The sequence below is a fragment of the Mustela erminea genome, chromosome 20 (genome assembly GCF_009829155.1).
Source record: "Mustela erminea isolate mMusErm1 chromosome 20, mMusErm1.Pri, whole genome shotgun sequence".
NCBI classification, from domain to species: domain Eukaryota; kingdom Metazoa; phylum Chordata; class Mammalia; order Carnivora; family Mustelidae; genus Mustela; species Mustela erminea.
The window spans coordinates 23,131,595-23,200,199 of NC_045633.1; the positions used below are offsets into that span (position 1 = coordinate 23,131,595).

Genomic DNA, 68,605 nt, shown 5'->3' on the forward strand with positions numbered 1-68,605 from the left:
GCACACAGGGCACCTCGGGTCTGACTTGGTTGTGCTGTGGTCTGTGTCCCTGAGCCGGCCACTCATCACCAGATGAAGCGTGGACAAAACCCCACAGCTTCGGGGTGCGCAGGAGCAGGTGGGGTCTGCCCCTTGGTCCCTCCTCTGCACCACAGGTGTATGGCGCTCCCTCTACCCCCCGCCCTAGGCCAAAGCATGCAGGGCTCAGGTAGCCCCCTGACCCAGCAGGACCCAGCCATCATGAACCTGGGGCACTGTGAACCCCTGCCCAGCTGGTACCTGATGGGGGACCCTGTGAGCAGCTGTGGGGGGTAGAAGGCAAGGGCTTCTGCCAATTCTGTGGGCCTCTGGCTGAAGTCACTTTTCCAGCAATCACGGAGCTGAGCCCCTCAGCTGGACACCCTAGCCCCAGTTAAGCTGTGGCTGAGAGAGATTGGGGTGACCTGGGGGCTGAGATAAGAGAGAGTCCCTGTAGGCTCAGTGTCTGCTCTGCCCATTGGGGTCAGAGCACAGGACTTTGGCCTCAGCCAGGTGGGGCCTCCCGCCAACCAGACCACCCCCCCAAACCCGGAGGTGGCTGTGGTGGGCCACAGCCGGGTTCCTGCTTTGCTGTGTGGTGGGAAGGGCCTGGAGCCCACCGTGGAGCTAGTCTGCACCTGGCTCAGCCGTCAGCCAGCACGGTCACAGCCATCGCCAGCAGGGACCCCAAGTCCTACCCTGTCTGAGTCATCGGAACCCACTCTCGTGCCTTCCACGAGCTCCGGGTCCTGAGAGGCCAGTAGGGCACCAGGCCCATGAAGGAGAGGGCCAGAGCCTGGAAGGAGAGGCCAGCACCCTGCAGAGCCTCAGCAGCTCTCCCCAAGGGGCGCCCGCTCTGCCACCCCTCCATGCCTGGAGCTTGGCAAAAACTTGCCCCGAATTTTCCCCAACATGTGAATGGTAACACATGAACTTGGCTCCTACTGGGAGCCTGATTCCTCCCTCAGCCACCAGAGGGGACAGGCCGAGCCTCTTGGGGACCCCATGGCTGGTGGCACAGCCGGCCGCAGCCCCGCATCCCCCAGCCCTGCTCTCGGCAAGGAGACGGCTCGCCACACTCCCATGCAGTGGTGGGGGTCCCACCAGCGGTGATCCAGTGCGTTTCTTAAATAAGTTAATATTTATTCCATTTGGCTTTGCCTCCCACCCCCGCTTCCATCCCCTTAAGAAGCCAAATGTCCCGTATCATATTATTGCAACGTTTAACCTGAATTTATGAAAGAAAGAGCCACGAGACGCAGGGGGTCGGCGGACACCTCAGCCTGGGCCCAGGTGGGGCTGCCGGCCGTGCAGGGACCCCACTGCCCCACGACGCGGGCATTTCTGGAACACCCGAGGGCAGAACCGTGGGGTGTCAGAGACGGTGACAAGGAGTGGGGATAGACAGGTGAGAACTCAGACTGAGTGACAGTGAGCGTGGCTGTGGCGGCCCCGGGGACCAAGCTGCCACCCAGACGGTATAGGCGGCCCCAAGCACGTGTTCCCTGGAAAAGTAAGTGGGTGTGAGAACGGGGCGCTGCCTGGTACCCTCAGACCGCCTCCTCCCGGTCGTTTCCCAATCTCTGTGGCGAGGGCACAGCAGCTGTCGGGGCCCCTCACCAGGCGTCAGCACAGCCTCAGACCACGGTGGCGAAACTCGGAAAAACCCACCGGTTCGAGTCAGCAGGCTGAGGGGCAGTCCCCGCGCTCTGCTCCACCCAGACCTGGCGTCTGCCTCCCTCCCCGGGCGGATGGCCTCGCGGGCCTCTCTGCTGCAGCGGGGCCTGCACTGGGGACCACGCACAGCCCCGCCCGGGGCTGCCACCCCGCCGGGTGCACACCGGCCCTGCTGCTCAGACCTGTGTGGCACCATGCCCTGAGCTACACGGGCCTGTCTACACTGTCCCCGGGGGTGGGGGTGGCTGGGGGAGACCCGGCTTTCTTTGGGGGACTCTGGAGGACTTTGAGGTGCAACCCCCATTCCTTCTCTGGGGGGTCGCTGGAGGAAACAGGAGGCTCTGTTTTGTGGGGTTCAGGAGGCACCGTAGCCCCTGAGAAGGAAGCCCTGGATTCTGGGGCCACATTGTGGCCACCGTCCAAAAACGGGCCTCCGCCAGGGCCCCCCACGTCCAGCGGCTCGAAGGCGAAGTTGGGGACGGTCAGGTGTTCCGCGCGGCAGGCGGCCTGGGCCCGCCGCTCCCCCTTGGCACCAGGGTCCACCCCCGCCCCCTCCATGGGCTCCAGGGAGTCCCTGTGCAGCACGACCTCACAGGACGGGGTTCGCCGCCGCAGAGTGGTGCTGCTGCCCTCGGCTGGGGGGGGCCGTGCCGTGCCCTCGTCCTCCACAGGGGGGTCCACGGAGATGCATGGGGGGCTCATCTTCTTCTTTCTGCGTGCCCCCAAGGCTGGCTCGGCCTCCGGTGCCCGAGACTTCACCTCCCGAGCCTCTGGGGGCCCGTCCCCGCCCCCCTGCTCCTCAGAGGCCCGCCTCTGCTCATCCGCCTGGCTCGGCTGTTCCAGGAAGCCCTGGGCGTCCATGCCGTAGAGCCCACACAGGTCCGGGTCTCTGCCTCCCCCTCCGCGGGCAGTGGGCGAGGCTGAGGGGCTCCGGGCCGAGCTGGTGATGTGGCTGACCTCCTCGTCAGCAGGATCTGGGGTCTCGGCCTCCTCCCCTCCTGGGGCCAGCGGCCTACTGGAGACGCAGCGCTGTCCAAACGTGTGTTTGCGCGTGCGGATGCTGCTGGGCCGCGGGGACCGGGGTGGGGACCGTAGGGAGGGCCCCAGGGGTGCCTGCCTCACGGGGGTCTTCCCGCCAGGCTCCCCCCAGCCCGGGCCACTGTCCCTGGGGCTGTCAACGTGCCCTTCCTGCGAGTCCGTGTGCATGGCCTCCTGCAAGAAAGGAGGGATCGGATGCGGAAGGCTGGGCAGGACCCGGCCGGCAGCCAGGAACGCAGTCACTGTGCTCCCCAGAGAAGCCGCAGACTGGGCTTACGTGCCCTGGACGAGGGATCAGGGATCAGCCCTGATATGTGGCTGAGAGGCACTGCGGCACGGGGGGAAAGGGGAGGGACGACACTCTGGGCCCAACCCTGCCTGTGCCAAACACAGGGCTCGGAACCAGGCTGTGTGCAGATGCTCTCCACAGGCGCTGGTGATCTTGGCGGGACCATGAGGATGGGGGGCTGTGGGGCTGAGCCCCTGTGGGTGGAGCCTCACCCTGCCCAACACCACCCTGAGAACAGGGGTTGTGGGGAGGGAGAGGGTCTGAGGCTGTGGGGCTGGAGTGGTCTGTGGGTACAGGTGAGGCTTGGGGGTGCTGTCCAAGGAGATGGGGTCCCCAGGGCCCTGCACTCTGTCGCGGGTTCCAGGGATGCACTCCTGCTCTCTCCTCTGGGGTACCCGTCCCTCCTCCTTTGGATGGGGGGAGCCACAGCACAACCCCCAGGTCCGGGTTGCGGACCTGGGAGCGCTTCTCCTACCTGTCTGTAGAGCAGCCGGCTGAGGCTGGGGGAGCGGGCTGCACCCCGCTGGGACAGGGCGTGGAGCGTGTTGCTGTCCCGGGCCGGGGAGAGTGTGGCCGTCGTCGAGGGGACCTGGAGAGAGCTGCAGGGCTCCCCGGGCGGGGGGTGCGCGGAGGTCGCAGGGCCTGGGGCAGGAAAGCGAGCGCCCTGCAGTGGCCAGCACCCCGCCGAAGCCCAGCCCACCTGTCCCACCTGTGTCCCTGGGCCACCTGGAGGGGCCGTACCAGGGGCGTCCGCTTCCCGCGGCGGGCGGGGATGTGGGGCTGAGGCGGGCGCCACGGGCCGGAACATGTAGCTGTCGTTGGGCAGAGACAGCACCCTGGACACGGACACCTTGCGCACCACCAGGAGGCCGGGGGCGTCCGGGCTGTGCGGGGCCACAGGCGGGGGGCCGGCTGGGGGCCCTGGGGCCTCCTCTAGGTCCGGCTCCGCGTCCAGCTCCGCGTCTTCGCGGGCCTCCTTGTTGCTCTCCTCCAGGTGCTTCATGAGCACGGCCACCACCACGTTGACCAGCACGAACTGGGCCACCAGCACAAAGGTGACGAAGTAGATGGGGGAGATGGCGGGCAGGTAGCTGAGGCAGTGCTTGTCCTCGCGGGCGCACTCCCGCAGAGTATCCTGAGGGGCGGGCCGGCGGCTCAGGGACTGGGAGGGGTGCCCCGCCTCCCAGCTCACAGCCCCCAAGGGGCGCCTTCCCTGGGGAGGTGGGCACCGCCGGGCCCACGCTGGTACCTTCATGATGCCGTTCCAGTTGTCCCCGGTGGACACGCGGAACAGCGTGAGGAAAGCCATGCCGAAGTTGGAGAAGGTGGCGTGCCGGCTCAAGCCCTCACACGGGTTGTCCTCACTGCACTCTGCAGGGAGATCCTCGCCCTGTTAGCCCACGGGCACGGCAAGGGCAGGGCACACCCGGCCCCCAGGGACCCCACTGACCCACTGTGGGCCCCGCCCTCCCCTGGGGAGAAAGCCCCCTTCTCTGAGGGTACAGGGCCCAGGCGGGTGGGCACGGGGCTCTATGGGGGCAGCGTCCTTTCACAGCAGGGGCGGAGGTGGGGGGGAACAGGACTGCTCCCTTCGCAGCAGTGGAGGCTGCCTCTGGTCCTGGAGCTTCAGACCTGGGCCCTTCCCAACGGACATGGTCCCTGTGGGCCCACAGACCAAACCCTCTGGGGCAGCTGGGCATGGCTCAGCCCCAGCTCCCCAGCCTGCCTGCGGGGTCAGCACGGTCTCCGGCCTCAGCAGAGGACAGGGGAGAGGGAGGCACCGTGAATGACGGGCCAGGCCCCGAGTCTTCAGGGCTGGGATCTGGGGCACCAGCTGCTGAGCCCTGGGCAGACCTGAACTGGGACGGATTTGTCAGCCACCTTGTGGACAGGCCCGCTGGGGGTGGGGGGCTGTTAAGCTAGACCAAGTGCCCAGGAGATCTCCCAAGGGCTCTGTGGTCACAGGAAGCCCTGCCAAGTCCCCGCCCGGAACCTTGGGCCTGGGGGAAGAGGGAGGACAGGGGGCAGGGTCTGTAGCCCACAGAGCACACAAAGTTCAGGGGAACTCGAGCACGTGTTCGTGGCTGCACAGGGCGTGCGCGTGTCCACGTGTGCACGCATGGAGATGCTCCCTTGTGGGTCTGCCCGGCCGGCACCCAGGGTCCCGGGCTCGCGGGTGAGGCTGTGCACACTCACCAAGTCTCCCGAACAGCTCCACCCCCAGGGCAGCATAGATAAAAAACAGGAGCATGAAAAGTAGGCCGAGGTTCCCTACCTACACGGGAAAGAAGCAGAATGAGGTCAGGGGCCGCCCCAGCCCCTCCCCTCGCCGGGCACCTGGCGCCCCGCCTCGCTGGCCTCCCCCGCGTCCCAGCCAGGCTCCCCAACACGGCCTCCGGGCTTTCCTCTGGACCCATGTGTCCCGGCACCCGAGCTCTGCAATCCTCCTCTCGTCCCGCCTGATGCCCAAAGCCTCCCCCGCGGCAACCCCACCTCGGTGCCTGCTCTCCTCACACCTACCCTGCACTCTGGGCCCCGGACCCCACTGCCCACAGCTCCTCTGCTGTTCGGACCCCACCGGCCCCGCACAGGGCCTGCCTCCAGGCTCGGGGGCCCCACAGGGTCGGCCGTGCAGATGGAGAGGGCCCTGAACCCTGTCCCCGGCCTGCTTGCGGGTCTGGCCTGTCCTCCCCTGGCTCGGCAGGGCATCCCGTGACCCTGTCCCCCTCCTCCCCTCTTGTCGCTCTCACAGACACAGGCTGAGGGACTGCTGAGGGCGTGGCTGGGACCCACTGAATGGGGGAGGCGGTGAGGTGCCATGGGGGTGAGTGAGCGGCCGGACAAGGGGATAGCCGGCACGGCTGCATGGACAGATAGGAGGACACAGGATGGCTGAAAGGCCGGCAGAGGGACTGGGCACAGTATAAAAAGGACCCAAGTCTCCTTCAGCTGAAGAGGCCACAGAGCATCGGGGCTGGCGCCGTAAGTGCACCGAGGGAGGACCCAGGGTCGGAGCCGGAGAGGAGTGGGACCAGCGGCCGACACGTCGTCCCCTGAAGTCTGACGAGCGCATCGGGACCATGTCCCCTGCCTGCCGCATCCAGAGCTGGGCTGGGGGCACTAGTTTCCACTCTTTCCCGACAAGCTGAGGCTCAGAGAATGCCGGCTCCCGTGCCAGCACATCTGAGCTACGCCTGAGGACGTGAGCGCCACCGAGCGTGGCCCGCCTGCGGCTTGTGCTCCTGGGGGCGTCTAACGCGCGCCCTCGGGCAGAGATGGTGACCCAGCCCGCGCCGTGGACCTACCTGGGGCAGGGCTTGAACCACCGTGTCCAGGAGCGCCCGCATGCCGGTGGCCATCTTCAGCAGCTTCAGCACTATGGCCAGGAGCCAAGCATCAGGCGGGGCCGTGTGGCCTGGGCCGGGCGGACCCTCCCTTGCTGGGGGCAAGACCGGGGGCCCCCCACCCCTGTCCCTTAAACTCCCCGACGCCACACAGTCCCCAGGCAGAGGCTGCAGGATGAGCAGAGGAAGGACACTGGGCTGGGGCCGGGGAGCCCGGCAGCAGGGCCACCCCCCATGCCCGCCGGCCTTGGGGTACTGGGAAGGGCCGGCAGGCTGCCTACCGCGGGCGATGCGGAGCACACGCATGATGCGAATGATGGTGGGGTTAATGGGCAGGGCGGCGCTCATCTCGATCTCCTCCAGCGTGATCCCCATGATGGACAGCAGCACGATGGCCAGGTCCAGCTGGTTCCACCTGGGCCGGGAGCCGGGCAGGCTGAGCACCGCCTCCCTCCTGCACCCCCCGCCTGGCCCCCGTGCTGCTCAGGTGGGCTTGGGGGGAGAGGAGGGGCACGGCTCTCGCCTGACCTTGGCCGAAGGACCTTCCCATCCCCGGCACGGCCCCACACACCTGTCCTTGAAGAACCTCCGGAACCCGAAAGCCACCAGCTTCAGTGCGGCTTCAAAGACGAAGACGACGGTGAACACGTAGTTGCAATACTTGAGGGCCTCGTCCAGCGACTGCGAGCAGAGCATCAGGCTGCGGAGGCCCCTGGCTCGCAGCACCCCTGTCCGGCTCAGCCTGCCACCCTCTCCTCTGCACGCAGGGCTGGGTGAGGCCCCCGAGGCACGGCCCAGAGATTCCCTTGTGGTGTTCTGAGCCCGCCCAGAACCCCGGCCCCACCTGCACTCGGCCCCTACCCACTCGGCAAACCCAGCTGAGACCACTCCCTTCCCCCGCAGAGGTGGGGCAGGGAGAGCAGTCCCTTCTTTAGAGCAAGGCAGGGACACAGATACAACGTCAGCACAATAAAAAGCCCAGCGCCTTTCACTTGGCCAGCTCACTCCTGGGCAGCTGCGCTCACAGATGTGCCCCAGCCAGTGTTTCCAGACCGTGGGGAGGGCCCTTCGGGGTTGGTGTCCCTGAGAGCGTCACCCACACCACACCTCCACATACCCTGGGAAGCCCAGGCAGGGCTTGGACAAGGCCGCAGACCTGGGACCCCCGGTACTGATCCAGGCCACCCCCCTGAGCACCGGGCCCCACCCGCACCCCGGGGCACCTGTGTCCCCGCAGCGGCCTTGGAGGCAGGCTGAGCGGGCATCTCCAGGCACCGGGCCCCACCTTGGGCTGGTTGTAGTGCTCCATGGACATGGTGATGACGTTGACCCCAATAATGAACGTGATGAAGAGATCAAGGTAGTGGCTAGTGCACAGCGCGTGGATGGAGCGGCGGGTCGGTGAGTAATCCGCGTAGTAGGGGCGGCGCTGGGCCTCTGCGGGGAGAGCGTGTCTGTGAGCTGGGGTGGGGGCTGCCTGTGCCCTGGCGGCACTGGGATGTCCCTGCTTGTCTGCTGGGAGGGGTGCAGCATGGGGACTGCCAGGGGAGGGCCCCGGGCTCAGATACGAGGCATTTACTAGAGACAGGAGGAAAAGAGTTCTCCAGGAAGGGGGGCCCTTCTAGGTAGAAAACGGCTCCCTGTGAGCCCAGCTCCCACTCCTAGCTGGAACCACAGGCTAGGGGCTGGGGCAGGTCACTGTGTGATCTCCTGGGAGCCCTGGCCCTGGGACAGGTGCTAGGTGTGGGCCAGGCAGCGGAGATCCCACCTGGGCCCTGGTCGGTCCCCATCCCAGCCAGAGGCTCCCGCCACGTCGGGGTGAAGACACCTTGATGATGGACACTGAGCAGACAAGAGCCTTCCTGGGTGCAGGACCAGCCCCATCCCCAGCCCCAGCGGTTGCTGGGCACGGGGGACGTTGCCCCCTGCTCCACCTCAGCCTGGACACGAGCTGCCTCTGGTCACCAGGCCCACAATGTCTCCCCTCCTTGTACTCTAAGAGCTCAGTGGCTACTCCCTGCTGCCTGGGCTCTGCCGAACCTCTGGTCCATCTGGCGCTGATGCCACGACCTGGGGAGGTCCTGTGCTGGCCAACGGTTCTGCCTGCACTAAACCCTTTGGAGCTTGTCAAAATCCACTTAGCACTGGGTGAGGGCACAGCTGCCATCACTGCACATGGGAGCAATCCTGGGCCACAGAGCCCCGCGCAGGCAGCACCCAGGGTGACAAGTGCTACAGCTGCCCCGGCCGGATGGCTCAGGGCCTGGGAGGGCAGGGCTGATGGGCACTGACCCCTCCCTGGGACCCGCATGCCCCTCGGGCTGGCGTGCGACCACTAGAGATGGTTCAGCTCGTCAGGCCGGCAGCCAGGCAGGCGGAGCAGCCACAGGCGGGCAGGGGTCCCAGAGCGCAGAGCTGCAGGCAGGCATGCAGCCAGGCAAAGGGTGGGACCCAAGCTCAGAGGCAGCAGCACGACACCGGGCAGGTGAGCCAGCAAATCCTCTTCCCTCCCACTGAGGCTGGTGCCCAACCCCTGCCACCCCATACCTGTCCGGCAAGCAACCCCAGCAGGCCTGGCACCAGAGCCTGCAACATCCACCCCTCCCCACAACTGCCACGGAGAAACCGAGGCCAGGCCCGCCCACAGCCCCATGCGCAGAAGCGGGGGCTGACACATGCAGGGCAGGGGTGGGGGCAGATACCTGGGCTGGGGAAAGTGCCTGGAAAGACAAGGAGATGGTCTGAGCTGGCCTCGGCGGGGTTGGGCGAGAACTCCACATGGGGCAGGCAGGGCGAGGACACTCAGCAGGCCCCCTGCTGCCCCCAAGCTGACTGGGACTTCCCTAAGACCCTGACTAACTCTGGCAGCTTCGCTTGCTCGACCCGTGGCCCGCGAACTCTCACGGGCGCGAACCGGCCCCTACAGCCACGGCCGTGAAGACCACGGGTCTCGTTCATGTCCTGTGCTGCTCGGGAGGAGGCCCCCTCCTCCTGCCACACGGCTCTCCCTGCCCCGGCCCGGGCATCCAGGGGATGCTGGGGTGCTGGGGCTGGGAGCCCGCCTCTCAGCCGGCGCCCAGATCGCAGGGCACGGGGCACGGGGCGCAGGGACCGACCGCCGCCAGCAGCGCCTTACTCCTGCGCTTGCGCTGCAGCCGCCGCTGCCGCTTCTCCTCACGCCGCCGCGCCTCCTCGGCCTCCTGGTGCTGCCGGCACTTGTGGAAGTTCTCCACCACGACGCCCACGAACATGTTGAGCACGAAAAAGCTGACGATGAGCAGGAAGGAGATGAAGTACAGCAGCATCCAGGGGTTGTGGTTGGGCACGGGCTGCGGCACACAAGTGACACGTGGGTGCCTGCCCCCCACCCCTGCTCCGGGGCACCCCTTCCCAAGGACGGCGCATGCCCTCCGGGGTCAGAGACAGAGCCCTGAGATGGCTAGAAACTCTGAGGCCGTAAACCAGCCTCCTGGGAAAAGGTTCCTTGAGATGCCTGGAAGCTGGGGGACAGGGGGTCCCCACGGGAGGTGCGCGCTGACCCCTGCCCCGTACCTGCTGGTCTATGCCCACGGCATCCAGCCCGTCATACATGATGTTCACCCAGCCATCCTTGGACGACAGCACAAACAGGGACATCAGCGCCTGTGAGGGCAGAACAAGGCTGGTCACCACAGCTCTGCGTCTACCCAGGGGACCACACCACCCAGGCTGACCGTGGTGCTGGTCTGCGCCCCCACCTGCGGCCCTGCGCACCTGGCCCAGGTTGTCGAAGTTGTACTTGCGCCGCACCCAGCGGTAGTGAGCCGCCCAGCACTCAGCCTTGGTAGAGATGTTCCTGGTGTCCGCGCCTTCGCAGTAGTAAAACTTGCCTTTGAAGAGCTGACCATAGGGCAGAGGTCACCTCGCGGCCTGGTCCCGTGCCCCCGGCCCCCCAGACCACCCCCACATGAACCCCTCCGGGCTGCCGGCCGCTGCAGACCACAGCCAGATGCCCGGGGCAAGGGGGGTGCGCACCTGCACCCCCAGGATGCCAAAGATGATGAAGAAGGCGCAGCAGATGAGGACGATGTTCCCGATGGGCCTGAGTGAAGATATCAGGGTCTCCACCACCAGCTTGAGGCCTGGAGCTCGGCTGATGACCCTGGACGCACACAGCAAAGGCGGGTCCCTGATCCCAGCCCGAAGCCCATGCAGGCCCCGCCTGCCTCGGGCCGCAGCCCACCCCCCCCCCCCCCCCCCCCCCGCCTCGCCCACCTCAGGGGCCGCAGCGTCCGCAGGAGCCGGAGCACGCGCAGGATGCCCAGGATCTTGGCGCCCCCGGCCGAGGCCATGGCTACGATGATGTCCACCAGGGACACCAGGACCAGCAGCCCATCCAGCACGTTCCAGCTGCTCTGCAGGTAGGCGTGACCGCCAGAGACCAGGCCCAGGGCCACCACCTGGGAGGCACAGGGGGGAGGAATGCAGGTGGGTGGGGCGTTCGAGGAGCACAGAGGCTGGGGGCTGCCGGGTGGGCAGGCGGGGATCCCCCCAGGCCTGGTACCTTCACCATCATCTCGGCCACGAAGATCGCCGTGAAGATGTAGTTGGAAACGCTGAGGAAGACGCGCTCCTGCAAGCACAGGGCGGTGGGACGGGCTGGTCGCGCCCCCCTGGACCCCCCCAACTCCCCCGACTCCCTGGGCCCAGGAGGGCGCCTCACGGTGCTGCCCGGGTCGATGTCGGGCCTCTCTAGGGCGATGGTTATGCAGTTGAGGAAGATGAAGACCAGGACCACGTGATCGAACATCTTGTGGGCGATGATCTTCTGGCAGGTGACCCGGAACCTGGACGGAGGGGCGGGGCCAGTGAGCCGCGGGGGAGGGCCCGAAGCAAGGCCCACGTGGTGGGGACCGCAGGGGGCGGAGCCAGCTCCACGCAGGCCCGCCCCGCAGCCGGCGCGCCCCGCCCCTCACCTGTTCTGTGGAGAGAAGAGGTACAGGGCCCAGGGCTCCCGGCTGCGACACCAGGCGGGCTTGTAGGGTTCCAGCACCTTGTGCAGGCGCAGGCAGCAACTCTGGGGGTGGAGGGGTACAGGTCCTCAGGGCCCCTCCCTGCCAGCCAGCCCCTGGGCTCCCAACTGGCCCACCTGGGACACTGAGACCCACATGGGGAGTCCATGGAGACCCCCTCCCCAAGCTGACCTCCATCTTGCGGAGCTTCCCTGGGCAAGGGGAGTGCCTCCCTGAGGGAGCCCTGCCCTCCTGCCCATCTGGCTACTCCCCTTGGCCGGAGGCCAGGCCCTGGGGCTAACCTGCTCCAGAGGTCCCCGTGGAAGAGCTGTGGCCATGTAACCCCTGTTGAGCGTGGCTCAGCCAGTCCTGCTCCCCCCACCCCTGACCTGGGGCAGCCGAGACCCCACGCATCGCATGCCCCCAGTCCCAGTCTCTCCGTTCTGCTGTGGGGAACGGGTCCACGATGGGAGGGAGGTGTGAAGACGCGCCTTCACTCACATCCTCCACGTCGTCCTCGAACTCAGTGGGATCCTCCTTGTGGCTGTCGATGCGCAGGAAGAACTCGCCGGGCAGGGCCAGCACCTGCCCATTGCAGTCCTGGGACTTTGGGGGCAGCAGCGCAGCCGGCCGCGGGGGCCGCACGTCCAGGCTGCTGTGGTGGTCCAGGGACTCAGCACGCCGCAGCGGGACGGGGCGTGTCTCTGGGGAGGCCCCTGCCCCGGGCCTGCCATCCTCCGCCTCCTCGTCCGTGCTGCCCTTGCCCTCCCCAGACAGCAGGGACTCACGTTCCCCACACTGGCTCCGCCGCTTGAGGCTGGGTGCGCGGCCCAGGCTGTTCCAGCTAGAGCGCCGGCTGCTCCAGGCACTGTTGGGGCCCCAGTGGGCGCAGGGCGAGCTCCGGAGGCTGGACTGCGTTGGGGAATAAGGAGTGAGCAGGGCCAGTGCCCCGAGTCCCCCCACATATCCCTGGGGCCCTGGCCACAGCGGCCGTTCCTGCCCAGCAGCATTACTGTGAACACAGCGATGGCACCTGCAATGGATCGCCCCCTTGACTACACAGATGACTGTGTCAGGGGAGCACCCAGTGACCTGGCATTTCAGCATGTCCCTGTGGCACCAAGCCCATCCCCTGTGAGTTAGAGACACAGGCAGCCAATGTCTGGGGCCAAGATGGGCTGCAGCCGGCCACCTGCGGCCGCTGTGGGCTGGGGGCAGGCGCAGGTGCTTATCCACGAGCCTGCGCCCAGCTTCGGGCTGGGCATCCTCACACAAGGCGCCAGTGGCCAGGGCGGGGGCCCACATCAGCGCTGAGCGGGCAGCGTCTGGGATGTGTAAAGACAAACCAAGCGGCTGTGTCAGGGTCAGGGATCTGGCTCCGCTGCTTCATCCTCCCTCCTGTCACTCGCGTCCCCTTCCAGGGAACAGCTTGGGCTAGGCATCCCCACAGGTGCCTGTCCCCACCTCCCGGCTGGATGTGTCTGCTTGCTGGCTGCCCAGGGCCTCCGCAGCAGGCACAGGAGATCCTGTCTCCACGGGGCACCCCTCCACCTCCCCCTCCTCTGCCCACCCTCCCCGCCTTCAGAAGCAGCTTCTCAGGCATCCCTTGGGTCTGCAGGAAGCCCCGTGGCTTGGGCTCTGCAGGACACCTGCCCCGCTTCTGCCACGGCATCTTCCTTTCCCCTTGGACATGCGCTCTGTGCCTGCCAGCCTCTAGCCTTCACTCCGGTCAGGAGACAAACTCGTGGCCTGGCGTTCCGCTGGAGAGGACGGGGCCACGTGGTCCCGCGCCTGCTCTACGCGGGCTCCTTCTGCGAGAGCAGGAGCTTCCGGCTCTGTTTATAGAGACAGAGCGGTTGTCTCCGCTTGGAGACAGAGATTTGTGCAGTGTCACTAGGGTGTGTGTGGGGGCCCACACTCCTCCTGGGGAGAGGCCATGGAGACCCAGGTGAAGGGGGTGCCCTGAGGCCGGGGCAGGGAAGGGTCCCTACCAGCGACTTCTGGTCGCCCAGCTGGGGGTCCACAGAGCTGCTGCTGCCTCGCCGCGAGTCCAGGAGGCCGGGGGCCGGGTCCAGGTGCGGGGAGCTCTTGGGGGTGGGCATGGGTGTAGCCGCCGTGCGCATGATGAGGGGAGGGGGCAGGCTGCCTCGGCCCTCTGGGTGCCCGTTGGGGGTCACAGCCAGTGAGTACATCTTCATCTCTGGAGGGAGAAGGGGATGCTCGCCCCGCGTGGCTTCCAGGAAGGGAATGCGCTGGCCCAGAGCCTGCCTGTGGGAGTCCCAGCTGTCCCAGTCCCACTGCCCACGCGCTCACCAGTGGCCTGGAGGTCTGAGAACTTATCAAAATCCTCCTCCAAGTGGGTGGATGTCTTGTCATCATCTGTGTCGGACCTGTTGGCATCCCCCTGCGCCCCGCAGAGCGGGAAGGCAGAGCGGAGTCCCCTTAGGTGGGAGCCATCTGTGCCCAGCATGCACGGGCGGACTCCCCAGGGACAGCCGGGCCAGTCTGCAGGCAGGCATGGCCGGGAGCGCTGGGCCTCTGAGTTGCCACCAGGGTTGGGGGGGTGGTTGCAGGATGGAGCAAAGCCCCCTCTCTACAGTGGTCTGGGTGGGACTCCCACTCCTCCACCCTCCACCCCTCACCTCTGCCTGGAAGCCCTCCACCAGGATAGCCACCAGCAGGTTGAAGAGCACGTAGTTGCCGAAAGTCATCAGCGCCACGAAGTAGAGGGCAGCCCAGGAGGAGGTGGAGGCCATGCCGTTGTAGAGGACCACGTTCCAGTCCTCCTGGGTGAGGATCTAGGGGGAGGGGCCGTGAGGCAGGGAGTGCAGCCAAGTCCCAGTTGGGGGGTGGCAGGGGCTCAGCACGGTATCTCTGCAGCGCCGGCCTCAGACAGGCCCAGGCACACCCTTGGGGGCTGGCTGGAGCAGGATAGTGGCTCTCCTGGGGATCACTGTCCCATCGGGGGACACCTGCACACGCTTTACCTGGAACACAGTGACGATGGCCCACAGCAGGGAGTCAAAGTTCTTCCTGTCCGGGACCGTGTCTCCAGTGTCTGTCGTCAGGCTGAACTTGCAGCCAAAGAGGTGCATGCCCAGGATGCTGAGGGCAGGGCAGGGGTGAACTCAGGAGGTGAACTCAGGAGGGGTGCGGGGAGGTGGGCAGCAGTCACCTCCACACCTAGGGGCTGCTCCGCCCCGGCCGGCCTGCCCCCAAGCCCTCCTGGCGCCCAGGGCCCGGCCTTCCCAGTGGTTGGCGTGAAGACGGAGCCCGGGGTGGGAGGGACCCGGGGTGCCCATCTCCCAGGCCAGCTGGCCAGCCGGCGGCTCAGACACCCCTGCGCAGGGCCGGGCTGCGCCCACCTGAAGATGAAGATGAAGAGCGTCAGCAGCATGCAGAAGGTGGCCACGTTGTCCACGGTCTTCATGAGCACCACCAGCTGCCGCCGCAGCGCCGGCAGGAAGCGCACCAGCTTCAGCACCCGCAGCAGCCGGAAGGTCCGCAGCACCGACAGCCCGCCATCCGCCTGCCCCACGATCTCCCACACGCTGCGGGCCGGCCGGGCCGGGGGTCAGCAGGGGCCCCTCCTTGTCCCACGGCCTTGACTGTACGGCCGAGAAGAGGCGCGGCCGTATCGGGGAACCCAGGGGGCCAAGGGACCATGGCAGGGTGGCCAAAGCCCGCTGGCTAACTGCCGGCTGCCAGGAGCTGCTGGAACTTGGGCTCTGGCCTTCCCCACCCTCCTCCTTCACAGACAGCTGTGCCTACCTCCCTCCCTGCTGGGGGGACCTCTGGACTCAGAGAGCCCTGCTTCCTCCTGGGGGAGGGTCACCCCAGATTTTCCCCCTCCTTTGTGTTGATCTGGCTGCAGCTGATGCCACCCAGGCGAGGTGGCCTTCCTTGCAGGGGCTGAGACCTGAGTGACCTCCGGCCAGGCGGCTGAGCGCCTACTCTGTTCCTGCAGGGAATGGCTCCCCCGTGTCCTAGCAACACCTGCCCGAGAAGCAGCGGACTATGTGCAGCTGCCAGCAGGGAGGGACGTGGCCCGTGACAGCTGGTGCCCGACTGGGGCTCAGCTCTGTGGGGTGGGGGGTAGGGGCGTTCGCCTGACCCCAGAACTTCCTGGGCCCCCGCAGTCCAGCTGGGAGGCAGGGGAGCACCTGATGACCACGATGATGCCGTCAAAGATGTTGTAGGGGTTGTGGATGTAGCCCAGCGGGCCACAGGCCAGCAGCTTCAGCAGCATCTCCAGGGCAAACATGCTGGTGAAGACGATGTTGCTGATCTCCAGGGCGCTGGTCAGCTCATCGGGCTGTGGGCGGCGGGGAGGCCGTCAGGGCCCCTCCACGGCTCCCACCCACCAGGGACGAGGCCTCCCTGCCACCAGGAATCCAGGAGCAGGCAAGGCTACATGCAGGCAGCACTGGGGGGCAACCTGACCTGGCTGCCCCCCGGGAGAAATTGGACCCGTGCTCTGACCCCGACTGTCCCCGGCTTCCCGGGAGCCCTGCTGGCCCAGCCCGGCAGCACGTCCAAGCTCCGGAGCAAGAACAGGCCATGGGAACTGAGCCCTGAGCATTCGCTCCCAGGTTCCAGGGTGGGCAAAGGGGAGCCCAGGGTGCAAAGGGCATGGGAGCCACCTCAGATCTGCTGCCGCGGTGTCTGGTGGCCTCACACACCCCTTCTGGGGGCAGAGACTACAGGGGCCTTTCTTACTGGGGACACGCTGGCTCACCTGTGTGTCCGCACCTGCACGTGTGTGTGCGTGCCCACCGCTAGCACCAACATTCCCACCCATGTGCTCGCCCGAGCACTTCCCAACATGGGGCCTGCCGCTTGCATACATGTGTGTACCCGTCATGTGCACAAGTACACGAGAATGTGGGTGTATACGCGCACAGGTTCCTCCTTACCAGGGACTCCCCTGAAACCTCCCGGTGTCCCTGCCTCGACCTCCCTGTACCCCTGCCCCAGAAAGAGCCTCTCAACACGGGGCCACCACAGACTACTGCTGCTCAGATGTTCCCTGAGTTGTTTCAGAGTGAAAAACATCACTTAAACAACTGGAAAAGCCCCAGGAGTGGGACTCAAGGAACACCCATTTGGTCACTAAAAATGACCCAGCCTGGTCGCCAGAAACGACCCCCTCTCCCTGCCAAATCTGGCTACTGCCCCTCCCTGCTGTGGTCCCCGTCTGGGGCAGGGGCCAAAGAGGCCCAGTGTGCACGGTCGAGAGCTTCTATGGCTGCTGGGGGCACCAGACATGACCCCAGCGCCTCCTCCTGGGGCCAACCCATGCTCTGGCCTTTTGTGAGCATGCAGTGGTCCCACCCAGTGGTCCCAGCTTGTAGAAGGGGTGCCCCCTCTGCGAGAGCTAAGCCAGGAGCATCCCGTCCTCAGAAGCACCAGATGCCCTTGGCCCTGCTGCCTCTAGTCAGTGCTGGCACCCTGGACCCCGGGTCAGGAGGAAGCTCTACGCGGGAAGTGTGGCGCGTGTCCACACTCGCTATCGACAGAGCCCTGGCCCAAGGAGATGCGAGCATCTCTCGAACAATGGACAGAAACCTCCTGCGGCCAAGCACACCTGCTCCGACACCGGCCCTGCCCCCGCCACACTGCAGCCCTTCTGCAGGGTCCCACAGGAGCACAGGCTCCCCGGGGGGCACGAGGGCCATCCCAGCCCCTCCCTCACCTGCTCATGGTACTCCACGCCCATGCTCAGCGTGTTGGTGAGGATGGCCACCATGATGCCACGGTTGAAGTACTTGCTGTCCACGATGCGGCACAGCTTGCCACTGAAAGCGGCCCACGCGTGGCCGAGCCCACCCTGCTCGCCCGGGGCTGCCCGCCGCTGCGCCCGTGGCCGCGTGCTGCCCTGGCCCGGGGCGTCGGCCGCTGGGGGGGCCCGCATGGGGTCGCGGCGGTCCCCGTGCCGCACGTCCTGTGTGAACTCGTACACCGCGTTGCCTTCTGAGCCTCCGCTCTCAGAGTCGCTGAACTCGAGGTCCGGGTCGTCCAGGGCGCTGGCGCAATATGGACAGTCCTTCAGCTCGCAGGTCAGTGTGCCTGCCTGGGGGCTGGGCAGGGGGCAGGGCACGCTCAGGCCTGAGAGGTGGCTGGGGGCCCGGCCCAGTCCTGCGGGGAGAAGAGCACGGGCAGGGTCAGGCCACAGCCTGGCGGGGCTCCTGTGGGGTACACCAGGCGCGCAGCTCGACCGGTAGCAGAGACGCACTATCTGCCGGCAGCTGCGTTGTCCGTGGAAAAGGCACGCAAGTGCCATTCTCGTGCCCACATTGGACAGGTGTAACGAACGTCAATGCCCTATCTGTCCCAGCGTGTCTGAACCCTCACTGCTCTGATCCGAGGAATGCACACACCACCCAGGGCCCACCATACGGCTTCCTCATGCAAAGTTTCTGGAGCCAGAGGTGTGGCTCCCACCAACGGCCTGCCACCGCCTCCAGGCGCCACAGCTCCGGAGCCCTACAGGGTGGGCTGGGCTGCAGCACACACACTGTGGCAGGCTGGGCACACCCACCCACCTGCTCCTGATGCACTATGGCCTGCACCCCTGCACACCCCACCTGGGAAGGCCTCTCGGTTGTGTGGGACCCAGTGTCCCTCCGACTGCTTGTCCGAGGAGGGTGCAGCTGAGCCCCACGTGGGGGAGACCAGGAGTGTACTGGGGCACACCTGGTCCCCTCCTAGACACTCGCAGGCTCTGGGACCTCAACGTTACCTTCTGTACCCCACACCCCAGCATCTTAGCCTAGAAAAGGGAGCAGCCACTCCTCTAGAGTGACCAGCCACAGACACGGGCGTTTAACCACTCCCGGGGCCTGGTGGGGCAACGGAGCACAGGCCTGGGGGTCTGATGGGGTTTATCAGTCTTGGAATTCTCCTATCCTTGTGAGGTTCGTGTCTCACTTGTACTGGGGCTGAGGCTTGCTGTAAGTAGAAGGAGACCTGGCGCCCTTTTCCAGACCAGCGGCATCGAAGCCCGAGATGCCCAGGCCTGCCCCCACCCCCTTCCCATGAAACCCGAAAGGAGAAAGGGAGACATCCCAAGAGTCCTGTCTCCTCATGGCTCACCCAGCGTGGGTCCCAACCTCCACTGCAAGTGGGGGGCTGGGTCCTTACCGTGTTCCCCAACCAAATGCTGGATCTTCTCGTAGGGGTCGGCACCCCTCAGGCTCAGGGGGCTGTGCTCTCCGGCTCCTGGAGGCCCGCCAGCCCGCTTCCCCGTGGGCCCGGGGCCGGTGCCACCTTTGCCGCCCCCCGCGGATGAGGGCAGGATGGTGGGGTAGTTCATGGCTCTCAGCCCCGTGGCCAGCTTGAGGTTGGCGGCGGCGGCGGCCGCGGTGGACGCCACCCGGGCCCTCTCCTGCGGCCCCTCCACATGGCAGTCTGCGTGGTACACGCTGTGCACTGACTCAGCATCGGGGGGCCCACGGCCCGGTGAGGGCGGCGAGGGCAAGGCCCCAGCCCGCACCAGCCGGGTGTCCCCGGGGCCGGGCTCGGGCCGGCGGGGGCTGCCGTGGCTGAAGTGGTAGTGGTGGTGGTGGTGGTGGTGGTGGTGGTATACCAGGTGGTGGACGGAGGCCGTGGGCCTGCCCGTCCGCCTTGGCCGCCGCCCGGGGCCCTGGCCGTGCAGGCCGCTGCTGGGGTCTACCTTCTGGCGCCAGCGGCTCTGCCAGCGTGCATACAGACGCAGGCCGCGCCGCTTGACCTTGCGGCAGATGTGGCCCACATACTTGAGCAGCTCCTCGTAGCAGCTGCCTGGCTCGGAAAAGCTGGCCAGCGTGCTATCGTTGGAAAGGTAGCGCGCCCGCTGCTCCCGCATGAGCTGGTTCTCCCGCTGCTTGGTCTCCGAGAACTGCGTGGCGATCACCACCAGGCACAGATTGATCATGAAGAAGGAGCCCACCTGTGGCAGGCGGGCAGTGGTGAGCCCCCAGAGGCCGGCCGTGACCCGTCGCCCCGCCAGCCTCTGACCAGGGAGCTGCAGAAGAGGGCGGGGCGGGTGACGGCCAGCAGGGCAGTGACCGAGTCCCTGAGGGAACAGAGCCCTACTGCGCACTGCTTGTTCTCGGGGCTGGGGACACAGCTGGGAGCGTGACTGGGTGGTCGCCCCACGATGCTGGGGTCCCCGCTGATGTGAAGCCGGAACCCAGCACCTGCCACGGGCGGCTCAAGCTAAGTGCTCCCTGCCCATCAGCACGGCCCACATGTGAACAGGAGAGTGACACACGGGGGTTGGGGGGTGGGGAGAGACTATCCTTTCCATAATCTGTATAACTCGCCACCCCCACCCCTGACCCTGCAGCTTCACTTCCTCCAGGAGCATCACCAAGCAACACTTCTCTGCTCGTGCTCGTGATCAGAAACAAGGGGGCAGGACACCTCCCCATCTGTGTTCACAGCGGGGTCCTCGTAGACCCTGCCCGGGTCACCTCCGAGCCTGGAGGCCCACGTACACTGTGGACGGCTGTACCTGGCGGGGGCACCTACGCTAGAGAGACCTATGTCTTCGGGGCAGCCTGCTCTATGAAGCACTGGGTCTGTAGGCCCATGAGCACTGGAGCAGTCTGGGAACCCCAGACACGGTCCTGCATCTCCTGCAGCCTCCAGACAGGACCCGGCTGTGGGAGGGCCAGGGGGGCTGCCGGAGGGCTCCTGGAGGTGGGCCTTCACCAGCAACGCCATCCTGCTGGGGGCCAGGAAGAAGCCCCCCGCCACCCCATGGGCAGCCCTGGCCCTCTGCCACCCCGCCCTGCAGCTCGGCCAGCTTAGCGACCCTGAGCATCAGCGGAGGCTGGGAGGGTGGCTGTTGGGAAGGGGCACAAGAGTGCCCGCCGAAAGGGGACTTTGGCGGTCCGCGGCCAGCCGTCACGCTGCCAGGGCACCCCCACCCGCAAGCACTGGTGAGCACCCCGCCCAGCCCCCAGGACCTGCCCCATCGCCCGCACTCACGATGATGAGCAGAATGAAGTAGATGAAGTTGTAGAAGGAATGAGCGTCCATGACGTAGTACATTATGTCCACCCAGCCCTCCAGCGTGATCACCTGCGGGGGCAGGCGGCTACACACATGCATGGCCCCGGGAAGGCGGCGGGGCCTCCTCGCCAGTACCCCTGTGGCCCTGCACACGCAGTGCCCGCCCACCCCCGCCCCAGCCCCAGCCCGGCTGATGGGGAACCTGAGGCTGGGCCCTCCACTGCAGAGCCGGGACCCACCTGGAAGATGGCGATCCACGCGTAGCCAATGTTGTCGAAGTTGATGGCGCCGTTGTGGGGGTTGGAGCCCCCGGAGCGGCACACGTTGTAATACTGGTTCCAGTTGATGCAGGCATTGTGGCCAGCACCAGTCAGGCCCTCACGCTGCGGCTGCCCGTAGGCCTCCCAGCCCAGCGTGCACTCCACGCGCAGCTCCCGGCGGCTGGGGATGTGTGAGCACTTCTGCATGCCATTGTCTCGGCGAGAGGAGCAGATGAAGGGATTCTCCTCGCCCTCCTCTGTCTGGTAGTACGGCCGCAGGAAGGTGAGGTTGTTGTTTCTGTGGGCAGACGGCGTTCCCGGAGCCGCAGAGGGACGCAGAGACGAGACAGACAGACAGAAGAGCAGAGAAACACGGAGAAATGCAGGGTGAGACAAGCAGCAACAAAAACAGCATGACAGGCGATCAGAAATGGTGAAACGAGCAGATTAACAGGGAAGTACCCAAAAGCACACGTAAAAACAAAGAAATGAAACAGATCCAGAAAAAAAAACCCAGCTAACAGTACTCTAAGAAAAGTGCGTCCCTAGAACCGGAACTGGAGGGAAGGAGCCTGAGGGGCTGGAGAGGTGGAGCATCTGGAGGCTGCACATCTAGGGGCCGGGCAGGAGCATCTGGGGTGGGGCTGTAGGAGAGGAGCCTACTGGGGGCGGGGCATCTGGGGGCGGAGCATGTAGGGGCCAAGTGGTAGGAGCAGAGCATCTGGGGTGGGGCCCTAGCGGTGGAGCATCTGGAGGCAGAGCATCTAGGGGCCGGGCTGAAGCATCTGGGGTGGGGCTGTAGGGGAGGAGCCTACTGGGGGCGGAGCACCTAGGGGGCGGAGCATCTAGGGGCCAGGCTGGAGGCGTGCAGCACCTGGGGTGGGGCCAGAGGGGAGGAGCCTGCTGGGGGCAGACCCTGCTGGGGGCGGAACATCTAGGGGTGGGGCTGGAGGCATGCAGCATCTGGGGTGGGGCCAGAGGGGAGGAGCCTTCTGGGGACGAGCATCTACAGGTGGGACTGGAGGGGTGGAACATCTGGAGGCGGAGTATCTAGGGGCCGGGCTGGAGGCCTGGAGCATCTGGGGTGGGGCCGGAGGGGAAGAGCCTGCTGGGGGCAAGAGCCCACAGGGCCCCACACCTGGCAAAGGTGCTGTCCAGGAAGCAGCGGTTGCGCAGCAGGCCAGCCCACAGCTGGACGCCCACGATGCCGAAGATGAAGAAGACAAAGAAGCAGAGCAGGAGAACGTTCCCAAGCATGGGCAGTGTGTCCAGCAGCAGCGTGACCAGGATCCGCATGCCTGCAGGGGCAGGGAAAGAAGTCAGCACAGCGGAGCTCTCCCGGCGCTCCCGCTAGCCCACAACCCTACGGAGCGCCCTCAGCCCTCCCTCCTGCTTTTCACACGTGGGGTCAGCAACTCCGGGGAGAGCTTGCAGTGGTCCCCACACACTTGGCAGGCCCCAAGCCCCGTGACACCTGTGGATCAGACCTACGTGAAGGAAGGCAAGGCTGTGGGCCTAGAAGGTCTGGGGGCTGGTGGAGTCCAACAGCTCCAGCCTCGGGGCCACCAGGAGCTCAGGCTCTGGGCTGCCTCCAGCACTCAGGAGCCCGGGGTTGTACAACAAGTACGGGGTCCAAGGAGCATTTCTTCCCAGGCCCTGTGTGAATCGTGCTGGAGGCAAGTCCTGCCCTGGAGGGAGGGACCCCAAGGCAGGGGTGGTGTGCTGAGAGGCAGTGTTGAAGCCTGGGCACCTGGTGCTGGATACATGCAAATGAAATTGGGAGCGGGTGAGCTGAGCCCCATGTGGTCACAGGCCCCTACCCACGTGGGCCTGTCCCCTCCCAGACCTCAGCAAGGAGGACTGATTCCTCCCCCGGAACAAGCAAGGGCAGGGCTGAGGCACCAAACCGCACTCTGGGCAGGCAGGAGCGGGGTGCAGATGCCAAGGCCTTGGGGAGCAGCAACCTGGGAGGGGGGCGCGACATGGCAGAACACGCCCATGCAGCCGCTGGCATGACCCTCAAAGGCAGTGCAGATGGGGAGCCTGAGGTTAGCCCAGCAGCATGGTGGGGAGCCCGGGCCCTGTGCAGACTGTCACTCCCCGACCCTGTCCAGGTTTGTTGTGTGCTTTCCAGAAAAAAGCAGCCAGTCCCCAGGAGCCCCCTGCGGTGAGTGGCGGGGAGGCTTGCCGCCTACCCCCCTGCCCCCGCCCAGGGCTGGGGCCACTGCATCTAGGAGCAGCCCCAGCAGACCCCGGTGAGCTCTCTGCAGGGCCAGCGGGACGTGCAGGCCTGTCCTGGGGGAGGGTTACTCACTGGGCACACGGTTGATGGCGCGGAGGGGCCTCAGCACACGCACGGTCCGGATGGCCGAGAGGCTCACGTTGTGCCCATCCAGCGAGTACTCCATCATGCTGGCGGGTGGGCAGAGGAACAGGGAGGCTCGGGGGCTGGGGCCTGGGCAGGGCCCCGGGGGCAGGGCTGAGCACCACCTTTCTCCAGAGCACCTTGCCAACTGAGGCCAGAGGGCCTGGTCCCTGTGCCTCCCTGGGGTCCCTTGCCACTCATGGACCATCTGCATCTGTTCCCCCCCCCCCCACGGCTGGCCATGGGGCAGCGTCCTTCTCCCTGTCAGAGGCTGCACTGACCCCACCCCCAGCTGCCTCCCAGTACTGCCTCCACCGGATCCCTGCAGAGTGCACCTCCCCCTCCTGGTGGGACCCCGTCACTAGCAGAGCCATGGGGAACAGGTGGCCCAGCCGGGCACGCCTGCCACCACGGGTCCAAGGGTCTCCTGGGCCAGCCCTGGCTCTTGGGGGGCAGGGGAGCATACCCCGCCATGACGATGAAGAAATCCAGCCTGTTCCACGTGTCCCCCAGGTAGCACTTCTGCCCGAAGAGCCCCAGGGCCACCATCTTGATGATCATCTCCACCGCGAAGAAGGCGAAGATGAAGTCGTCGAAGGCCTGGCGGGAGATGGAGCCTGAGCGCTGTTCCTGCTGGCGCTCCCCGGGGGCCGGCCCCGGCCTCCCCAGCGTCCCGGGCCCACCTCCAGGATGCTGCAGCGCTCTGACTGGCACTCGACGTCCTCGCAGGGCCGGAACATGCCCAGGGTCACGCAATTGAGCATGATGACCAGCATGCTGACGTGCTCGAACCACGTGGGCCGGCCGCTTAGTTAAGGATCAACGGTGGGGACGGGAGCGACCTGGGGAGCGTGGACCCAGGACCCACCCCAGCACCCAATCCGCTGGGCCTGCAGAGGCAGGGCCACGACCCTGGCCCCTGTGTGCTGCGCCGGCAACTCCCCGCCGTGGGCCCCTGTCCTCCAGCCCCTGCTCCTCTGCCAGGCTCCCCCTGACACTGGCGCCCCAAGCTGAGGCCGGTCACTTAGGGAGTCCTCTCACGGGCTCCATCCAGCCTGGGCCCCCACGTGCTGCGGACGTGCACACACTGTGAAGGCAGCGAGAACGCGTCTTGGTGCTAACCCCCCGGTGACTCCAGCAGGCTGACAGGGCCCTGACCAAAGCTGCTGGGACGGGGAATGAGAGCTTTCAATCTGCTCAGTCGCTGGGCGCGGGGGACCCACAGTCCTCCTGAACACCTGCACCAACGGAGACCCAGGAGGATACCTCCTCCCCCCCTCCCCAGCCCCCGGCCCCAGTCCCAGAGCCAAAGCTCCCCATGGTGACTGGCCCTGTCCAGGAGTCTCTAGCTGACAAGAGGACGTCCCCGTGGGGTGGGAGCCTCTGAAGCCAGCTCAGCAGGCAGTGCCGCTTCCCCACACACTCCACACCCCTGCATCCCTGGTGTGGGGACCAGAGCCCCGCTGTGACCTTCTGGACATCCCAGGAGCAGCCACCAGGGGGCGCCAGGGTTCCACACAGGCTGTACCGTGCCCTGGCCCAGGGTGGGCGTCTCTGGGAAGGGGTGCACCCAGCACTCCCACCCCAGTTGGTGCACTAGGGACTCGGGGCGACCTGTGCTGGGCCGGCTGGACCAGGCTGCGTGGGGAGCTGGGCGCCATGCAAACCCTGTGAATGTGGACAGGTATGCCCAGCGGCTGGCAGGACTTGTGGTATTCTGTGCAGCCCACACGCTGTCCCCACATCAGGATCTGGAAGCAGCCCATCCTCTTCCCTCTCTGTCCCAGCACCCCGATCCTGGGCAGAGGTGGGGCCAACACCGTCACTCCATTCCCACACCCACGCAGCCCCAGCCCTCAGCCCCCACCCAAGGGGCCTGGCTTGCCTGCCAGCGGGTGGGGATGCAAGGCCGGAGACCTGTGGCTGATGACTGCACCTGCAGTGCACCAGCAAGCCTCCACCAGGGCGTCTTGGGGCCCCCCTGCACAGACCAGGTTCCAGGCTGTCAAGGAGTGCTCAGGCTGCACCAACCCCCAACCCTTTGTCCCTTAAAGGCTGCAGTCATACCTCTAAGGAGGGACCATCTGTGTGTGTCACCGCGGGGGGGGGGGTCCCCAGTTTAGAATGGCTCAACAGGTCCTCCTACAAGGAGACAAACCCCCCACATCCCCACAAGGCCCAGCCGGGGAGCAGGAGGCTCTGGGTGGGTGATGGTCAGAGGGTGTGAGGGAGTGCGTCCCACCCCTTATAACCAGGTGGACGCATGTGCATGCCCCGCCTCCTTGCCCCTGGCCCGGAAGAAGCCCACCAGCTACCCTCAAGGCCCTAACCATCACTGCTACCCACCCTCACTACTGCAAGACCCAGAGCCACTGTTCGGGGTCCTGACAGAGGCAGGTGGGGATGAAAGGGGCAGGTACAGGCATCTCCTGGTCTAGGGGATGCCTGCAGGGGACCTGCCCCAGACCCCACAGCTACTGTCAGGCAAAGCTGAGGACCTCTGCCCTCGAAAGCAGAGCAGACCCAGGCCCTGGGCTCCTCTAGGCCAGAACCCACAAGACTATTCAGCTCAAGGGCTGGGAGGGGCCCTCAATCCCCAAGACAAGCCACAAACCAGGGCCCTGTAACAGGAAAAGACCGCCCTGCTTGGGATCCTACCTCCACATCTTCCCAAGCTGCCAACAAGTGAAGCCTGGGACCCACCAACCGTGGCTCCGTGGCTCCGACTCCGCGGGTCCTGTGGGTGTGGGCCCGCCTGCCCCACCCATGAGACACACCTGGCAGGTTCAGTACCCCTCCCAGGTGCCCAGCGGGGAGGGCACGAGTGCAGGTTTATCCCAGAAGTAAGGCCACTACTAGAGTGACTGATGACCAAACCGGTTAGCACGAGCACAGCACCTCAGAAGTCCTCCATCCACCCCCAAGAGCTCTCACCCTTTGGGGTTTCTCTCCTAATGATAATGCCTCCCCACAACCAGCCCAGACACACACCTGGGAGGAAATGACCCTAGGGTCCTGCACCTGAGCCCCAAGACCTTGCCTTGGTCTGTGTAGGGGTGGGTAAGGGTGCTCACGTGTACACACGGTTCTCCCGAGACCCCCCAGAGCCACCATGCAGATGGCTGGGGGCTCCCCAGAGAAAAGAGTAGCGGGCCCAGGGGTCACTGCACACCAAGGCCACTCCCTCCCCCATCACACCTTAGCGGGCAGCCGAGGACAGGCAGGGCCAACCTGCTCCTCACCCAGAGCCCGGCGACTCCCAGAGACTTAATCACACAGATGGATTTTCTGGGTTTTAATTAAAAATCCTTTAGGTTTTGAACCAAATTCTACAAATTAGAGTCAGCTTCCACCAGGGTTCCAAGAAAGCCTCGGTGATGTACAGCCAGGAGGCGGCGGCCACACTGGCATAGGGAGGGGTCGAGTCCGACGCTGAGTGATGCGGTCTCTGCCACAGGACCCCAGAGCCCTGGCAGGCTCAGTCTGGCCGTGAGCCCCCTGACCCACATACTGCGACTACCCTGGGCCTAGCCGGTCCAGCTCCAGGGAACTCCCGGGGCCTGGGCTGGGCCTGCACCACCACCCAGGCTGGTGGGGGGTGGCCCATCAATGAGAGACAGGGCTCAGACAGGCCTGATGAGAGGTCCCAGAGCCCCTCTGCGCATTGGGAACAAAGGTCCTGTCTGTCGGGGACCTCTCAAGGACCCTGCCCATGCTGCGGGCACACACCCTTCCAGCATACTCCCCGTGGCCTGGCCTGATGCCAGCCTTTCCCACTGCCTCCCTCTCCTCCAGGTCTTCCTGGGCCTGGTGGGGCTAGCAGGTGCCCAGCCAACGCTGCGCCACCTTTGCACTCTCCCAATGGTGCCCACGGCTAGGCCTCTCTGAGCTGGGGTGGAGGAGGAGCCCAGTCCTGTCCTGACACTCTTGGTGCTGGAAGGACGGCCTGTCATGCCACCAGGGCTCCAATGCACCCCACAAAGACACCCCAAAACCAGGCCCAGCAGGGGAGGAGGTAGAGCGGAGGACAGAGCCAGGTAACCGCTGTCCGTGGTGCTGAAGACATCCTGCCCCAGGCCCGCTGGGGGCTGGGGAGGAGGCTGTGGACGGGTCACCTGCTGAGCAGCCCCGAGGTGGGGGGAGTGGGGGGTGCTGCTCCCCCTGACCCAGGCTTCCCGGGGAACCACCCACCGATCCACATGCCTCCTCAGACTGCCAGCTGGCTAAGCAAAGCACACCAACTGAGGCTTTGAAGACGGTGCAGGCCTGAGAGCACCCTCTCCCTCCTGTCCCTAGCTGTGGGCACTGGGTGGGGACGGCCAGGAAGTGGGGGTGACCGTGGCAGGCACAGTCATCTCTGCACAAAGGCGTCATCAGCTGGAAGCGTGAGGCTGCTGGGCCTGGGCCTGGAAGCCAGAAGGGGCTCACGGACACTCAGCCCACATTTCAGCGGCTGTCAGCCCCTCACCAGCAGCTGTGCCAACAGGGAACCTGACGCTCTGGGAGGTCCCCCCGGAGGCCTGTAGGGCACAGGACTGTGTGGCTGAAGGGTGGTCCTGGACCTCTGAGCCGAATCCTCATTGATGGCCACCCAACCCTGCTGGCTCAGGGCCCCCAGAACTGTGGAGTAGGCCATCTTCTCTCCCCCCTACCAGCTTGCAGCCTGGCCCGACAGTACCACTATCTACCCCTCACCCTGAGCCTCAGTTTCCCCAGCTGCAGCATGGGAGTGATGGTGGGTATCATCAAACGTGGAGGGGAGCGCTCAGCAGGCTCCAGGTCCCCCCTCCCTCATCCTGACGATGTCACTTCAGCTCCCTGGCTGGCTGCAGACATGAAGAAAAGGGACATTGTGTTTTCGACAGGGGTGCAGATGGGGAAGCAGGATACCCCTCCTTGAGGGGTGGACAACGGTGGGGGACACGGCTGTAAGGCTGCGGGGGTGTGGCCACAATGCAGGCTTCATGGGGACCAGGCCCTGACCGCGCAGGCTGGGCTCCCCGAGGGGCAGCCGTGAGCTCACAGGGACAGAGGGAAGATGAGAACGCCCCAAGCAGGCCAGCCCCACCTGCCGCCCCCCAGAGCAATCTGCTCCACCAGCTAAGCTCCATTAGACCACATCCACAATAGCTTGGTGAGTGTCCCTGTGCCTGGGAAGGCGGTGGGGCACGTGCAGTGGGAAGGAGGGGACGCAAGGCAGGGTGGCCCACAGCCTTCAGACTCTCAGGCTGGCACCTGTCTCTTCCTCATGGCCTCGGCCCAGGTCAGGCCAGCAGCCTCCCCCACCACCCTGTCGTCTACCCTGTACCCATGGCAGCCCCCCGCTGCCAGGATCTACTGAGCACAGCCAAGAGGCAGCCCGGGGCCACCCTGATCCACTGCCCATCAGGAACACCGAGCCCAAACCCCCGACTCTAAGCCCTCGGGCACCAGCCTCTGACCTCGATGGGACTGGCAGTCTTCCTGTGTGGTGTGGATAAGGAGCCCCGACAGGCAGGGGAGGTGTGGGGATGAGCTTGGCCACTCCAAAAGCCTGCACCTGCCCTCAGATGCACAGTGGCCCCACACTCGGTGCCAAGGGCTCCCCCCCACCCCATGGACCGCTGGTGGGCAAACCCTTCCCTTCGGCTGCGCACACGAGGCCTGCTGCTCTCACCCCTGGCCCCCCAGCCTTCGATCTCTTGAGCATTCAACCTTGCTTTTGCAATTTGTTCAAGGAGAAAAGCCCGTGTTTGTTTACGTGGGAGAAAGCCCCTTCTGGAGGACAGAACAATCCTGGGTTACCAACAAGAAGACATCTGCGGTCCCCATTCAGCCAAGTGGACAGCTACAGACAGAACGGCTCTGGGGCGGGAAGGAACACGCCCCATGGGACCCAGCCAGCTGCAGATCAGATCCTGGGGCCCAGCGGGCAGCACCGGAGATCCCCAGACCCGGCCAACCTCACAGAGCACAGCGTGGCCTTCCCCAGCCCGGGCCCCTCCCAGCCCCGCATCCGACGGCTGGGACAAGGGCAGTGCAGGGGAGCTTGGGAGCACACCCAAGGGCGCGTGTGGCCAGGCTGGTGAGCCCAGAAGTGCAGTCGACAACCAGGGAAGCTGAATGTCACGTCTCTGTGGTCGAGGGGGAGACTGCGGTGAGGAGCACAGAAACCCACCCTGGTTGGACGGAATGGCGCACGGCCGCAGCGGGAGGCGTGCACAGAGATAATCAACGTGCAGAGGCCCGGTTCCCTAGAACACAGGTGGACATATGTGCGCGAAGAGGCATGTGGAATGTCTGGGAAAAGCTCCCGTGGTGGGGGGGAGGGTCACGGCTCCGTGCAGGGAGCAGGCGAGACGGGACCTGGGATCTACCCCGCCTCTGTCCTCTGGGCCTCTGCAGGCCGCGTGGGACCGCCACAGTGAGGCGTCTCACTGCCCAGGCCCACACTGCGTGGCTGCCAGCGTGGGGGAGGCCTGGGAAAGGCCCCCACCCACCAGGGCAGACACTCGGCCCCTTGCTCACGGTGGCGGGAGTCCACGGGCCTTCTGCTCTGCGCCTGGCTGGCAAGCCCCCCTCCCAATGTTGCCATAGCAACACGCTGGCGACAGCCTCCTCCCTGGCCCAGCATCTGAACAGGAAGCAGCATGTTCTTACCAGAGACGCACACCATTAACGACACGGCTCCTCCCAGACCAGCCTCGGTGCGGGACCCGCTCCTCTGCACCGTCAGGGACCCACTAGGCCTCTGTGAGCACCTCCAGGGAGCCCTCAAGGGAGGCATGCAAGATGGACAACGGCTGAGCTGGGCAGCCGTGCCCTCTGGGGACGACAGACCTGGCGGGCAGTTCCCCCCGCCCGGGGGGGCCGTGCCCAGCCCACTGTCCGAGACCCTCCAATGGCGCACCCCCACGTTCCCGCGCGGCTCAGCAGCACCCCCCCAGCACACCCAGAGGTGGAAACGGGTCCTCGGACACACATGCACACACACACACGTGTGTGTATACCCAGCAGCAGGGCTTGAGACCACCCCAACATCCACTAACGCACAGCAGCACGTAGTCCATCCACACGACACTGCTCTGCTGTGAGGAACGGCGTGTCGACACTCGTGTGACCAGCTGACCCAGAGAACTGGACGCGCAGGGAGAAGCCAGGCGCATGAGAACAGGGCTGTAGGACCCAGAGTCTATGAAGCAGGACAGACAGACGCAGGCAGACCAGAGACCCATGGCTGCCAGGGGCAGGGGAGTGAGAGTTAATGGGACAGGCTCCCTTCGGGGTAATGGAATGTTCTGGAACTAGGGAGGACAGGAGCTTGCAAGACACTGTGAACGCACTCCCCTCCCCAGGACTGCTCACAGAGGATGTGGAGTTTTACAGCTGGCGCAGGTCACCTCGGAGACCAGAACAGTCTGTGTTCATCCTGCTGGACTCCCAGTCCCATCACTGCGGTCACTCACTCACAGGGCAGAGACACAGGCCCTGCACTGGCGTGGGTGGGGGTCCCCTCCCGGCTCCCCGGACTCTCAGCCCCCCTGCAGGGCACAGCCATCCCCCGACTCGGGGCCACCGAGTCCTCCTCGGAGCCAGCGCTCCTGAGTCCTCCTGGTGGCTCCCCACCATGGGTCCAGCTGCCCACAGGGAGGGCATCTAAGGACGCCTCCCACAGCTCCCGGTAGCCGGGGTGCTGGGGTCGGGGGGTCTGGCCACGGGGGAACCTTCGGTGGCAGCTACAGGCTGGGGACTAAGCCAGTGTCGCTCAGCCCCCACCCTGGGCCGTGAGCCCGGTTAACCCCTGTAACCTGTAAACTGGGCCTGGCCCCACAGGGCACCCCCGGTCCTGGTGGAGCCCAAGGCTTCGGCCATACAACCCCGTGCCTCAGGAGGGTCCACGCCTGTGCAACTGCCAATGACGCCCCCAGCCCGAGGGCAACCGGGCCCCAGCTGGAGCCACAGGCAGGGGGCTGCTCCCTGGTATCAGCGCCCCAGTGGGACCCCATTCCTGTGGCAGCCTGGACTCCTGGGGCTGACTCCATCCCTGGAGCACAGAGGCCCCCTTGGGCAGAAGGTGTGGAGCGGAGACCTTTGTGGATCCTGCCCATTTCCCAGCCGCCTAAGGATCCCCTGAGGTCTTCAGACTTCTGCCCCAGACTGGGGGTTCGGGCACAGCCCCCCAGGGCAAATGGGCAAATGCCCTTGCTACTGGGCAGAGTTACAAACACTCCTGTTTACTTCACTAAGGATGTCACGGAGGGAGGCTCTCCCTGTCGCACCAGGCCCACCCAAGCTGGGATGTTCACCTGCCGATGCGGGGGCCTGGGGGCAGGGGGACAGTCAATTGTACACCTGCTCACACACCGGGTCCCTGCAGAGCGGTGCAGCATCGCTAGGGCCTGGATGCTTCTGCTGTAGAGGCTCCCCTGTACGTGGGACCCACTCTCGGGCCCAGCCAGCTGGTGTCCACACTGCAGGCAGCCACGGTGAGCGAGGATGCCAGCACGGCCTCAACAAGTGGTGGAGGAATCCCACGGCAGCTGCCCAGCTCCGCCAGGGGCCTGCCAAGCGGGCACACAGACGTGTCCACAGCTACACCCCTCTGTGTCAGCCTGGTGGCACGCTAACCTTTACCTGCCCCAGCATGCCCAGGCCACCGCCCACAGGAACACATTGACAGCCGTGCCAACTGCCTGGATGTCGGGGAGATGGGATGCTGGGCTCTGGGGGGAAGCAGGCACCCTCCCCTACAGCTGTGGACAGGGCTAGCCGTGCCAGACCTGCCACCGTGGGAGCAGCGGTTGTCCTCCAGCAGCTGCGGGAACCGACGGTGCCCACAGGGCTCTTGGAACAGGGCCTCTGTGCCACCAACCCCAATGCCCACACGGGCACTTAGTCCAGTTCCCCGGGGGGCCCTCTGCAAGGAGCAGGAAGCAGCCACTCCTGACCACGATGGAAGGAAGTCTCCTTCCCAAGCTTGCTGCCATGATGACCAGCTGCTGGAAAGGGGAGAAGTGGACTGTGGGAGGGGGATCCCCCAGCTCACACCCTCTACCAGTCCCACAGCTCAGCCCAGACCCTGGTGTCCAGACCCCTACCCCAGGGGCCACCACCCCAGGACTTTATCTGGGGGAAAAGGGTGCAGTCCAGAAGGTCCTGTCAGTGTCTGGGAAAAAGGGGAGGACAGGAGTGGGGTCCGGGGGACCAGGGGTCCCCACCAGGTGCAGGTGCAGGCACACTCTTCGGAAGTCACAAATGAAGGGCTTTCTCAGCCTCTCCCCACCACACAATGCTGGCTCTGCGCAAGGAAGGGCCTTGGTCCCCTGTGGCCGGCCCCCATTCAGCTGCCGTGGGACATAGGACCGCTGCCCCTGGGGAAGCTGCCTGTCAAGAACTCCCTGGACGTGGCTCCCCCAGCATCCTAGTGACGGGACCTGCCACGGCCCCTGGGGGGTGCAGCGGGGCCCCATCCCCTCCCCACTCTGACACAGGGGCCAGCCTTTGTGCCGAGTCTGTCCCCCACGGCCTTTCCTAAATGATTCCCTCTGCTCGGAGGCCCAGCCTCCCCCCTGCTTGCCCTCTGGCCAGACTTTGCCGCAGGGAACCCTCCTCCCCAACTCTGTCCCTGTCCCTGTCCCCCCACCACAGCCTAGGCCTGTGTGACTCATGCTCACTGGGCTCTGGCCGGGGTGGAGAGGCGGCATGGCTGGCCAAACATGGAGCTGTTTGTTCTCGGCCAGCGGCTCAGGGTCACACGGTGGGGGGGGGGGGGGTGGGAGCGGCGGGGGGGGGGGAACGGGGAGTTCAGAGGGGCTTGGCCGTTCCTGGGAGAGCACCTCCACAGGAAAGCTGAGCGGCTACAAGCCCACTCCCCATGTGGGGATGCTCCCACTGCCAGAACATTCTTCCTCTGTTCTGAGAGCTGCTCCCAGTTGGTGACCTGGAGACTTTAGCCACCTCTGACACCAACCTACAGTGAACCTGCTCCCTGGACCCCTGGGCCCCTCCACATCCCCCAGCAGAGCCCAGGGCCTGGGTATGTTGTCAGTGGCTCGAGGCACCGAGGCACCGAGGCCCCTCCCGCCCACGTGATTTCTGAGCCAATCCAGCCACGGCCCTGTCCTGGCCCGAGTGGCACCTGCGTTCATCTGCCCCAAGAGGGGGTCACGGAGGGCAGGCAGGCCGGGCAGGGCCCTGGCAACCCAGACCCTGGCAGCGGCATGAGCCTGGGGCGTGTCTGGGCACGTACGTGCATACCTCTCGTCCCTGTGCACCGTGCACACCCTGTACACATGCACCTGAGCGGGGCTGTGTGTGCACAATGACACACGCACACAGCTTCCGGTGCTCGCCTTGAAAGGAGAGGGGCTGGTGGCTGACTCTTCTCCTGAAGGAAGAGCCCCCCACCCCCCCGAACAACATGAAACGCTCCCTGACACAGACATCAAGGAGCCCGAGCACATGCCCACAGCTCCCTCTAATTGCACACAATTTTAAAGACCATGCTAATTAGGAAGAGTGCTAATGTCTCCACTTAGCTCTTAATAAAGAGCTTGATTTGGGAATTTTTTCCAAGGCATAATTGAGTGGAAAAGCACCCCATCCCACCTCCCACCACTGTACCTGCAGGGCGCCTGCCTGTGCTGGCCACGGACCCTCACGGGGACCCTGTCAGCCACTTGGTGGCAGCGTGCCCAAGCGCCTTGAGGGCCCACAACCCCCCTCGCCCAGAGATTTTCCTGTCTGAAAATGGAGCTGTTTCATTCCACATTCTGATGGATCCCCAGGTCACAGCCCTGGCCTGCTTCCTGCTGGGGAAGCTGAGGGCCTGCCGGGCTCCCAGGACCTGGCCACCCCTTCAGGTTGGCTTTGTCCTGAATGCAGAAGGTCGGAAGGGCCGGCCTTGCCAGGTGAAGTCTTCCCCCAGACCCTGGAAGAGAAAGGCAAGGGCTGGGGCACAGAGCCAGGAGGGCCCCCGGGGAAGAGGACAGACTGCCCGTGGGGACAGGCCTTCAGGGCCTGCTCTGGGCAAGAATTCTCCGGGCCAGGAATAGCAGCAGTCGGCCCACCGCACAGCTGCCCGAGGCCGGAATTAGCGACCCCGACCCTGGGGGACTGGATGGCCCCTCCTTGGGAACCCAGCCTGGAGGACGCCGTCAGCCCCACCCCCTGTAGCAGGTCTGAGGGAAGCTGGAGGAGCTCCTGCTGCCAGAGAACCAGGCCCCGAGGACTGGAGCCAGGGAGGCCCAGTCCCTCAGTCTTGCCCATGCCGGCACACACGGCGACCATGGCAGGAACACGCCGCCCTGTATACATGGGAGCCTGGCTCACCCCACAGGTAGGCAAGGGGGCCCCGCAGCAGGGCTGTTCCCACACCTGTCTCCAACACCAGCCGCCCCCCTCCCCCCGCCCTGGGAAATCCCAGCCTCCCAAGTGTCGCCTGGCACCTGGGTACTGAGGGGATGGGCCTTCTGGTCACGCCTGGCCACCTGCTCTCTCATGGCCCACGCGGGCACCGCAGCCCAAGCTTCCCGCTGGGAGGGGGGACCCCCAAATCTCCCGGCTGAGATCGGGGATGCTGGAGTCCATGCCCCACCCACCCACACGACACACGCGCACAGGGCTCCTTCCCAAACTATCGGGTGGGTAAGAATCCCCAGGGTGTTGGGCAGAAATGCAGCCCCTGCCCCAGGCACAGGAGGGCCACCTGGGGGCCCCGAGAGCAGGGCGCTCGGACCACTCTGGCTGGTCAAAGTAGCCTGCCAGTCTCGGGGGCCACGCGCCCTCCACAGCCGGTTGCCTGCTCCGCGATTCACCCACCACCACCCCTGGGCGCTGCTGTCCCGCCAGGCCCCTGAGGCAGCAGCCGCCCCACCAGATGGGGCCTGCCCTCCTGTGGGCTGAGAGCTGCTGGGCAGGGGCCCCGGGACTGCCCCGAGGAGGACGCTTCAGCAGAGCCCAAGGCTGGGTGGGTGGAGGCCTCACCACCGGCAGAGGGGGCAGCATCTAGAAACTTCTGGATAAGTCCCGGGCACTGGGGGCCCCCCAGAGCAGCTCCAGCCCTCACTGGCTCCCGAGGGATGAATGTCCAACAGACACCAGGCACAGGGGCTGCAGTCCTGCGGGCCCCACCAGCACCATGTCCCCCGCACTGTGGGAATCCGCCCCAACCAAGACGGAGGCTCAGGCTGACCGCAGGAGCCACAATTAAAGCGGGACGCCCTGTCCCCACCCGACCTGAGACGTAGCCAGGTTGCCTTCCACTCTGAGAAGCCGATGGCCAGAGACACTCGGGGTCGGGGCACTGGTGGTAGATGGTAACATGGGGCTTTCAGATGCCTGCGCTGGACTGGGGCCAAAGGAGGTGGCAGCAGAGGCCAGAGAACCCCTCACCAAGAGCCGCAGGTGTCCCACACAGACCCCCAGACACCCCAGCTCTGCTCTTCCTCCCTGCAAGGGCGCTGGCCATCCACACCCACACACAGTCCAGACCCGCCCGTGAGGCAGCTGTAGGATCTTCTGGAAAGGCTCTGGAGCCCACGGGTTCCGACGACCCCATTTTACACACGGACACCAGAAGGCCCAAGAGAAGCAAGCTCCTGCTTGTGCGGCAAGTTCAAGGCCCATGGGGCACCTCTCCCGGCCCTTGGAGAGCACATTGCCCCCAAGCAGACCCCCACCGGTGCTGCTGAGACCAGCCCCTCGGGAGGGCCTGGGCAGCCCCCACACACCCCACAGGGAGCTGCCTACCTCGGCCGGCCCAGCCCCGTCGGGACCCCAGAGGCCATCTGGCTCTGCCCCCAGGTTATTAATAGCAGTGACATTTGAAAAGGACGGCCCAGAACCTCAGATGTTGGGTTTCAACTTGAAAGCTGCAGGACTGAGCTCAGCACCCGGTGCTGCTGTCCCCAGTGCCTCAAGGGCCCCCGGGCCCCCCACCCCCCGAGCCCGGCCTGACCCCTGGCCCTGACATTTACACAGGGCCGCCCTTGCCGGCATCCTTGGAGCGCCCGCCCACAGCTCAGGGCCAACACCGTCCCTCTGACTGCGGCGGAACGCACAGAACATGACACGATCTCACCGTGGCTCAGTGTCCCGCGCATGGACCTGCAGTACGAGAGCCCCCCCACACTGGCCCGAGCAGAGATGGGGGCAGGACTCGCTCATGTGAGGAATCCTGGGGTCCAGGCACAGAGTCCAGGCCTGAGGGGATTCCGCCCCCCTGCACCCGGACCACAGGCCCCTTCCCTGCTCAGCCACCAGCGATGAGGCACTCCCTCCCAGCCCTGTCCCCCAGACCCTGCTGCCACGGGCTGAACTGTGATCCCCCAGATTCCCCCGCAGGAGCCCTAACCCCCAGGACCTCAGAACGTGTCTGCGTTTGGAAACTGGTCTTGAAGTGATTTAGGTAAACTGAGGTCAGTAGGGTGGGCCCCATCCCCTCTGACTAGCATCCTCACGAGAGCCGAGGGGATGCCCAGGAGGACCTGGCCCAGCCACGCCCGGACCTCAGCCTTGCCGTCCTCCAGCCCTGGCAGGAACACACGCACTCCGTGGTGTCTGACACAGAAGCTGTGAGCAAAGACAGGGGCCAGCACACCCCTGGGGGCAGGTGTGGCCCTGACGCCCCATCCCCACTGAGCTCCAGAAATTGGTGGTGGCCTGCTGCCCAGACGGACGGCGGGCACGCTTCAATCCCTGAGCTTTCTGTGAACACCTCCCAGATACAGGCTTGGCCCGGTCTGGCCTGAGGGGTGCCACTCCAGCAGCAGCCGGGTCCTGCCGGTCGGGCGTGGTAGGAAGAGCTCCTCTCTCCCCCACACCGGGGCCATGGACCCAGTGGCTTGGCTCTGAGCTCTGCCCAGGGGCAGGCTCCCCATGTTGCCTGACAGCCGGGTGGCTGGCCGCCAACCCTGTGGGGACAGGCACTCCCCCAGAACCCAGTGGGCTGGACCAGGCACCACCCCCTAAACGGCCACCAGGATGTCCCTGAGGCAACGGCAGCCCAAGGCCACGGACAGAGAGAGGACCCTGAGGCAGAGCCCAGGCTGTCAAAGTGGAGAGGGCAGGAGGAGCTGGTGGGAGATGAAGGCCCAGCGGCTGCTGACACAGGTGTGGGTACCTGCTCAGATGGGCCACCTACAGTGCGCCGTCTGCCTTCTGCCTGGGAACACTCTATGCTTGCTTCAGAAGCCACAGAGAGCACCTCGATCTCCCTCACTGAGCACCTACTGTGCATCGGGCCTGCTCTGGGTCCCTGGACAGGAGTAAGCACGCGAGGGCCTGCATTCAGGGAGCCAGCCAGAGGACGGTAAGAAACGGGTGACATGTCCGGCAAGAACGTCAGTGTGGCGAGAACTGCTCCAGGCCTAAGTGAGGGGACGGAAGAGCCTCTGGCCTGGGCGAAGGCCTGGCAGCGGGAGCAGGGACAGGACGACCTGCGGGGGGCAGAGCCAGGGCCAGTGATGGGGCTGTGCCCTGAGTTCACGTGACAAGCCCACTCCTCACCCCTGTGCAGCACTGGACAGGACAGGGTCCTTGGGACCACCTGCCCCACACCTGGGGACTCCTGGGGGTGAGGAGTCTCCTGGGCCTCTCAGAGCCCACCCTGCTCAACCCTCAAGGCAGAACAGAGCCTCAGGAAAACCCTGTGCACCGTAGGCTTTGCTTAGTAGGTGCACCTGTGCGCACAGTAAGCCCTCAGATCACGAGCGGCTTGGGCTCAGGTCTGTGTGCACACCGAGATAGCGGTGGATCGTGCACACAGTAGGGCCTCAGCCCAGCTGGGACTGCAGATACAGGCTTCTGCACACAGTAGGGCTTCACCTTCCAGGAGTCATGCCCCCAGGAAAGCCTCCTTGGAAAGGTGCACCTGCGCCCCTGGTGCCCTGGGCCCCAGCCTCCCTGCACCCAGCTGACAGCCCAGCCCACCGGCCCACTAGCCCCAACCGCAGGGGGGCCCTGGGGAGTCTCGCAGCCATGCGGCCTGCCGGTCGGCCTAGCCTGGCTCCCCTCCAGCCGCCCGAGTCCGAGCTGATCCCCTAATAACTCGATCCATTATGTTGGAGTAGAGTTCCTGGAAACCGGCAGGAACGGGGAGGCTTCTGTGAATCATCCGAGCCATTTTTTTTAAACCAACAATGGGGAGCCTCTCCCCTCCCTAGGGCAACGGGCTGCCCACGCTTGCTGCTGTCTCCCCACTGCTGGTCAGGCGGCACCGTGCGCCCTGAGGGGTGGGGGTCACGAGTACCGATGGACCCCAGGGGCCTGGGCAGAGCAGCAACCCCCTCCAGAGCTCACGGCCCCATCCTTCCCACCTCCAGCTTGGCCGAGGAATGGCTTCTCCCCCATCCCACCGCCCCGAGGTCAGCCTGGCTGGGGGTCAGGCTGCCCACCAGCAGAGAGATCTGCTAGCGTCTGTGAGCAAAATTCCATCCAGCTGCCCACGAGCGCTATTCCCCTGTCCTGGGGTCCGGTCCCCACCAAAGGAATGGCTCCAAGAAGGAATGGGGTCAAAAGGAAGGAGGAGATTCTGGAGCCCAGAGTGACCCACACAGACCCACGGGCCTGACTGCCCAGTGTCAGGGCGAACTGTGGCTCCCAGTGCCTGGTCCAGGGCAGGCAGTCAGGCCCCTGGGAACTCCGTGTGTGTGTTCTCAGGGACCGCGGATCCCCTTCCCCCAGACGACGGGGAGCCACATCCACCGCACAAGATGCCACGTGAAAGGCGAGGCAGGCGAGCAGCCTCCCCACAGGTTCCTGACCTGACCCCACAAGCAGCAGGAAGGGGCCCGGTCCGTCCGCGGGAGCGGGCCAGTGGGACTCGCCGAACCGTGAATGCCCCCTCCTCACTCAGCCTCCGTGTTGCCACAGAAAAAAGGCGGACACGGAGTGGGTTCATTACCACCCAAGGACGGCCAGGCCTGCTGTCCTCCAGTCCTAGTGAAGAGAATGGCAAGACGCACTCCCAGGTCCGTCTGTCCTCTGTCCCCCGTGGCCCGGGCACTCCGCACACGGGGCTCGCAGGCCACCAGCAAGCACGCTCCAGCACCCCAGCCCAAGTCACCCTGAGCCAGAGGCTCCCGCGCCCTGAAGGACATCCCCCCGTTGCCCAGGGACCCCCTGACAGTGAGCAGTCCCTGCACTCAGAGTCCTGACTGGTCTCTCGAACCACCAGGCCACGATTCGTCGCCAACACCCACTGGGACACATGCACCTCTGGGCCCTTCCGGCCACACCAAGGGGTCCCCACGCCCCCGACGTGGCACGAGACTCACCCTCCCGCATCTGCCCAGGCCCTGTGGGGCTGGGGCTGCGGATGGCCGGGGGCGGGGGGAGCACCGGCCACAGCAGAGGGCCACGCGTCTCCTGGCTGTCAGAAGCCGGCACTTTCGTGACAAATCCCACAATTAGGGAAATCCCCGGGCTCAGAAGAGCTGGGGCATGCGGTCACCTGTTGTGCCCACATCCTGGGGTTCCCTCTGCCCATCATGGGGCGTGCTGCCTGGGGGAGGGGGGCCCGGCCCTCTTGGTGCGGGGGTCTGGGGAGGAGCAGGCGGAACCTGGGGACGCCGAGCTCCGGGGGGAATGTGAGAGCTGTTCCCGTCGGACACAGAAGGCACGTTCCGGAGGAGCCTTTGACACCCGCAGCTCTCCTGCACGTATCCGGAAGCTTCTGTGAAGGGGTGAAGGGGAGGCTCCGGAGGGTGTGGGTCTGCAGCATGGCTCCACGGGGGTGCGGAGGCTCGGGCAGGCTGGACCTCAGGATGGCGGCCATGGGGTCGGGGGAACATCAGGCAGCCTGAGACTGATCCCACACAGCCTGGCTGGCTTTCCCAGGGACAGGGTGTCACCAAGCCCCCACCCCGGTTCTGGCCTGGCCTTCGTACCCCCCTGCTGGCCCGCTGGAACACCCCCCATAGCTGCAGGCCCCCAAATTCCTGAGGCGCCACCCCCAAGGAGTGGGGCTGCCCAAAAGGGTAACGTGTGGATCCCACAACGCACTGCTGGAGAATGGGGGGGGCGTGCGCCAGTGCAGGGGGGCGGGGCACACAGTGACGCAGGCTTGGGGTGGGACCAGAATAGGGCAGCCAGGGCTGGGTCAGGGTGATGAGGGTTGGGAGGGCCAGGGCAGGGGTGAGGGGGCAGAGTAGGCTTGGGGATGTCCCCTAGATGGCCCAGCCTGGGGGCCCCGGGGCGTGGTCTCCCCGGGGCTGTGCCCCAAGACGCAGCTTCCCAGCCCAGAGGGACAACACGCTGTGTAGCTGTGAGGGATCCCTGAGCCCCAAGCCCTCCGGTTGGGAGTTAGGACGGGGACGCCCCCGAGGCAAGGAGTGGAGGGGCAGCCCACAGAAGGAGGAGATCGAGGTGTTCACCCCACCCCCGCTGAGCACCCCTGCAGAGCAGGTGCTGGGAGGGGGCGTCAGAAAGGCTACCAGGAAGCCAGCCGGCCACAGGCAGAGACACACGGAGTCGGAGAGACAACATTGATCCCAAGGCAGCCTCGGGTGACTCGGGGGAGCTCAGCTCGGGGGAGTGGCTGAGACGCTTTCAACCACCTGGTCCCTAACCCTCCCTCCCCGAATCCCTCTTTTACAGTAAAACTCCCAGCTGACGGGGAACAGCCCAGCCCAGCCTGGCTGCCAGATTTCTCAGAACTCCCTGGTCCCACGAGCCCGCCCCCACCCCCACCCAGCTCCTGGACTGCTGGCCACAGCCACGGGATCCGAAAAGGCTGGAGGGTGTGCAGAAGGGTCTCCCCTCTTGGGGAGCAGGTGGCATGGGGCTGACCAGATGGAAACACATGGGGGCAGAGGGCCGGATCTCGAGGTGAGGTCCCCCCTCCCATGCCCACCAGGCAGCTGGAGCGTGCTGGAGGCGGGAGGCGCCCTTGGTGGCGGGGCGGGGGGGGGGGGGGCACAGTCTCTTCCCGGGCCCGGCCTCCAGAACTCTGCAGATAAACAGTCTAAATTAGGAATTAAAACATCCCTTGTTCCCACCAGCCGGCAGGCCGTATTTCAAACGTGCAGGAAACACGCCTGCTGCCTCAAGCCCCAGACTTCCCAGCCAGACTCTGCAAGATCTCCCAGCAGAGACGAAGGGGCGTGGATGGGGTCCCGGGCCCCTGCTAACACCGCGCTCCAGCTGCCCTGCCTAGACCTGCCGCCAGCCCCTGAGAAGACAGGAGCGGGTACGGAGCCCTACCACGGGGCTTCTCCCGCTGCCCCAGGCCACGCGGCAGGCGTGGGGAGCCCCGTGACCATCTGTGAAGGGGATGTTGGGAGGAAGCACCCTCCCGACGGCCCCCTCCCTGCCCAGAGGAAGGCCTGGTGGGCACAGGGCAATGATTCCCACCCTCAGGCACTGGCTGGGACTCAGTGTGGGGCAGACTGTGGGGACCCTTCCTCCCTGAGCTCCAACCCAAGACTCCCCTGACCGAGGCTTCCTGCCCACCCTGCTCCCAGTGGGGCCTGGCAGGGCTCAAGCCTGGAACAGGATGCAGCTCTGAGACAGAGGGTGGTCTGGGGTGGACTTCCAGGCATCAGTCAACAGAACGGAGGGGCTCGCCCTGGGATTCTAGACGCTAGGCCCAGCGTGTGGGGCTGCTATGCCAGGAGTTAGCAGGTGGCCCCGGGGTCAGGCTAGGACCACGGGAGCTAGTCCAGAGGGGGCCACCTTCCCTGGGGAGGCGTCCTCGGAGAGGACTTGGAACCAAGGCAGAGGTGGGAGAAGGCGGCATGTCAGGAACGGGGGGCACAGAGGCAGGGAGGGAGGCTGCACCAGAGGCCGGGTCCCTATCAGAGCCTCCTGCCCAACACAGCCACTGCCTAACTGCCGCCGGGGCAGGGGTGTGTCCTCTCCTAACTCTCCCCCAGCACCCCAGGCAGAGCACTGGCCAGGCATGGGGCCCCTGCCCCTGCACCTCTCAGGCTGTTCCCCCCCCCCGTCAATCCTAGCCACAATGAGCATGGCGACAGTGAGAGGGACGCTGTCTGACCCACAGAATCCCGGTGGCAGGAGGGGACACCAGGGTCTGGCTCCAAACACCACCCAGCTGCCTCGGGCCGGGAGGGTCACCGAACCCCAGGAGACACACATTCACACGGCCCCTCTCCCCATGTCTGCTTAGACACCCTGGCCCCCAAGGAGTCACGGCTGCCAGGCCCTTCCGCCTGTGATCAACGTCTCCGTGAGCAAGTTGAGGCTGACCTTCCTCCAGGAAGGAGACCAGGCAGCGCTGAGAAGCCGGACCGGACCAGGGTGGCCGCCGACCAGCCGTGCAGATATCGGGCTCGCAACAGCAGTGAGTGGCGCAGAGCACATGGCCAGGAGGGGCCCCTGGGTGACACGTGCAGGGTGGCCAGGGGCCCCCCGGGGGCACCCACCCTCTGATGTAACAGCTGCCCTCAGCCCGTGATGTCAGCCTAGGGAGGGGACACCCCGAGGCTCAGACACATCGCAGGTGGGGACAGGGCCCATGAGACTTCAGGCCTCCGTGTCCCATCAGCACGGCCCCTCTGCCCACCAGCTGCTCATCCGAGGACCAAACCCCACTCCCCCAGCCGCAACTCTGCAGCCCATCACTGCCCCTAGGACAAGACCCCAATCTCCTCTCCTCTCAGAACAGATGTCCCACGACTCCCGGTCGGGCCAGCCTGAGAAAGGTCGAGGCCGGGCCTGGCAGGACCTGGAGACTCAGACGCGGCCAAGGGCCCAGGAGCTCCAACAGCAACGTGGGGAGCAGAGACCTCGGCCTGGGTCACTGCCCAGCAACCCACCTCCCTCCCTTCTCTGGCCCCCACTCCCCAGCTCTGCAACCCCAATGTCAGATCACTCTGCCATCTGGAATTACCTAGAACCTTCTGCACATCCTCCCTGCTGTCCTGAGCACCCCTGAGCCATCAGCCCCGGGCCCCAGGGCAGAAGGAGCGCCGGAGGCAGGTGGAGACAGGCGGGGAGCTCTCCGGGACTGAGACTCCCGCCTGGGCTTACCTCCACATGCTACCTGGGGCACGGGGGCACCAGGGGATACAGGCCGCCTCCTCCCTCTACCAAGGTCAGCAGGGCCCTGCGAGGGTGCTGTCGACGGAAGGAAGCCCTGGGCCAGGCCACAGGAAGGCGGTGGGTTTACTAGCAGGGGTGTGAGACCAACTGTTGCCCCAGGGAGCCCTGCTGCCCAGACGCTCACTGGCCAGGGGCCGTTCCTGGGGGGCCCCAAGGCGGGCTGCAGACGCTAGACGGAGGAGGTGTGGCTGGAAGAGCCCACATGGGCCAGGAACGCGAGGCTCAGGGAGACCAGGGAGCCCCAGAGCTGATCCAGGACCATGGGGGCGCTGGGGAGCAGCCCTCCCCAGAAACCTCCCAGGCCGGAACCCTCAGAGAAAGACTATGCTTGGAAAGGAATGTTCTGAATGGACAACAAGAAGTTTGGGTAAAATGGGCCTAAGCGTCCCTGACATCCTTGTGACAGGGGGAAGACACAGACACACACTTGGAGTGAGCACTTGAGGACACAGGGAACAGCTGGCCCCGTCCAGGCCTGGGTCTCAGACGCCCCGCGTCCAGCACTGGGAGACGACACACCCTGCGCTATGCTGTGGGCTGGGGTCCTCTATCACACGGCCCAAGCCCACGCACACAGAGACAAGGCAGCACCACAGCAAGGGAGTCAGGAGGGGGTACCCCCAGTGGCTCCCTGAGCTGCCCTCAGAGCTCACCCGCAGCAGGGGAGGGGCGCGCAGGGGAGTCAAGTCAGGGCCCACGAAACACACTGGGCACCGCCCTGACGCAGGCCCCCCTTCCTACCAGAGCTGTGTGGAGACAGCCTCCTCTAGGAAGCCCTCCCTGAACCATCACATCTCCTTTGGGGACAACTGCACAGAGCCACATGCCTCCCCACCTTGCACCCGCTCAGGCAGCCAGAGGGTGTCCCAGAGCAACTGCTGAAGGAGCCCACACCCTCAAGTCAGGAGCCTCCCCACCAGGCTGGCCCTGTCCGAGAGCCAGGCCTGGGCAGGCAGCCAGACTACCGACAGCAGGGTCCACCTGCCCCAGATGCCTAAGCTCCGGCCTTGGCACAGACACTCGTGGGCGGGAAGCAAGTCGGGGACCAGGCCACGCACCACCGTCGCCCCCCACGCGGAGGCCCCAGCGTCAGAGCCGGCTGAGCGGACACAGTGGTCCCGCCCACGCCTCCTGGCTGTCAGCGTGGGCTGGGGGTTGCTGGAAAGCACCTGGCCTTGAAGGGGTCTCACCACCTCTCAGGGTACAGGTGTCCACGCTCCTTCTAGAATGTTCTCCCAAACCAAGCCTAGGCCACACGGAGGCCTGGGTGCTGGCCCCGGGGCCCCAGCCAGCTCCGATGGCCCTGAGGACACACTGCTCCCCCACTCGGCATTTACCGACCCCCACTCTGGGCCAGCCCTCCCCGCACAGCACGTGCGGCGAGCCCGGCAGCAAACAGACCCTCCACAGCCTCTCTTTCCAGCAAACACCCGGGCCGGGGGCCTCTGTTTCCCGCAGCTGCGGGTCTGCACGTGTGGCCTGCGGAGGAAGGAGGGAGGGCCGGCTGCTCGCGGAGATGGGTGTCTGGGGAGGCTGGGGGCTGAGGGGGCTCCATTCTGGGAGCAGCCCTGCACTCGCTAAATTGCTTTATGTAAGTGGGGCCAGGCCAGGAAACCAGGAGCCCGGCTGGGGATTAGTGACAGGCGTTGCCACGGCAACCTGATTAGTGGGAAACATGTCGTCTTTGGGAGTGCTGCTCAGCAAAGGTAAAAGGAACCCCAGAGATTCATTAGCAACAGGTTCCCATGGCAACCGCTCCAAGCTCATTAATAATTTTTTTCTTATTCCAAGTGTGGGTGTTGAAATTCTCCAGAGAGCTGATGAAGGAACGGATGCTGGACAGACAGACACGCACACGCGTGTGCACGCACACGCCTGTTCCTCCCACCTGCCGCCAGCCCCACCCCACCCCACCCCGAGATCCGCACAGCACATGCCTCACCCCGCCTGGCTGGCCCTGGGTTTCCGACGGCCCTGACCTGCCTGGATGGCCCCCCACAGGGCAGCCCGATCAGAAGGGCCGCTCTGACCCGGGGGGCGGCCAAGACCACCTCCGCGGGGACACCCCAAAGTGTGTGCAGGAAGGGAGGCGGGGAGGGGCCCGTTCACGCTGCATCAGGCTGGGCGTCGTGCCCGCTGCTCGCCGGCTGCCTCCTCCGGGACGACCGCCAGCGCCCCCACAGAGCTCCGCAGAGACCCCACGTGCGGTGGGGCTGGGGCTCGACAAGCAGACTCCGCCTTGGGAACACGCCAGCAGGTCCTAGCACAGCTCCCTCTGCACAGCAAGTCTGCTCTCAGGTGCGCACCCACGAGAACTGACATCAGGGCCACACGGTGACCACGCCGCCAGTCTGCTCTGGTGCTGCACAGGCCAGAAGAGCACGAGAGCTGACATGCCCACAGACGAACACGCACGGTCTGTCCACACAGCGGGGTGGGGCTCAGCCACCAAGGGAACGGAGCCCTGACAGATGCTACGGCGTGGCCCCAGCTGGAGGACGCGACGTTCAGAGGCCACGGGCAAAGAGCCATGTGGCGTGGGATCCCATTTCTAGGAAACACCCAGAAGAGGCAGATCCAGGGACGCAACGAGATCAGGGGCGCCAGGGCAGGGGCTGGGGTCTCTCTTGGGGGACGAGAACGTTCCAGAGTTAACGGTGAGGGCCGTACAGCTCTGCAGGCTGTAAAAACCAGGCAATTGTGTGCTTTCTGCATGAGTCGTGCGAGGACACATCCGTGACGGCACAAGCGAGCGTGTGCTCGGAGTTCCAGAGGCCGTGCAGGGACCCACACTGGGCCACACTTTCCCGTCGGGACACAGGACTCTGGTGCTGCACGCCCCCGGGCCGACACCAAGACAGGGGCTCCCCACAGTGAACAGGGCAACTGCTTGCCTCCACCCCCCCGCCCCCGGGTCGGCGGGAACCGGCGACCAACCCGCGGGGCGTGCACACCTGCTGCTGGCGGGAATGCGACCCAGAGCCCGGCCACGGCCATCTGGGACGGCAGGGCCCCCTGCTCCATCCTGGCCATGCGGGGCGGTCGGGCGCCCTGAGGAAATGTGACGACACAAGCTCTCCCTGACGCTGAGCGGTGGTTACTGGGTCTGAGGCGGCGGACGGGATGCTTCTCCGGGTGCTGCCTGTCTGGGAGCTGGCTCCGGAGCAGAGGGACGCAGAGACCTGTGGTCAGTGGGTGCACGGGCCGTCCCCCACGGACCCGCCTGCTGCCAGTCATGCCCCCACACGGCCCCTGACCCGACCCGGACTCGCAAACCTAACGGTCTGCTGGGTCATGCTGGATATGGCCCCAGAGGGAGAGAAGGGAAGGTTGCGGGGTGGGAGGCCAGCAAATCTCTGGACATCGCACACCAGGAAAGGGCGTGTGCAGGGATGGAGGCCCCCCACACCCGGGTGTGCTCAGGTGTCAGCCAGGGCCCTCCGAACCCCCAAAGCCAACAACCTCATCTCTGCCCTGGTGCCCCCTCCCCCCCGGCCCCCCAGCCTCTGCCCGCAGGCTCCCACAGCCTGAGTCCCCTCCTTAACCAAGTGACCCCCGTTTTACAGTAAAATTTTTTAAAAAAAGGTAAGCTCTGGAACATTCAGAAACGTCAGGCACGCCCGGTTCTAAAAGGTGACACGGCGGTCTGTGGTTGTGGGTCTGTGAGCCTCTGGCCCCAGGCCCTCCAGCAGCCAGATCCCTGGTGTGGATTCAGACTTCTACAGTGTTCCTGGGACAGAAGCATGGCCCCAAGGTAATCCCGGCTAGTGGGGCCAGGCAGAGAGTTCCCAGACAGCGGCCCCATCCCCCTGCAATCGGCCGGTGTCCTCCTCACCAGGACTCTCCCTGCCGCGCCCTCTGCCAGCCCCTTCCCGTGTCCCGCCTCACCCCCCAGCAGCCCCCCTCGGCCTCCAGGCAGGCCATGCGCCCCATGTGAGCGGTCCTCCAGGTCCCGGAATGCCCTGCACCAGACCTCCCCGAGAGGTGCCTACAGGGCACTCCAGCTAGCTCAGGACTTCAGGGGCTGGGCCTGCCACGCCTGAGGGCACGTCACACGCATGCCGGACAGGGCAGGCCAGCTCGGGGCCAGACCTCTCACGGCTGCCCTGCCAGCAACCCGTGCCCCAGACCGCGTCCCAGTCCACATCCATGAGGCGCTAATGCAAGCTGACTCATCAGACTGCGGCCGGCTGGGGACCGGTGCAAAGACAAAGGGACGCAGCGGGTGCATGAGGCTACGTGGCCCCCACCCGGCCTAGGGAATGTTCTCTGGGCCTCCAGGCATGGGCTCCGTCTCTGTGGGGGGCTGAGGCCGCAGACAGGCCGCACAGACGCCCAGTGCCCCTGCCTGGGCCCACACCCCAGCCCTCCATGCCAGGTCCCTGGGCCACTGCCCATCACACAGCACCCCGGGGTCCACCACCACCTGCCAACCGCTCTGCCCACTGTGGCCCCCACAGCCTGGGAGCAACCGTCCCCCGGACCTTCACACCCTGGCCCCGCAGAGCCCCGCTCTCCTCTACCCTCCCCACCCCTGCGACTCAGCCAAGCCCTGCCACGGCACCCCAAACAAGGCCCCAGGAAGCTGGGGGTCACGGGGAAGGCGGCACGCCCTTGTCACCCAAGAATGAAGGGGCACTGTGCTCCAGGGTTGGAGGAGGGTCCTCTGGGAGCCCCCCCCAGACGGGAGACCACCTCTTCTCTGGCCACCCCCCAGCCCCTGTGGCTTCTCAGAGGGGAACAGGGCCGGTCCCCCGAGTTTCTGTTGCTGCAGGGGGGGTCCCCAGCTGGGAATCCAGCCCCATCAGTCCCTGCAGAAAGCCGCCGCTTGACCACAGGTCTCAGGATGGAATCATGCTGGGCTCAACCTGGGGCTCTGTCTCTGGTCCTGACACTCTATCTGCGTGTCCCTGGGGCTGCAGGGACCTGCAGGGGCCAGGGGAGGACACTGGTGGAACAAAGGCCTCGGACTCCCAGAGGCGTCTGTGGGACTCTATCCTGGGGGGACAGGCCAGTCCAGAAAAAGGGACTTGCAGAGCGGACATCGGGACAGATCCTTCCCTGGGGAAGCCCCCCCGGAAGCCCGGAGGACGTGGGCACATAGACAGGCGCAGCCCCTGCCCCTCCTCACCACGGAGCCTGGCCTCTGACACCCTGCCAGGGCCCAGAGCGGGAGGGGTCCCCTAGGCTCAAAGCCCAGGCCTGCCTTGCTGCCTGTGACTTCAGCGGCACATGCTCTGTCCACCCCAAATTGCTCCAAGTGGCTGATTTCACGGTCGGTTTTCCCTCTCCCCGGGTGGCTTCTCGTCAGAGAGCCTGACACGGCCCAGCTGGCATGACTCATATCCTAACAAGGACTCCCTCCCGGTCAGACATCCAGCACCCCCTCGAGCTCCCTCTGGGGGGACAGCAGAGGGCACGCCCAGGGTGTGCGAGCTGGGGCAGCAGTAGTTCAGTCTGGAAGTGTCAGCATGCCAGGTCCTTCTGGGGGTCCCTCCGTTCCAGGGGCCACAGGAAAACCTGACCGTCACGGACCCACGACCCCAACTTCCCATGATCTCATGCACGGTCTGCCTCTGTCTTTGCTTCTCTCCTGAGCACACAGGCCGCCGTGCCAAGGGCCCCCCACTGTACACTGACCTCGTCTCACCTTGGTTATGGCCACAAAGACTCAGTCGCCATGGAAATCCACGTTCTGAGGTTCCTAGTAGACGTGAACTTCGGGGATACTAGTCACGCCAGTACAGTGACTCCCATGCGCCAGCTGGAGAGAGCGACCTGCACAGCCCCAGAGCCCCTGCCAGCTGTGGTGCCCCCGCCTGCCCCTGACCCAGGCTGCCCCACGATGCCCTGCTGCAGAGCAGGGGCACGGCCTCCGAAAGCACCCAGCACTGCCATCTTCCCGTTGCTGCTTCTCTCCGCCCCTGCCAACAGCTCCCCGGCCAGTGGGGACCCCTCCCCGGGCCAGCACCAAGGGCAGGGCCAAGAAGACTCGCCCTAACCAAGTCCCAAGAGGTCACCCAAAGGCCACACAGCTGGGAGACAGCTGGCCCTAGACCCTCTGGGTCGCCTGAGAAGCAGGAGAGGTTCAAAGGTCGCCCCTGGGGCACGAAGTGGGCAGCGTGGGCTGCAGCCTCAGGTCTGGTGCCAGGAACACCCATCTGAGAATCTGGGGGGCTTGTTCCCATAGGTACCACCCAAAGGCCATCGGAGAAGACCCGAACTCTGGCTGTCCCCGACAGCCTGGTCCCTGCAGCCCAGCTCCTTGGCCATCCTCCCAGGGGATACGTGGCCCTCCATCCACGGGCCAGTGGGTGATCCCCAGCTCCCCGGCCCCCCAGCGGCTGAGACTCCACACTACTGCTCCAAAGGATGGAAATCGAGTGGCAATGGGGACCCACACCCAGAACGCAGGCCCCTCCCTCAGATCAGGAAACACAACCTCAGCATAAGTCCTTGTCCACCACGGCCCTCAGCTTCGGGGTGGGGACCCAAGGGGTCCCAGCCTCTGACACAGGGATGAGGTCTGGAGTAGGAGACCCCCCAAGCTCAGACTACCTCTGCTTCGCTCCCTAACACTTCAAGGACACACACCCTGTCCACCCCAACAGCTCTGCTCTTTCTAAAGAACACCCACCTCTGCCTCTCCCTCCCGCGTTCCCGTGTCCACGACTGCACACCCCACACGCAGTCCGGGGACGGGGAAACCGAGGGGAGCCCCATGTGCTCTCAGAGCCGGGGACAACATGGAGGGCAAGCCCAGGGGTCTCCAGGGCCCCTCCCCTGGCCTGCCGCGCACTGGCCTGGGCCCTTCACCCGTTGATCAGGGTCCCCAGTGACCCCACGCTATCAGTGACCAAGAGGACAATCGGGACCCTGTGAGGAAAAACTGAAGCTGGCGTGGGGCCACTGCCACGCTGCAGGAAGGGGTACCAGGAACACCTAAGGAATCCTGGAAGGCTCTGGGGCCCTCCCGGGGTGAGGGGGCTCGGCCTTGGGGCCACACGCCCTGCAGAGCCGGTGTCGTCCCCATCTCTCCGCCCAAGGTCCTCAGGCCAGCAAGGAGCTGAGACCTAGGGTCCCGCTGGCAGCCGCACCCTCCACACCAACGTCCCCAGCATCCAGAGCTCCGACCTTCCCGAGCGTGGGAGTGGGGGAGGCACCGGCAGAGCCCAGAACAGAGAGGACGGCGTGACCAAGCAGGCTGGCCGCGGCTGGCCACGCACGTCTCAGCACCTGTGCCAGGGTCCGGCTTCGCTCGGCTCCAGCAAGACAAGGAACGGCACCCACCCCCAGAAGGACTCACCCGCCCGGGGCTCTGACCAGGCCAGGGGAGCTGCTGGCCCCTGAGCACCCCTGAGCACGACTGCCCAGCCCACCCACACCCGCCCCTGGTGGGCTCCGCGCTCTCAGTAACATCAGTTCCCTATTCTGTGTGAGCGCTGTGATCGGCAGACACGGAGGCCGGGCCTGGGGCCACCCAGCGTGAGCGCGTTGGCGGCCAGATCGCAGGCCCACCTGTACCTGTCTGGCCCTGGGGCCGTCGCGGGGCCGGGACCGAGACTTCCGTGCCCCCGGACAGTGCTTCTGCTGTGCGACACACTTGCTCCTCATGTGCGTTACAAAGAACGCAAGGGGCTCCTGGTGCCCCTGAACCCTCCCCCACCCAGGAGCAACTCGGGGACTCCCCTCACAAGGCTGCCGGCTGCTGGGGTGCACGGGGGGGCATCGCGCCCACCCTGCGCGCTGATTTCACGCCCTCATCCACGGTCCCACTAATCACAACTCCAGGAGCAGACAACTCCTCCCGGCAGCCGGGGGGCCAGGGACACACAGCCTCGCCTCCCCTGCACGGCGTTCGTCTGTTCCGGGGGGGGCCTGTGAGCAGAGCTGCTACTCACTCAGCAGAGACGCGCAGCAGAGGCCCCCATCTGTCATCTGCGGCGGGCACGGTGCTCTGGGGACGGTGCCCGAAGCCGCTGCCAGCTCCCAAGGGCGGGGCTGTCTTCCTCTGCACCCCATCCCGTCTGGGAATCCAGGCCTTAAATAACGATGTAAGGCCGTCCCCGGACTCCACTCCCCCATCTCCTCACTGCAAATTCAACGGGAGTCCCTGTGACTCAGGGGTATTCCTGTTCCTACCTGTGTCACCACCGAAAAAAGAGTGTAACCGAGTCATCGCGACCCTAACCCAGCACCCATTTGCCATGGAAAGAGAAAGCCTGCTCCCTGACCAGGCCTCTGGTGGGGAGAAAGACAACAGGAGAAGGGGAGACGGCGGGGGAGAGGGAACAGGGACTGGACACGAGGACACCTGGATGCAAAGATAACATTTCCCCCCCTGACTTTGATGGCTTGGGGCCGAGGTCTGGCCCCTGAGAATCCAGCAAGCAGACTGAGCGGGACAAGCACGGCTGCCCTGATTCCTCTCAGGGATGCCTGACAGGCCAGCCCATCCCCCACATCCCTCCACATCCTGACCCCGGACCAGGGGTCCTGCAAGCCACTCCGGGAGGTGCTGTCTGGCCCGCTGCACCACCGGAAGGCGCAGGGAGCTCCCTGGACCCCTCTGAGTGCTCTGCCATGCCAGGGAGGATGGGACACCCACAGGGTCTGAGAGCGTCCTCTGACAGTCCGGCACCAGTTGTGTCCTGCCCACACGTCACGGGGGTGGTGGGGGGAGTGCCGGCACCTTCCCGTCTCCTGGCCTCTGTCCCTGCAATGCCCTCCACCTGCTCCTCTCTCCCTACCTCTCCTCTATTTTTCCCCGACCCTGGTCCCCACATCACCGCTCCCTTAAGGGGTGAGTCCAACCCCCCCCCCCCCGGGGGCAGAGCTCTTCCCTGAGATACAGCCCAGGCCCACCATACTCACTCCTGGCCTCCCTGCCTCCCATCGCCTTTACCTCGCAGCAAAACCCAAACAGCTGCAGGCTCACGGATACATCCTACCTGCCTCAGGACCTTTGCTTGTGCCATCCCCCTGCAGGGCACATTCTTGCTCCATATCCTCCTACAACCAGTCTCTGAGTCCACTCTGCTGCTGTAAACTCCCCAGCCCCCAAGAGCCTCCATCTGGTCCCCCCAGCCCAGTGCCTCCACCGAGATCAGGCCAGTGGAGCCCTGATGCAGCGTGACCGATGGCAGGACACACTGAGCACACGGCGGGAGATCCCCGAGTCCTGCGGAGAACCACAGCAGGCCCAGCACAAGGACCAGCACAGAGCTTAGGCCGAGAGAGGTCTGTAGAGTGAAGAGGCCTTGCAGTCCCCGCCGGACTCTGTGCCCCCAGGGCCCCCAGGCCCTCTGTAGAATCCAGCTGGACTGCAGATGTGGGGATGGGGCCACACCTGGTCTCACCACGGCACACGCACACCCCATTTAATCAGCGCTTCCCGACCTCTGCCGACTAAGCAGGCCGCCAATAAGCTCGATGAACACCAACCGTCTGCCCAGCTCAGGGCCCCAGGGGTGCCCGGATGGGGGCACAGGGCAAGAGAAAAGTCTAGGCCACAAACCTTCCTGGGCCGACCCCAAGGAAGCTGCGGAGACGCAGGAAGCCAGGTCCATCCCCACAGACACACACTAACCCCCTTCCGCTGCCTGCTCCCCTCAAAGGCTGAGGCTGCCACAGATCCAGACTTTTCATCAGAGACCGATTCCCAAAGACCAAACCCTTCCGCCTCCTCGTGGGAAGCAGAAACCCTTATAAAACCCACAAAAATCTTCCCGCTCCTTCTCTACTACAGCTCCTATCCACCCACACAGCCCAGCCCGACCTCACTTCTGCCAGGAAGCCCTCCTTAGCAGCCCACAGAACCCAAGAGAAGGCACCTTGCTGCCCAGGTCTCACTCAGGGGCCAACAAGAGGTCAGGCCCGCGTCCAAGGACACCCCCTCCCACCAAGCCCTCCAGAAACAGCCACGCTAAGAACAGGGCTCCCCCAACCCTGCCTCTGGCAGGGATTCAGACCCACCTCGCCCCGCTGCCCACCCCAGCGCTCGGGACCAGCAGTCTCCCTGTGAAGCCCCCCACCATAGCCGGCTCCGCTCACGCCGGCCCGGAGAGCAGGGACAGGCCCGTCCCAGCCAGCACACACTCAGGGCTTGACATGTGCGTGAGCAAACAGCGGCGCTGTCCAGACACACGAGACAATCACCGTCCCTCGTTCCTTCTTCAATCGGAAAAAGAGAGCCACTGGGAGAATGGCCTGCAGTGTGGGGAGCCCAGGGCCCGTGCAGACACGCCATGCCCTGGCCAGCCCACAGAGGTGAGGCCCCCCACTCTGCACACATCCCTTCTGCCTTCACAGCCCCCCATTCTACCAGGTACGGGATGGCCTTCCCCTCGGCCCACCCTGGGCCCGTCCAGCACCCATATCAGAACCTGTCAAGGACTCCCCACGAGAGGCCGGCCTGGGGACTCTCAGTCCAGGCAGAGACACACATGGATGCCAGGAGAACAGAGACCCAGGTCCAGGAACAAGATGCTGGCATGAGGAGGGGCTTGAAAGGGGAGCACTCCCAGGGCTCTGTCCCCAGAGCACACAAAGGAAGCCCCGTGCGTCAGGCAAAGTGTGCCGGGGAGCACGGCCACAAGGTCAGGAAGGTGAGCATCACGTGTAACTGTCCTGCTTGGTTCCGGTCTGCGGGAGCAGAGTGGGCTGCAGGATGGAGAGAAAGACCGGGCCTGTTCTAGGTCAATGCCCTCAGCGTCCGCACCAGGACACCCACACCCACTGTGAGCCCTGCGTGCCCGTGGCGGCCGGATGGCTAGCAGCAGCTTTCACGAGATGCCTCTGAAAACCCAGACTGGCCCAGCCTCGCACCCCTGACCAAGACAGGGACCTGAGAGTCTGACCGGGCTCCCCCAGCTCTGCCCTCCAGCAGCTGTGTGACCTTGGTGTGTCCTCTGGCTTCTCCGAGCCCTAGGCTGAGGCGCGCCCTGTACCTGGCCCCTGGGAGGTGACTCCTAGAGGTGCGTGCCACCCGAGCCCCCAGGGGCTTCCTCGGCACCCTCCTGGTCCCTTACACCCTCGCTGGGCTGCAGCCGGCCTCCCCTGGGGCCCCATCCAGAGCAGTGAGCGTCCCCAGAGGCCCCACGGGCTGGGTGCTAGGACGCAGCAGCTGCGCGGCCGGCAGACAGGCACGGAGTCAGGAGCCCAGGGGGAGCCCGGGCAGAACATAACCCAGCCACGCAGGCTACAACACACAGATCCCACCCACCTTCCTCTATAAATAAACCTGTGTAGGAGAAACGGCGCTTGCCCCGAAAGTTCCAGCGCCACTGTATTTTCAAAAAGCCCAGTCAATTGATAAGGACGTGGATTGCCCTTGTCGGCTCCTCTGCCGCGTGTCGGGAGTCCCCCTTAGAGCCCGAGCAGACCACGCAGTATCGTGGGTGCTGGGGTCACCCCCACAGGGATTCCCGAGAGCTTGGGGGCTTGGGGAAGGCCCCTTCCCACGTTCCAGTCGCCGAATGAATCGCGGTGTGGGGCTGTGACGTGGGCTGGGACTGCGCCAGCCTCCGGCAAGTGTGGGTTCCCAGAGCAAACCCAATTATCCCACTTGGCTCTCTGACTTTGTCTCCTGCAGCAGGGCAGACAGGGAGCTGGCGGTGTCAGCCGCACCCCATGTGTGCCTGAGGCCAGCCCGTCGGCCCGCAGGAATCCGAGTGCTCCGCCGAGCCACGCAGAGGCTCCAGGAGCTTGCCAGGGGAACCAGTCCCCACCTGTCCAGGCACGCGGCTTATTTTAGGTTTGCCCCAGAGCCGACACGCCCCCACTGCTTCAGCCTGGCGTCTGCTGGAGGTCAGCAGCTGCCCCCACAAGGCCGAAGGCTGAGCCGTGCCCACCCTGCCTGACAGACGCAGGATCTCCACAGAACACAAATGAGCGCGTCCCGGGATCTGAACCCACCTCCTGCCAGTGCCATCCCCCTCCAGCCCGGTGGCCCTCCTGCTCCCAGAGCGACAGGGAATCCTCCTTGGGTCACAAGGACGCACAGAGATGGGGACGCCACCACGAGGCCCAGCCAGCCCCCTCCCCCAAGCCACTCTGGCTTCACCCTACCTGCATGAGCCACCCCTGCCCCCGCTCCCCTACACGGAGTCACACACACGCGCGCCAGTCAGACATGCCCAGGGACACAGAACACCCCAGCACCCCTGGGTCAGACCGTTACACTCCCTCAGCCTCCAGGGCCCAGAGCAGCCAGACACGGGGCTGTCAGCGGAGACAAAGCACAGGCCCCACTCGGCTCTTTCCCTATCTGGTCTCTGCACACGCTTGGAAATGCCGCACACGCACGCAAAGCTGGCCGCCAGGCCTGTCCCAGTCTAGGGTGCTCAGACAGACACGGCCCCATCACCCGCCATGACACCCAGCCATGCCACCTTCCTGCCAACCACGAGGTGCCCGGGCCGTCTCCAGGCCGGAATTCCAGAGAAGACGGACCATGCCCCAACATGGGGGAGGTGTCGCTCGCCGGCTGCCGAGGGTGCAGGCGGCCAGGCCCTGAGCTGGCTACTGGGCTGCGACCATGACCCCCTTCTTCACAACCGGGAGCAGAACTGGACTCGGCCAATGTTTGGATTTGCAGAAAAAAAGTAATGTGGGTCTTATTACTTTTCACGGTACAGTTTCCTCTTTTACATTTAATATTTATACAGTTAAACACACAAGGTAGGAAAAATATACACACACGCTGCTTTAGCCTCTGCCTCGATTTTGACAAATAAAGTTTACTTGCAGGTCCCCACCTCAGTCAACCCCCACCCCCTGTCCCTGTCTGTCCAGGATGTCCAATCTCTCCAGGGCAAGGGGCCTGAAGGCACAGCACCCGCGGTACCGCCTCCTGAAAACCGGCTCCCACCACCAGTGAGAAGAACCAGAAAGCCAGGACCCAGGGCCAACCAGAGCCCACCAGGACAGCCCCCAAACACCATCTGCTGGGGGGGGGGCACCAAACGTGCCGCCTACATCCCAGAAGTGCCCCCTGGCTGCCCCAACACCACTCTGGAACCTTCTCTGAAAGTCTGTGCCACTCTGGCTGGAAGCAGAGAGGGGGCCCCCTCCTCCAAGGCCAGGAAAAGCCCTAGGGGAAGGGACCAGAGCGCACAGAGCCAGCTGCGTCCCTGCCCCCCACCCCCAGCTGCGCATGACTTAAATCAGCCCCAGCACGGAGTTCAGCCTGGAGAGGAGAGTTCACAACCAACGTCACGGCATCTCTCCGTGGAAAAGGGCCGGCAAACTCGCACCGCCTCCGGGACCCACGGGTCTCCCGCAACGCTCTGAAGCGCAAAGCACCGGCTGAAAACTTTGCTCCCCTTACTCTACTTCCCGCCGGCCTCCCCCTCCCCAGCGAGGGTCCCGCCTCTGGCGGACAATCTGTAAGCCCAGGGGCCAGCACTCCCGTCCGGACCGCCACCCAAGTGGGCACGACTTCCCGCGCGGCCGACCCCTGCTCCCCTCCAAGCTCGTGATGGCCTCGCGGCTTCTCTCCCACCCTCTCCCATCCCGCGCTAGCTCGGCACCGGGGACACCCCGGCCGGGTATGGAGCGAAGCGCCCCCCTGCCGTCCCTGCCCTGCCCTGCCGCTCCCCGCGCGCCCATCCCGCTCCGGGTCCAACGAGTCCGGCCTCGCGGGGGCCACGCGGAGGAGGTCCCGCGCGCTGGACCCCTAGTCCCGCACCGCCGCAGCCCGGTGGCCCTGGAAGGATATGGGTTACAGACCAGCCGGAGACACCAGCTGCGCGGCCGCGTGGTCTGCCCGAGGCAGAAGAAGACCGTGGCCGCCAGCGCCGGGTACGGGACGGGCTGCTCCTCGTCGGCGCCCAGCTCCGCGCCCCGCTCGGCCTCCGGGCTCTCGGGGGGTGACGCGCCAGGCCCGGACCCCGGCTCCGCCTTCCGCCCCGGCACCCCGGGGCTCGCCGGGGACGCCCCAGCCGCCGCCGCCGCGGGGCCCGGGGCCGGAGCGCCCAGGGGCACTCGGACCTCGTCGGCCGCCTGCACGCCCTCGGTCATGGTGGCAGCGGGCAGCACCTGCGGGGTGACAGGCGGTGACCGGGGCCCGGGAACGACACCCCTCGCCCGCCTCGGGCACAGCGGAGCTGCGGGAACAGCCGCGGTCGCCAGGATGTCTTTGTCTTCCCTTATTAGAGACAAATGCGCCCCCCGCCCCCGCCCGCCCCCTCCCTCCGGCGAGGGTTGGGCCGCCCCTCCCCCACCGCCGGGGCGGGGGCCCCAGGGGCCCCCTCGCCGGCTCCGCTAAGTTGAAGAGGGTCCCGCCGCGCAGTGGGGCGCGCGTCCCCGCCGTGTCTCACCTAGCTCCGGCGGCCGGCGGCGTCCCCGCGGGCATCGCCCGGGCGGCGCGGTCACCGCGGACCCGGCACGGCGCTCGGCCGCGGCTGGAGCGCGCCGCCCCCGGCCCCGAGCCCCCGGCCCCGGCCCGCCGGCTTCGGCTCCCGCTCCGGCTGTCCAGGCGGCGACGGCGGCGGCCCCAGCGCGGAGGGGACCGCTGGGCGGACGAGCCGGGGGCGCGGGGCGCGGGGCCGGGGGGCGCGGGCGGGGGCGCGGCGCGGCGAGCAAGCCCGGAGCGTGTCCGCGCGCAGCGCAGGAAACTTCGGAGTGAGCCGCGGAGGGCGGGGGCGGGGCCGGCGCGGGGGCGGGGCCGCAGGGGCGCCGAGAGGGAGGGGCCGCCCCCGCCCCGAGGCACGCGCGCGGCGACCCTCCCCCATCGCTGGGGGCGCCCGCCGGTTCCCAGGGTCCCGGGGTGGGGGGGGCGGGGGCGGAGCTGGACCCCACCGCGTCCCCACCCCCTCTCCGGGCGCGCGGGACGCCACGGGGCGCGCGCGGAGCGGCTCGGCTGGGGGGCGGGGAGCGGCGCCAACGTGCTCCCCGCCCCCAGCTGCGGGGGCGGCCCGAGTCGCGGAGGCGGGCTCTCCCCTCCCCCTCGCCGCCTCCGCCGCCGCCGCCGCCGCCGCGCACCGCCCCTACACCCCGGCGAAGCGGGCCGGGGTCGCCGAGGGGGCGGGGCCGGGAGAGCGTGGGCGGCCGCGACCACGACTGAGAGGCTGCGTGCCCCTCCCCCTCCGCGTGTGTGTTTTGGGTGTGACCGTGCCCGTGTGATGCGCTGCCGTGTCCGTGGGTGGGATTCTGGGCGCGCCTGCATCCGCATCTCCCCCAGCACCGGCGCGCGCGCAGACAAACGGGAGGCAGTTTCGGCGAACTTGTCCGCTGCCCACCCCTCCCGGGTGCAGACCCCTGAGGGCCTGGGAAAGGGGAACGGGCCAGGCCCTCCTGCAAGGCTCCCCGCTCTCACACTGAGCACATACAGGACAGGTCACTGGAGCGCCTGTGTTCCAGGGGTCCCTCCACTGCGGAGTCCTCGCGGGGCCGGCAGCACCTCAGAGCCTGGACCAGACCAGGCGGGCCCCACCAGGCCCACAGAGAGCCCTGTCTGCCAGTTGTCAGCAGGGAGGGCGCCCCGCGGCTTCTGACTCCTCCCCACCCCAGCGCCCCGCCTTGGTCGTGGTGGAGGCTCCTACTTTCCGCACCCGTCCCTGTCCCCACCCCAGTTCCTCTGGGAGCACCTTCCCCACACCCCAGGCAGCCCTGGAGGGGCGGCTCCTTCCCTCTTTCCAAGCCCATCCTCAGCGCCCAGAAAGCCCCTTCCTCTGGACAAAGAGCAGGCAGGTGGTCCTCACGAGTCCAGTCCAGGAGCCTTGGTTGGGCCTCACCAGCTGCTGGCATGGCCTGGAGTGGGGGCCACCTGGCAAGCCTGCAGTTAGGTCCCTGCCAGCCTGAGCTTCCCCACCTGCAGGACAGCAGGCCAGGTGTAGCCCTGATGGGGAGGGGGCTGTGTGGGGCAGGGGCTGAGCAGGGACAGAGGGGGAGGAAGGCCCCAGGAGGCAGCTGTGCCCGGGGAAGGCACTGGACGAAGGGACAGGAAGACATGGCCGGGGCAGCTCTGGTGCGGGTCTCAGGAGGTGCTCTGGACAGGCTGCTCTCCTCTCGGCAGGGCCTTCTCTTGTATACGTGAACTTTTCAAGAAAAGGAAAACATTTACTCTATTTTAATGCTCCTACTTAGCATTGGAGGGCCCCAGCCAGTAATTAAGGTCCTCAAACAGCAATTAGGGCCCTAGCTCGGGAGGAGAAGGCTCTGGGAGAGCCCAGGGCCTAGAGCTCAGCCCTACAGGGAGGCTTGCAAGCAGGGGACAGACACCAGAGCTGAAGCAGGTCCCTGATCTCCTACACACTCATTAAGTCTAGGGCGAAGCTCCAGGTTGGTTTTAGTTGGAGGCTGTTACTGATTTGCTGGACAAAAATGGGGGGGGGTCTGCAGTGTGCCAGGTCTGGGGTGGAACTGGGGGTATAGTGACAAGGACCAGTACAGGCCTTGTCCTTGTTCCCTGGAGCTTCATTCCAGGAAGGAGGCAGCCAGTAACGCATCCTTGGATGCAGGACAAAAACATTTACAAACTGTGTTCAGTGCCATGGACAACCGAGAAAGGAAGCAGCAGACATATTGAGAACAAGAAAGCAGACAGAAGAGGAGCAAAGGGTTATTCCCAGCAGTGAGACAGTCTGTGCAAAGGCCCCGTGGCAGACAGAAGAAAGCTGACCCAGAGAGAGCCTGGAGTGCGTATGTGGTGGGCGGACTGTGAGGTGTGGTGCCAGGGATGGGGGGACAGGACAGGGCTTCTGCAGGATCTTGTGGTACAGGGAGGAAACTGTCATTCTAAATGAGAGACTGTCACCCTCTTCTGTCACGCTCCGTCTTCCAGATGTCTGCAGAAGGGACAGGGCCATGGATTTTTAAAGTAGACATTATTTTTTAAAGACAAAATCTATAACCTGACAAAGCCTATGGCCTTCAGAAACCCCATGGCCCATTTACCACCGGTGGTGCTGTAAAGACCCCTGGAGGGGGCTTCTCCATCCCCAACTACCTTCCCCTCCTTTTGCCCAAGCTGAGGACCTGCCGGAATGGTCCTCCCAGGTTCCGCGTCCCCTGGCCTGGTGCTCGCCGACTCTGCGTCCACGGCGTCCAGTGGGGCTGAGCCACCCTGGGCCCTCATCGTGCTCAAGGGAACACAGCGGAGGCCCACGTGCCTTCCACCGGAGGGGTTCTGCCCCACGTGGGGACGGCCTCGCCCCAGAGGGAAAATGAAAAGCAGATCATACGTTGATAGGAGAAAATGACATTAAAAGCAATGAAACAGTGATATGTCCACATTGCTAGAAAGGAATGTTCAAGCAAGATGAAGCATTGGACAATTTGGAAATTGGCATTAAAATTGTTTAATTAAACTGTACAGAGTGTTCAGATGTATTGTCTTTTAAATCCTCCAGGCCTCTGGAAAATTTGGTTCTGCTTTTTGCTATTTACTCTTTTTTTTTTTTTTTTTTTTAAGGGCAAAGCTTTCCCTTGACAAAGACCTGGTGTGTGCATGTTTTGGTTGGGGGGGTGGCAAGTGGCACATTTGTCCAGGCAGCAGAAAGTAGAGACAAGACCCCGCCCCCAGGAAGGACTCAGACCCAAGAGGTGTGCGGCTGTGGAATGTCCCAGCTGCCTTGGGGGTCCCTCTGCCTTGGCAGGCCTGACTGTCTGGACCTGGGGCCCCCTCCTCAGCTCAGGGGCCCGGAGGGCACCCCATCACCACCCCCCCAGCCACAGTGCTGTCCCTCCTGGGCACACCTGCTCCCTTCAGGGCACTCTTGTCTTACCCCTGGGCTGGCTGGAGTCCCCGAGGCCATTTTCCCTGTGTCCAGACCTTCAGCTGCCCTCTCTGATCATCCCCTTGCCTCCACGGGCCCTCTTCCCTCCTGAAGCCCCCATGGGTCCTGGGCTCTGGATCCAGCCTCCTTGAGCCAGCAAGACCCACCTCCAGGCACTGCCCTCCACCGTCTCTTCAGACGACAGACCCACCAGCTTTGGCCTTGCAGCGCCCACCACTGGGAGAGCCCTGCTTGACATGTGTAGCCAGCTATCTGCCAGCTGGGCTCCTCTCGGGGCTCTCCAAAGCCAGCCCTACAGCCCTCCCTTCGCTGTGTGCTGGTCCCTGTCTGCTTTCCCGTGATGCTCGGCCCGTGCCCGCCCTCGCTGGGGGGACAGGGAAGGCCTAGCCCATAGGAGGTTGTTAAGAGCAGGGACCTGAGCCAAAGCCGGGACAGGTGTGCCCGGGGTCACCCAGCAAGTCAGTGTGCCGGACTGTGGTCCTCACAGCGCAGTCGGCAGCAGGGAGGCTGAGCCCTCTGGGGTGCCACGGCCTGGCTGGCAGGTTGTCAGCCCGTCGTGGCCTCCTACAGCCCCTTCAAGTCCACCTCAACAGGACACTGCCACCGACAAGCAGGGCCCAGCCCTATGCTGTCTGAAAGCCAGGCCTAGAGGGAACCCCCTCAGTGTGAGGAAAGCTGGGCCAGTCTCCACAGAGAGTGGATTTGGGGGCAGGCGGCCCAGACCCCTGGCCAGTTGTCTCCGTCCTACACCTGCCTGGTGTCCCTCCAGCTCAGGGGCCGCCCACGATTGCCATGTGCCCAGCCTAAACAGCAGTGCTGGACACAGGTGCCCCTTCTGTCCCATTCCCAATCCCCAGGACAAAGCAGCAGCTAAAGGAGGAGCTTCTGTCAGTTCACACCCTAACAGGGCTGGACCCATCAGGAGGGGGTCCCTGCGGCTCTCAGCGTGTCCCTGGCCCTGGCCCTGCCCTCTCCCAGACGAGCAGCTCTCATCTGCTGCCCCTGACCCAGCCTGGTCCCGACTCCTCTGCCTTCTGGGTCCCTGCAGTGGGTTGGGGACGAGCAGGGGACGTACCTGGGACCTCACACCCCCAGCTGCAGAAGTCACACATCCACTCCGCTCCCAGAAGCCTCAGGGTACGGCCCATCAGATGTAGCAGTTAAAAAAGCAGATTGGCAGGATGCCTGGGTGGCTCAGTGGGTTAAGCCGCTGCCTTTGGCTCAGGTCATGATCCCGGGGTCCTGGGATCGAGTCCCACATCGGTCTCCTTGCTCGGCAGGGAACCTGCTTCTCTGCCTGCCTCTCTGCCTGCTTGTGTGTACTCGCGTGCTCTCTCTCTCTCTCTCTGGCAAATAAATTTTTTAAAATCTTAAAAAAAAAAACCAAAACAGGTTGGCCCTGCTGACTTTTGCTCTGTTTTGTGAGAGACAGGGTGGTGGGGGCAGTGGGAGAGAGAGAGAGAGAGAGAACCCTAAGCAGGCTTCAGGCCCAGCCCGGGCCCAGCGTGGGGCTCCATCCCACAACCCCAAGATCATGACCTGAGCCGGAATCCAGGGCTGGATGCTTAACGGACTGAGCCACCCAGGCGTCCCTCCGAGTTAACTTTGAATCGCAGACAAACAATGATTAATTTTTGGTACAAATATATCCCGTGTAATGTTTGGGAGCTACTTATACTAAAAAATGTGTTTATATCTGAGACTCTGATTTAACTGGGTGGTGTATCTTTTCCCCGGTGACCTTCCTCCCAGCAGCAGGAGGTGAGGCGTGGCGGGGAAGGAGGAGGGGTCCAGGCCCCACCCGAGCCAGGCGCACTCTGCAGGGCCCTGGGGTGCCCTCCCCCAGAGTCAGAGCATCCTGAAAGAGCAGACTCTCGGAGAGGGGGAGGGGAGGCCCCCTGAGTGTGTGTCCTGCGTGGCCAGCTGGCCTCTGTCCCCCTGCTCACCCTCCGTGGGCTCAGACGCTTCTGTCCCAGCCCCAGGCTCGCCAGCTCGGGTCCCCTCAGGTCACAGTGCGGGGGTGGTGGAGGCTGTGGGGTGTGGCTTCGGCAGGACCCCTTCGAGCCCCCAGAATCTAATGGCAGGTCACTCAGAAGGGGAGGTGGCTTCTAGACCCTCACTTTGCACTGTACAGCTCCGCAGGGCTGCATATGCTGGCACAGGGGTGGGGGCAGGTGGGGCCTACGGCAGGTGCTAAGGCATGTGGGCAGCCTGCCCAGCCGAGGGGCCCCGCGCTGGGAGGGGGATCCGGCCACCCTGGCTGACGGCCGGAGGGTCTTGGAGCTCCTTGCCTCTCAGACATGGTCTGGAGTCTCCGCTCTTGGGCAGCAGCGAGTCCAGTAGAGCCTTGCCGTGAGGCGATCCGTTCCGTATCAGCACTGGGTGCGGAGCCATCCTGTTCGATCATCGCTGGGTTCGAAATAGCATTTTCCCGGGGCACCTAGACCTCCCGCTGTCCCCTCAGGGCACTCATCCTGTCCCGTCCCCCTCCTGCTCACTGCCACCGCCATACCAGACGGAGCATAGGGAGGGTGGAGAGGGCAGGGAACACAGCCCGAGTGTGGCCCGCGCCCATGGGAGTCCTGCCCTGCCTGGGATGTGCTGCGGAAGGGGACACAGGCCAGCACAGGGCCCCGGCCCACAGAGGGGCTCCGGATGTTCTGGAGCCCTGACCAGGTCCCTGGGGCCACCCATGCCGGGGGTGGAGGAAGCTCAGGCCTCTCGAGGCTCAGGAGATCCCGTGGGGGCAGAAGGGCCGCTGGGAGGAGGACCCTACCATGTTCTCTGGTTCCCCAAGCTGGAAACAACCCAACTGTCCCCAGACACACGGGCCAACGGAATGTAGGCTACCCCTACGAGGGAACACTACTGCGGCGTGAACGGGGAGTGGGCCGGCCGCGCGGCCTGGAGCATGGCCCTCAAGGCCACCGTGATGCGCAGGGACAAAAGCAGACACAAAAGGCCCCAGAAAGAGTCGGGAACAGGGGCAGCCCTGGAGGTCGAACGTGGATAGGTTGCTGTGGGCTGGAGTGAGGGCAGTGAGGTGCGTGTCCTTTCGGGGTGACAGAACCGTTCTAAAAATGGGCCTGGGTGATGGTCGCACCTCCCTGCGGCTTTGCTGGGAACCACCTGCACACTCTGAATTCCACAGAATTCAGGGGGCCGCGTGTTGCATGTGATTCACAGCTCCACGAGGCCGTGAACAGAGCCACGAGGGAGAAGGCCACGCTGCCATGGTGGTGCCCACACGGAGGGCTGTTCTCAGCAGCAGGGAGCCGGAGCCGGTGCTGGCGCTGGCGCTGGCGCTGGCGCGGGTGGCCCTGGTGGGAGCTGGGCGGGCCTCGAGGGGGCTGCCTCCCAGCGCTCGCCAGTTCCTCCGGTTCCTCAGGGGCTCTCAGGCGCCTGCAGCAACATCTGGCCTGGGGCGGGACAGGGCAGGAGGCGGCCCGTGGGAAGTTAGCCTTCGCTCCCTCCTGCAGGAGTCAGGGCAGTCCCCTGGAGGTTTGGGTGGGACCTCCTCCGAGAGGGGTGTTCAGCCTCGAATCCGGGGTTGGAGAGCAGTGGGGCTGGGTGGAGTGCCCCCAGCAAGATCACACCCGGGCGACGGCTGACCTGGGGGGAGGAAGTGGGGGCTGGCGCTGGCTAGGGTGCTTCCAGGACTTTGATGGGGCCGTGGGAAAGTGGGAGGCCGGCGGCAGATGTCAGGCGTTCATCCCCGCCCTGCTTCCTCCACTGCCCCCCAGCCCCGGCCCCCCGAGCCCCGGCCCCCCAGCCCTTCTGTGTGCAGGGAGGCCTGGCCTGGCAGACTCCCTCACGGTCTTCCCTCCCAACTTCAGGACCCCCAGCTTCCTCAGCCTGGCAGGCTCCCTGTGCGTCTGACGCTCCCCGAGACCCCGGGAGACGCAACTCACACCCACTGGGGATTGAGAACCCTGAAACGCGGTCCGTGTGCCGGCCTCTTGTCCAGATTCTGCGCCTCTCCGACCCCCATGGGCGGACACCCTCAGACCTCAGACCGGCGTGCTATGAGCCAGCTCTTAGCTGGGGCGGGGGGGGGGGGGCGTTGGGGGGTTGGGGGGGCACCTGCATTCAGCGGCCAGGTCCTGCTGGGAGATTAGGCTGCCTGATTCCTGCCTCCTCTGATGCATTCGCCCCACCGCCCCAGGGCGTCTGTTTGACCTTTACTGTTCAATGGAGATTTGGATAGCCCCTCTGGACGTCCTGCTCCGCTGGGGGGCGGTGGAGAGCTCCCCCACCCCCACATGGTCAGGAGATCCCCCTGCAGGTGGGGGGAGCCCATGAACCCCTGCCACCACACCGCAGGCTGGCAGAGGCCTGGGCTCTGAAGGCGTTTCCATAATTTAGTGTTCAACAGTCTTTTGTTTATTGTTCTAATGCTTCCACTTAATACTGGCTTGCCCGGTGCCTGTTCTCGCCTGCTGGCCTGGACACTGGGCCTGCCAGCCCACCCAGCTCTGGGGACGCCTGCCTCCTGCAGAAGGAATTTCAGATGGCCTTGGGTCTGCCTCCAAGCACTCTGACAAGCAGCCGCCTGGCCCTGGGTCCTGGAAGGAGCCGACGTAGGACGCAGCCAGCCTGGTCCTCAAGAAACCTGGGTCCTCCAAGCCAAAGCCAGTCTGTGGGCAGCCAGGGCCTTGCAGCCTAAAGTGGCGGCTTCCAGAACCCTCCTGTTCCTCCCCTAGTGAGCACCAACTCCCAGCTAAGTCCTGGACTGTGTCTACGGGCTTTGGTCCTTGCCACGTGCCTTGGGGCCACCCCGAAGACGAGCCGAGTGGTGTGGATGGAGATGGAAGGTGGGCACAGAGACCGGCCGGGGAGGCCTCACGGCAGGTGCGGTGGGCGGCCGGGGGAGTGTTGGACTAGTGCCCTGGTGATCCTGGTTCCGGCACGGACTCTGCATTCTCTGAGGCACATGGCGGGGGTGGAGGGGGTCCCTCCTGTCGGCTGGAGGCCCTGAGCTGGCTCCCTACTGTAATTCCCCCTCTCCCTCGGCCCAGGCTGCAGAGGGCAAGGCAACAACGGAGGCCTTTTTCATTCCCATCTATTATTAGTGAACCACATTCTCACTGTTGTCAGAGAAGGTGTTCCCGGTGGCGGCCCGGGGGCGGGGGGCGGGGGTGCTCCTGGCTCTGCCAGTCCACAGCCACCAAGCCAGCAGCAGGTCAGGCCGGATGGTCCCTGACCACTACAGAGCCCCCAGCCCACTGCCCCAGGGAGAGTGACATGTGTCTCGTCCTCCCCAGGAGGGTAGGGCTCACGGGCATGTGGGAGCCCCGTAGCCTGGCCTCCCTGAGGAGCCCAAGGTCCTGCTGCTCGCTGGTGGCCGTGGATTAAGTCCTTCCCAGTCTGCTACCGCCACCCCGCCATGGCAGCCATGCACATGTTGATTGAGTGAGCTTCTCGAGTGCTTTCCGCACGGTGAGTGCAGACGGCAGAGAGTTTAGGGGGCACTGGTGGGCAGTGACGCAGAGCTGGGCCTGGGTCTGCCTGTCTGAGCTGCCCCAGCCCCCAGGGGAGACCCACCTTAGCTCAGAGGCAGACCCAGGCTGAATCAGGCCTCCTGGGGACCCTTCTGGGGAATGAGGATGGCAAGCCTGGGCCAGGCACACATGGTGTCCAGCTAGAGAAACGGGGGTCCTGGGAGACCTCGCGAAGACAAGTGGGGGGTTCCCTGGCACCTGAGCTGTCCACGGCCTGGGTCTCTGCAGGGAGAAGTCCCTGCACCTGGGCTTGTAGCTGTGAGCTCCGTCTGGGCTAAGTTTGAGGCTGGTACCAGGAGCTCAACCCTTCAGAGTCCCCTCTTTGGTCCTAAGTTGTTCCCCTGTGCAAGCTAGACCCTCGGGGAGCTGGCAGTGCCTTCAGGACAGGGTCCCTGGACGCAGGAGGCCCCAGGACCGTCCAGAAGGACCAAGCATGGGGGCCAGCACGTCCCCTCTAGGAGCCTCGTCCAGCTCCTGCCCCCTCCCCCGGCCAGAGAGCAGCTGCGGGAGACACTGGTTTCTGCTCAGAAGATGCCGACACTTTCATTTTCCTGGATTTATGGCCTCTTCCGTGGTTTCATTACTGAGATAAGGACAGAGACCATCCCTGCCAGGATCTGCAGGGGACACGCACCAGCCATCCAGATAAAACACCGACACGGCCGACTCCCGGGCAGCATGGCGGGGCCTTGGGTCAGCAGGGCGAGAGCAGGCAGCCTTCCTGGGGGGATTGGGGGGAAGGACAGCCAGGAACCCCCTTCAGCCTGATCAGGGTGTGTAGAAGACCGCAAGGCAAGCGCCCCCTCGACGGTGAGAGACGGACTCTTCTCCTCTCAGAGCAGGAACACGACAACGACGCCCGCTCGGCCCCGGCCGCTCCGCACGGTCCCGCTAGAATGAAGACAGCGGCTCCTGAGGGCTCCAGGCAACGTGGGAAAGTACATGCCAGCAGCGACGGTTGCAAAATAAAATTTGGAAAACTCCCATTTACAATGTCATCCAAAAATAGCAAACGTGGGCCGCCTGGGGGCTTCGTTGCCGGGCGTCCGACTCTCATCAGGGTTCCGGTCCTGATCTCAGGGTGGTGAGATCGAGCCCCACGGGGGCTGCGCACTCCATGGGAAGTCTGCCAGAGCTTCCCTCTCTCTCCCACAGCTCCCCCCACCCCCGCTCGTGCTTTCTCGCAAATAAATCAATGAGGTCTTAAAACACGTAAAAATCAATTGGGCAGAAGATGTGCCAGACCTCAGGAATGAACCCGAGAGCTGGAGTTCCGGAGGGAGGTTGGAGACACAGCGTGCCTGCGGGTCGGGGCTGCTCCCCACGTGGCTCTGTGGGCTTCAGGGAAATCCCAAACCAGGCCCCGAAAGGCTACTTGCAGAAGTTAACCGGCCGAGTTAAAGACACGGGTGGAGGTGCCAAGGGCGCAGAAGAGCTAACGTAGCGTCTTGAAAACAAAGCTGGAGGACACACCCACTTCTACGGAAGGTCACGCCGTGGCTTGGTGACCACGAGTGGGGGAGGGGCGATCCCAGGGCGGGGGGTCAACCATGCGCGCATCTCAAGGGCACACAGGGCCCTGTGGGCGCCGCCGAGTTTTGACGAAGAGGCTAGCGTACCTTGGTGGGAGGAACAGAGGTGTCTGCGGCCGGGGGTTTGGGAAAAGTGGGCGAACCTTGGAGGAAAACGACCCTCGACCCCACCTCCCGGTGCACACACGTCAGCAAGCCCCGGCAGGGATCCAAGCAGTGACACTGCCGCGAGAAGGGACGAGAGGATACCGTGGGGCTCTGAGGGAGACAGATATTTCCTAAGGACGACGGAGAAAGCGTCAGAGAGAGTGGTGAGCTGGGCTTCATCGGGCCGACGCCCTCGGCTCACCTGAAGGTGCTTAAGTCACCGCGATGGGAGACCCAGTAGGCAAGGGGCTTGTGTCCGGGGCACAAAGAGCCCACCAAAACGCACAATGCCAGCGACCCAATCTGAGAACAATCTGAACATCGGAACAGATGGGTCAGCAAAGGCGTGCGGTGGGCAGATCAGCCGCTGTCCCTAGTCCTCCGGGACACACACAAACCCCCTGCCACTACGGGGTCTCCAAGCCCCGACTGGACATGGGTGGTGGGCAAGGGTCCCCAGGGAGGCTCACGGCGTCTGGGAAAATCTAGAGTAGGGCCTCCACCAGAATGGGGCCCTGCCCAGCCCCTCCCTGCCCAAAGGCCCCTCAGCACCCCCAGCAAGGCAGACTGACCGGCCTCCTGCGGCAGGACCTTCTTCAGCCTGAAACTAGATGAACAGAACCTCCCAGCACGGGACCTGGGCTGTGCAGGTGGGGGCT

The 68,605-nt window shown here is 65.3% G+C and overlaps 1 protein-coding gene across 2 annotated transcripts; it reads right to left on the reverse strand.

Annotated features, from left to right (window-relative positions):
- Positions 1-1,144: 1,144 nt before the first annotated feature.
- CACNA1H (calcium voltage-gated channel subunit alpha1 H) lies at positions 1,145-57,445 on the reverse strand. 2 transcript variants are annotated; one of them, XM_032327700.1, is made up of 35 exons: positions 57,347-57,445; positions 56,746-57,065; positions 23,666-23,777; positions 23,449-23,582; positions 22,932-23,029; positions 21,756-21,915; positions 20,597-20,915; positions 20,334-20,426; positions 18,501-19,287; positions 17,053-17,495; positions 15,521-15,672; positions 14,723-14,908; positions 14,345-14,462; positions 14,000-14,155; positions 13,671-13,761; positions 13,349-13,557; positions 11,859-12,269; positions 11,322-11,422; positions 11,069-11,192; positions 10,910-10,978; positions 10,621-10,805; positions 10,381-10,507; positions 10,120-10,245; positions 9,919-10,008; positions 9,503-9,695; positions 9,069-9,086; positions 7,652-7,803; positions 6,938-7,047; positions 6,648-6,781; positions 6,328-6,398; positions 5,219-5,297; positions 4,272-4,393; positions 3,764-4,157; positions 3,498-3,664; positions 1,145-2,907 (listed from the first exon to the last, which is right to left on the reverse strand). In XM_032327700.1, exons 2-35 carry the CDS (start codon positions 57,045-57,047, stop codon positions 1,900-1,902), a joined length of 7,041 nt encoding a protein of 2,346 aa, XP_032183591.1. In that variant the 5' UTR covers positions 57,048-57,065; positions 57,347-57,445; the 3' UTR covers positions 1,145-1,899. The 2 variants fall into 2 exon arrangements, with proteins under 2 accessions (XP_032183591.1, XP_032183592.1); XM_032327701.1 differs by lacking the exon at positions 9,069-9,086.
- Between the last annotated feature and the right edge of the window lie 11,160 nt (positions 57,446-68,605).

Excerpts from the sequence above, each read along its gene's own strand:
- CACNA1H (XM_032327700.1), bottom strand. The coding sequence starts at position 57,047 with ATGACCGAGGGCGTGCAGGCGGCCGACGAGGTCCGAGTGCCCCTGGGC. Across the intron at positions 19,288-20,333 it reads ACTTCATTCTGCTCATCATC|GTGGGCTCCTTCTTCATGAT; the intron begins GTGAGTGCGGGC and ends CGCCTGCCACAG. Across the intron at positions 15,673-17,052 it reads GCGTGGAGTACCATGAGCAG|CCCGATGAGCTGACCAGCGC; the intron begins GTGAGGGAGGGG and ends CGCCGCCCACAG.